Here is a 52,740-nt window from a genome sequence, read left to right on the forward strand (position 1 = left end):
GCGGTCGGGTTGAACCAGCAAAGGTTTCTGTGCAGACAGGGACACGATCATATCTGTGCTCTAGAAATGTCTAGTCCAGCAGCGTTGTTGAGGAGAGGAAGACACTGAGGCAGAGATTGAGGCCACTGCTATATTCCGGAGTCTAACAGTGACACTGGGATACAAGGAGGCATACACACTACTATATACAAAATAGATAATTAACAAGGACCTACGGTACAGCACAGGGAACTCTACTCAGTACTCTGTAATAACCTAAATGGGAAAAGAACTTGCAAAAGAATAGGTATATGTACATGTAGAACTGAATCACTTTGCTGTACACCTGAAACGAACACAACATTGTAAATCAACTATACTCCAATATAAAATAAAAATGTTTTTTAAAAAAAAGGAAAAAAGAAAAGACGTTAGCAGATAAATTCAGCGGGGGCTTAATAACTCCTGGGCTATGGGAGGTAAAGAGGAAGGAGAAAGTGGAGCTAGGAAGATAGTTTAGACTTTTCCAGAGCCCTTGGATGGACAGTAGAGTCACTATTACAGTCATTCATTGGGAAATGGGAAAATAGGAAGAAAGGAACACCTTGAAAAGAAGAGCACAGTAGATAGGGCTGACTCCCATGCACTCACTGGAAAATGTCACATCATTAGCACAAAGGCAACAGGTGAAATCACAAGAGTGACCCTAACATATTAGAAAGGGTAGCATTTGAAAACTTGGCGGAGGCGCATTTATACTAATAGACAGATTACTGTTACAATAGTTTAAGCGATTTCCATTATTCATGAAGTACCTCGTTTACTGCAGAGGACTGAGAGGGAAGATATCATGCACAGGTGTGTCCTGCTTTACCAGTTTAGAGCACAGGAAACTTCTAATATTCAAAATAATATGAGTGAGCACGTCCCACCCTCCTTGGGACACCAGCTCCAGCATTTTCTCATCCAGAAGGTTTTTTCAGAGTCCCCGCAGTTCCTACTGCCGACTGGCCTTAGACTCTAGTGTCCAGTAATCAGATATGTCATGGTGACATTGAGGCTCAAAGCGTCAGGGTCTCCTTCCCACTGCTCTCAAAAGGCTCCTTGGCCGCTATGCAAATTTGACCAACTCCTTTTTCCTCAGAAACCTTCAAGCATAACATTTTTATTTTATTTTATTTTATTTATTTATTTATGGCTGCGTTGGGTCTTCCTGGCTGCGCACAGGCTTTCTCTAGTTGCGGTGAGCGGGGGCTACTCTTGGTTGCGGTGCACGGGCTTCTCCTTGCAGTGGCTTCTCTTGTTGCAGAGCAGGGGCTCCAGGCGTGTGGGCTTCAGTAGTCGCAGCACATAGGCTCAGTAGTTGTGGCACACGGGCTTAGTTGCTCTGCAGCATGTGGGATCTTCCCAGATCAGGGCTCGAACCCGTGTCCCCTGCACTGGCAGGTGGATTCTTACCCACTATGCCACCAGGGAAGTCAGCCTAACAGTTTTGAAGGGCATACAGCCAGAAGCTCTCTGCCTTCAGAGCTAAAGTTCCATGCCTTACACGCCTAAGGAGGAGAATCATCTGCTTATGCCTCTCCTTCATAAAAATCGATGGCTGTTTATCTTACAACAATATGATGAAATGGGCCATTAAAATGTCTTTTCTTCCCCCTGAACAAAGACAGGGAAATTTAATAATATATCTTCCTAGAAACAAGTACATATGTTACAACCTTTCAATAGCCTGATCTCATTCCTTCTTCCTATTTCCCTCTTACACACACTCACACCTTGCACCATTAAAATTCTTCACTGGAGGGACCTTCCTGGTGGTCCAGTGATTAAGACTCCGCACTTGCAATGCAGGGGGCGTGGGTTCGATCCCTGGTTGGGGAACTAAGATCCCGAGTGGCGTGGCCATAATTCTTCACTGGATTCCTTTCAAAATGATTACAGGGACGTTAGTAAATTTAACAGAAACTTCATCTGATACAAACTAGGGCTACCCACTACCAAGGGCAAGTCTAGATGGTGCTGGGGCCTGCAAGATCCCTCTGAACTTCCCAGATACTGCCCTGATTTTACCAGAGCAGAAACCAATTGTGACTACCCTGGACAGAGCCCTTTTGTCGCTGCCATGCACCTCATTCAACCTTAACTTGAACCTGAACCGGAAGTGACCACCTGGATTCAAACTTTAGAAGAAATGTGAGGCATTAAGGATTTTCCTTTATTTCAGAAGGATAAAGATCTCACGTGTTAACTTGTCTTCAAATTCAATGAACACAAATGATGTAAAAGGTCATATTTCAGTGAAATATGATTTTTTCACTCTTTTGATTTTTCTGGAAAAAATCCAAAATCTTACAACAGTTGATTTAAAAAAAAATGTTTCCAGGAGCAATTTTGCCTTCTCTTTTTCACTTAAAAAGCCAAGTTGGGGCTTCCCTGGTGGCGCAGTGGTTAAGAATCCACCTGCCAATGCAGGGGACACGGGTTCAAGCCCTGGTCCGAGAAGACCCCCCATGCCGCGGAGCAACTAAGCCCGTGCACCACAACTACTGAGCCCGCGCTCTAGAGCCCGCGAGCCACAACTACTGAGCCCATGTGCCACAACTACTGAAGCCCACATACCTAGAGCCCGTGCTCCGCAACAAGAGAAGCCACCGCAATGAGAAACCCGCGCACCGCAACGAAGAGTAGCCCCGCTCACCACAACTAGAGGAAGCCCGCGTGCAGCAACAAAGACCCAATGCAGCCAAAGATAAATAAATAAAATAAAATTTTTAAAAAAAGCCACGTTGGAATTGACTTTATGCACTATTTTTAAAATTGGGGGGATAAGGAAACTCTTAAATAAGGTATGGAAATGACAAAGAGCAAAAATCTCTAAGAAAGTTTTAAAAATGAGTAGTGAGGGGGAGACTAACTCCACAAACCATTAAGCATGTTATAAGGTTAAAGTAAACAAATCAGTGTGGCACTGATAAAAAATATCATTAATTAAATACTTTTAGCTACTATGGCCAATGATAATGTTATGTCAGGGGCTCTCCACACCCACCCGTCTGCCGCGACGCAGCCCTTAGTAACTTGAGGTTTCTGAGTCCCCTGAGTCAGCACCTGTGCTTTTAGCCAAGAGCAGAAGTTGAACGGCTGGTCCTGAGTCAGGTCTGCAGCTCACTCTTCATAGGCTGCTCATCCTGCCAGTCTACTGCCGCTGGTAGAGATTATCCTGTTTTCCGGGGGAAATTCTCTTTTTGGAGGACCCCCCTTTGGCCTCTCTAGCAGTCCCTCAGCTCTATGGTCTCATGACGGATCTGTTTGCCTCTGCCTTACGTGTCCTAGAGACTCTTGCTGCCCTGACCTTCTGATGAGGTTCTCCTGGATTTCCAGAGTTGCTATGTATTTTCTTTTTAAAATATAGACTGTCATTTCAGTGGGATCTAGGATGAAGGAGAGGCTTTAAAATGTGGATTCAGTCCACTATTTTTTTTTAAGAGTTCTCTTATATTATGGAGTCAAATCAAACTGTTAATTGGAGAGTGGAAATGGGAGGAAATCAGAGGGGAGAGAAGAATTTCCCTGGAGAATGATCTCAAGCCCAGAGGCAACGTGAACTAAGGGATGCAGCAGCCTATAGAGATGGTTGGCAGAAGAAAGGCTGGGATCAGCTGACTCCAGCATTTGCTCAAACATAAAACCATAAGCACACATGTTCACAAATTGAATATTACTACAAAACAATAGCTAACATGCACTGAAATCTTACTATACGTCAGGAACCACTTTAAGAACTTTAAATGTACTGACATTTAATCCTCATAACAACTCTAGAAGGTAGGTACCACTCTTTTCACAATGTTAGAAAGAGGGAACCTAAGGCACAGAACAGTTAGGTAAATTTTCCAAAGTCACACAGCTGTCCATGGCAGAGCCAGGATTTGACCCCAGATGGTCTGGTATTAGAGCCCAGCCTTAACACCGTGCTCTACTGCACAGCCTAGAAGACCATCTCCCCAGCCTGCAGCCTCTCTTCCACCTTTCTTACAACCACCAGCACTCTTGAAAGCAGAACTTTTATTCTAATAGTAAAAATGAAAAGTCTTGTTTCGAGGGGAAGAACCCACCCAAAACGTTTAGGTACTATTTTATCTAAACATTCATCTAAAAGTATAATCTGGAAATGACTCATCAGATATATGGGAAAAACCTACAGCAGAGAAAGCATAAACTCCAACTAAAAGAAGGAAAGAGTTAATATAGAAAATAAAATAAAATATTAAAATACAGTATTACTAACTATCCTCTTTATTGCCCTAGTGCTCTGTCTGGTTCTTGGTATTTGTTCTTTCTATTTTTGGACTTTCAGTGGCTCTTGTCTCTGTGTTTTTTTCCATGTATATATTTCGGATTTCCTCAATCTAATCCATTCAAGCCCATTGATTTCTTTCTTCTGGGTGTGTCTTGCAATTTCAGGTCTGGTGGTGACTTTTCTTGCTTGCCAGTGCTGATACTATACTTACATTCTGTAAATTTAAGGGTTTTGGGGTGGGTGTTTAGATAGACACTGAGTTCAGTCTCCCAGTTTATCTTCCTTGAGGCCATTTAAACTAATCAATGGCTGGGATAGTTGTAATCTCTTGCTTCAAGCCACAGTGTTATTAGCCTGCTCTGAAAATGACCTTTTTAATATATTTTAAACTGTATTTACATTTTAATTAACCAGTTAACATATGAATTTCTTGTTGTAAAAATCCAGCTAATACTAGCAATACAAAGTCCTCCTTGACCTCCCACTCCAATCCTGGAGATAATCACTATTATTGGCTTTCAGTGTTTGCTTGCAGAACTTTTTCTATATATTTGTAAAGCTATATAAGATCACATAGAAACACTCAGTTTTAAAACATAAGTGGCATCATAATGTTAATTTTGTTTTGCAATTGCTTTTTAAAAAAAAATAATATGTCTTAGAGCTTTACCTATGATAAGTATATATATCTACCTTATTCCTTTTAATTGCTACATAGTTTGGACTATATTTAACCTTAAGTATTAGTTTTACTATCGTAACAGCGCTGCAACAAATATTCTTGGACACTTCTACTTGAACATATATGTGAGTATTTAACTGGTCAAGAATGGACATCGTGGGCTTCCCTGGTGGCGCAGTGGTTGAGAGTCCGCCTGCCGATGCAGGGGACACGGGTTCGTGCCCCGGTCCGGGAAGATCCCACATGCAGCGGAGCGGCTGGGCCCGTGAGCCACGGCTGCTGAGCCTGTGCGTCTGGAGCCTGTGCTCTGCAGCGGGAGGGGCCGCAACAGGGAGAGGCCCGTGTACCGCAAAAAAAAAAAAAAAAAAAAGAATGAACATCGCTGGTTATAAGGGCACGCATATTGGGTAAAATGGGTGAGGTTTTTTTTAGTTTAATTGAATAATTTAGGAAAAAATAAAGAAATGTAAACTATAAAAGCTAGAAAATATTAAATGATAGATGAAGCGGGAATGACAAGTGGTTGAACTAAGTGGTGCTGAGCTATAAAGACTAAATGTATTCTGAGCATCCAAGCATTTCATTACTTTCTCTATATTTAGTAAAAAATGATTTGGGATGTTAAAAAAAAAACATCCCCACAAAGATTTTTAGATCTACAGGAGAAGTTTATCTTTGAAGGAGAAATAATTATAGTCTCATAGATGTAAAAGTCTTTCAGGAGGATACATCAATATGATACCATTTTAATTTAGTATAAAAATATGTAAAATACTATGTATGTTTGGGGGGACCATATATAATATCACATTCAAAAATAAGAACAATGGTCATCTCTGAGGGGGGAAAGAAGGGGATGGAATAAGGAGGGATTTATAGGAGCTATGATCTATGTTTAATTTCTCAAGGTGGTGGGTAGGTTTGTGGGTTTTCTCTATACGTTTTGTCATCAAAACAAAACTAAACACAAGTAGGTTGATTAGCTTTGTTCTACTTCATTCCAGTGTGGAAAGATTGGGGATCCCCGTCAGCCTAGAAAATACCCAATGAGGGCGGAAGACTCAGGAGGAGAGAAGAAGTTTGACAAAAACTGGAAACTTGTTACAGTATAGGCACCTTCATAAGTCACATAAGAAGTCAGTAGATGATCCCTATTGAGGGAGCTATGATATTTCCCAGAGAACACGGCATTGCTCTACGTTCTATTTGCCACGTGTAATTAATAACCCGCTGATGTCAAAGTCCATGATGTCCAACTTGTTACACTCTAAGAACAAAGGTGTCCTTACCACGAGACTGAATATTTTAGCTTTTCTTGGTAGCACTTTGGGTCCACAGACTCGAGTCAGCAATCGCTGTTTCTTCAACGTTATAGCCTTCAACCTACTAAACGAACACCTACCACCCGCTGACCGCATTTTTTTTTTTAACTTTTGGAAAGACCCATCCTGGTAGAAAAGGGTCTTTTGCTTAACAGACAAAAGCTCCACTTTCTGCCCAGTGGAGCTTATTCTACTAGTCGGTTCTTAAAAGAGGAACTGACTGGAACAGTAGTAGCACAAATGCCCCAGAGCTCAGAGGCCTCCCCAGCAGAGAAAAGGCCGACATCACTTCGGGATTGCCCTCTGGTATCAATTTCACAGCCATGGGATATTTTAGAGAGTTTTACAGGATGCACAGGAGAACTGCATCCCTCAACATTTGACCTCAGAGGCTCATATTGTGACATATTATATACATTTTTCTAATATGTGTACTAGAAGTAAAAAAAAAAATCTCAAAAAGGAAATTTGGGAATTTGCTGGTCTTACCCAAACAGAAAAACTGTGGTAGGTCCTGGTATGGAATTGAGTAATAAAGAAATTGCCTCTTCCAAGTTTCAAAGGAGAGATGGCATTTTTACGTGGGTGATTTTTAAGGACCAGCAAATCACTAACTTAGAAGACTGGACACCCAAATGCCCAATCTTAAGAATATATTAGGAGTATAATTTTAAGATTAAAATGTAAGTCCACAGATAGGTAGCTAAGAACACAGGCTTCTAAGGTGAGACAAGAGAAAAAAATGACTGATGTTTGACTCAGCTAGCTATTCTTTCTGACAGGAGATTAAAGCCGCCTGCGAGATTTCTTTGACTGTGGCTTGCTTAATTCATTTCGACACTGCCAGCAGGGCAAGCTACAACAAAGCAAATCCATCTTAACAAGCTCAGTCCCGGCTGCTCTAATAAAGAAAAATAATTGAATTGCTGATTTTGATTTTTTTTAATGCACTCAGCATTTGAGTATTTGGCTTCACACACCAAATAAACATAGAAATATTTATTACGTCATCTGCTTCCCCATAGTGAACGGGGGGGGGGAACCCCCACAGAATCAGTGCTAGGTACCTTTTAGGGCAGGGTAACACTGGGGAATCTTCCCTGTGTTTAGTTTAGTAGAATTGCCCTTTTAAAATAACATCTTCGGGTCTTATGTGGAGCCAGCCCCGGTTCAGAGCACACAGATCTACACGAATAAGTGAATACGCTGATGTTCTCACATATGCAGTCCAAGGATTTCTCAAGAGGCGACTGCCGCAGCCAAGAGTGAGTCCCCATCAAAGTGGGCGGCGTGGGGAGATGAGGCAGCAAACTGGCAGCCACAGACGTGTTTTATTCAACCCAAACACTGGTTTTTTTTGTTGTTGTTGTTTTGTTTTTTAAATGAACCAACATTTTAAAAACAAGAGATTCCACATAAAAAAATCAGACTTGCAATTCCCTTGAAAATGTCTAAGAACTAGCGACAGGGAGCCGCATCCCAGGTCTGCGGGAGCTGAGTGGCTGCTGCCTCCTCCATCTGTCTCCACGCGTGGATTCACCAAGAGAGCCTCCTTTCAATTCCCTGCACGATCCCTGTAACACTTGAGTAGGGGACCACTAATGCAGAGAGTGAAGCAGAAAATTTAGGATTAGAAGACATATGCTCATTCCACAGTTGGGACCAAGACGATCTTTGTTTAGATAAACCGATTAGCTAGATCACACCCAAATCTACGGATAGGACAGGCTGTGTGTCCTCCATTAAATGGCAGCTCTACACAGCTATGTCCAAGGCTTAGTAAACTTGTTTAGGTGATGAATTATACTTGACTACAGAGCGGATGTTCCCTGTATCTTGACCAGGCTGGAGTGGAGGGAGAAGGTTATCATTAAAGCTGTACCTATGACTTGGAACTTTAAATAGTATCTAATTTGAACCTCATAGTAAGGTCTGGAGGTAGATATTTTACAGATTAGGAAAGAAAAGTTGAGGGAACTAAAGCAACTGAATGTTAAACAATCGCTAAGTGGTAGTAATTCAAAGCCAAGTCTTTGTGACCAAAAAAAAGCTCTATTTTATCAATGTCATCACAGTTTCTTAAAGACATATCCCCCCCCTCTACAAAATGAGAAAAAGATTATTACTCATTTGGCTCTCAGAGGTATGCACTAAACTAATGATATTTTTATAATCTTCGTGATTCTATGGGAGAATATTGGCTCATCGTACAAATATTTCAGGCTTTAAAATGCAGAACTTTAAACAGAACTTTTTTTTTTTTAACCAACCTCCCAGTGAGCAGTCATCCTGCCTGGTATTAGCTTGGCGACAGCTGTAGCACAGACCCAAATTAACAGTGGTTCAAACACATTAGAAATGCATTTCTCTTCACATAATAGTCTAGGAATAAGTCTACAGCTGGTGTTGTGGTCCAAGTGGTCAGGTCCCGGGCTCTTTTTATCTCGTCCCACTGCCCTCGAGTGATGCTTTCATCCCCATAGTGTAAGATGGTTTGCAGCCACTGCTACAATCCAGGCAGAGGAGGGGAAGGGAGGAAGGAAAACTTATACTTCCCTTGAAGGCTATGATCCTAAAGTAGCACTCATGATTTTTCACTCATATCTCATTAAAAAGCACTTAACCAAACAGGCACGCCTAGGTGTAAGGGAGTCTAGGGGGCCATGTGGCCAGCTAGATTGTTTTCAGGGAAGGAGGAGGAAACCTATACTGTGAGACGAATATGCGTCTCAGGCACCTCCGTTGAAACCTACATAAGGTACCACCACACTGCATTTCTCCCTTCTGAGGTGGACATACCTCAGCTTCTTAGACCCTGACTTTGCCTGTCCTTCCATTTTTGTTTCACTGTCAATGTCCTGGACCTATTGAAAAGTCCCCCCTAGGTTAGATCTTATGCCCACACTTACCCACATGAAATTTCTTACCATTCTCTTTTTCAGTGTTTCCCTCTCCCAACTCTGTATATTTTCCTATATTGCTCTCACTTGGGAATTACTATTCCCCTATGGTCAGCAAGTGTCAATCTTCCTCCAGATGAATCCAAAGTACAAATTTCTAATACACTTGTGTGGAGGTAGGCTAATAATCTTAGGTGCATTTTTTTAATATTCAATGGTGTATACTTTTGACTGCAAAAAGGCAAGACAGTATAGGTTTACATTTCTTGGTTAGCATCAGATATATGGATACATTTAAGCACTCAGTGAGAGCAGTGATCTTCACATTTTAATAGAATCATTGGGCATCCGTTAGGCAGGCATCACCAACAATTAATACTCATTTTGCAGATTCATCTGTAGAATCAATGCAGCCCTGATCAAAACTTCAGCTGCCTTTTTGTAGACAGGGACAAGCTGATTCTAAAATTCCTGTGGAAATGCAAAGGACCCATAATAGACAAGACAAAATGAAAAAGAAGGGCCAAGTCAAAGGACGACAACTCCCTGATGTCAAGTCTCATTATCAAGCTACAGTAATCAAGACAGCATGGTGTCAAAAGAGACAAATACAACACTGGAACTGAATAGAAAATCCAAAAATAGACCCACACATATATGGACAACTGATTTTTGACAAAGGTGTAAAGGCAATTGAGTGGAGAAAGGATAGTCTTTTAATAAGTGGTGCTAAAACCTATTCAGGAAAGTGAATTTTGATCAATCCCTCACAGCATATAAAAAATTAACTCAAAATGGATTATAGACCTAAATGATCAAAAGCACCATTCATAAAAGGACAAATTGCCTAACTGAACTTCATCAAAATTAAAAATTTTCTGCTTTTTGAAAGACACTGTTAAAAGAATGAAGAGACTAGGCAGATCGAGAGAAAATATTTGCAAATTGTATATCTGGTAAAGCACTTACATCCAGCATGTATAAAGAATCCTCAAAACTCAATAACAACCCAATTTAAAAGGGTGGGGGGGGAGGTTTAAAAAAGATTTGAGCAGACGCATCATCAACCAAGATGGTAAACTAGCAAGTGAAAAATTACTCAACACCATTAGATATTAGGGACATGCAAATTAAAAACTTGATGTGATATCATCATAAACTGATGAGAATGGTGAGAATTTGAAAGACTGGCCATGCTAAGTCTTAGTGACGGTGTGGAGTAAGCACATTTTATGAAGGCATGTCAAATGGTACAGCCACTTTGGCAACAGCTGATCAATTTTTTTAAAAGTTAAGCATACACCTCCCATATGATCCAGCCTTTCCGCTCTTCTTTTCCGAAAGAAGTAAAAGCATATATCCATAGGAAGTCTTATACATAAGTGTTCATAGCAGCTTTATTCATAATAACCCCAAACTGCAAACAACTCAAATGTCCTTCAACAGAGGAGTAAACAAGTCGTAGTATATCCATACAATGGAAAACTGCTCAGCAATAAAAAAAGAATGAGCTACTGATACATGCAACCACTTTGATGAATTTCAAAATAATTATGCTGAGTCAAGGCAGCCAGACCCAAAGAGCACATATTATGAACCCATTTATATAAAACCCTAGAAAATGCAAACTCATTCATAGTGATAGAAATCAGGTCAGTGGCTGCCTGGGGTGGAGTCATGGGGAGGGGCTTCAGGCAGAAAAGACAGGGCCATGCCCAAGGATAGCGTCCTCATGCATAGGCATTAGGGAGAGGGCAAAGCCACCTCCTTGTTTTGCACTTAATGAGGCCATGACGCACAGAGGGATGGCGTGTAAAGCAGAAACTTTGTCCGTGGAGCATGCGCTTTGAGGTAGGAGATAAGACAGGCTTTGGGTTGACCCGCTGCAACTGGTTTCATGCTGACCCTTTGAAATAAACTACTATCAGGATGATGAGCCCTAATTGGGTGAAAGATGAAGCAACCCACCACAGTCCCCTCGTTTTTGTGGTCCAGAGGGTTTCCCACACATGCACAGAAGGGGTCTCAACTTGTCCTCTGACACATGCACAGAACGGGTCTCAACTTGTCCTCTAGTAACCTTGGCCGCATTGTAATATCATTATAATATCATTTGTATTGTGGTTTTGATTCTCCCCACCCCCTGTGGGTTTTGCTTAGGTGCTCATGGAAAAGATTCAAAATGGTGCCTGGTGGAAGCCCAAATAAGGAATTGCAGGTGACATGACCATAGGGGAGGGAAAGGGGAGTCACTCTCAACTAAACTATGTAAGGTTAACCCCATAGTAACAACCTAAGCTGCCCCTGTTGTACCCAACTCACTCTGCAAGTTTGCCCATGTGCTCTCCCACCTGTACTATGCTTCTAATAAACGCTGTGCCTGTTTTAGTCTTGGTTTCTTTGTGGAATTCTTTTTTCAAAAAAGACAAGAACTGAGGTTCTGTCACTCGCTGAAAACAGGCTGACTACACAGGGACAATAAGACGAAATTTTTTGGAGTGGTGGAACCGTTCCGTATCTTGATCATTGTGGGGATATCACATACTGTATTTGTTAAAACTCACAGAACTGGATTGCCTCTATGATAGTATGGCTTATAATAAGTTTTCAATAAATGAATTGATAGCCCCTCTGTATATACCAGAAATAAAAATCAATTTTTAATGAAAAAAATCTAAAATATCAATTTTCCTCACTTTTTTTCAACGCTGGCCTATAACATGATACCAAAGTATAATTCAGGAGAGGTGAAATTCAGGAGTTAAAAAAGATGAGATTCAAGGAGAATGATAAGCCTACTTGTTCTAAAGAGAATTTCTAACACCTAAAATAATGAGTAGACTCCTTATCCCTAGCCAATTCCTCAACAAATACTATTTCTTACAACAATGCGTGTGATAAGCATTAAACAGCTGAGAGTTAAATGCAAGCATCTAGAATGCAGATTGTATATATGACCTTATGCAAGGTAAGAAGCCTAACCAGGACACATCCAATCTCCAACAGAGTTTCCTCAGAACATAATGGTCTACACCAAAAAACAAATGGATGAGCAAGTTCTATCTTATAGAATAGTAGTTTTGAAACTCTTAGCAAATTCTCCTCATGATGGGGCTTCCCTGGTTGCGCAGTGGTTGAGAGTCCGCCTTCCGATACAGGGGACGCGGGTTCGTGCCCCGGTCCGGGAGGATCCCACATGCCGTGGAGCAGCTAGGCCCGTGAGCCATGGCCGCTGAGCCTGCGCGTCTGGAGCCTGTGCTCCGCAATGGGAGAGGCCACAGCAGTGAGAGGCCCGCGTACCGCAAAAAAAAAAAAAAAAAAAAAAATTATCCTCATGATGAAATATCAATAAACAGATAAAAATGATGGATAGGTGCTTTGGTTAAGTTTAAATTGTCACATTTTAGTAGAATATGTATATTATTGCTTATATTTGAGTTACCATCTGGGCTCTAGGATTCAGAAAAAGCTGGAGAAAACATTCACTGAAAACAGCTTGTGTCAAGCATTATGATAAATTATAAAGTTACATCAGTGAGCAAGAGAGTTTCACACCTTCATGTGGTTTACCCGTAGCGTAGAGTTTCTGTCAAAAAGCAAGGCCCCAGTGATTTTAGCCTTGAAAATTTTCAAGGCAAGAATAACCAATTAGCAGTCTTCATCTCTCTCTCACACACAATCTCTATTTACATATATATATATAATACTTTGGGGTTAACAGATAAAATACAGGACTTCTACTGCAATTTAAATTTTAGATAAACGATGAATAAAATTTCAGTATAAGTATGTTTACTGCCTGGGACATACCGATACTAAAATTTTAATTTATTGTTTATCTGAAATTCAATTTTAACTGAATGTCTTGGTTGTTTTTGCTGCTTTGGGCTAACTCTGGCAATCCCAATGTATATATTAGGGTTACCAGATATATCTACATCTATAGCTAAGATGTATGTCATGTCTTTTTTTGAGCAATTTAACTTCTTGGAGAAATTTCCAAAATGAACCGTGTGTAAACTATTACCCTAGGTAATTAAACATAATGATCATTGATTTCAAGTTATTTTACTACTCACCTTTTTTTTTTTTTTTTTTTCCGGTACGCGGGCCTCTCACTGTTGTGGCCTCTCCCGTTGCGGAGCACAGGCTCCGGACGCGCAGGCTCAGCGGCCATGGCTCACGGGCCCAGCCGCTCCGCGGCATGTGGGATCTTCCCGGACTGGGGCATGAACCCGTGTCCCCTGCATCGGCAGGCGGACTCTCAACCACTGCGCCACCAGGGAAGCCCCTCAAGTTATTTTATATAAACCAATTAAGTGCTGTAGGCCAACTACCAAAAATGAGGAATTTCATTTCAAGTAGTTAAATTAAACCATTATGATTGGAAATGGTGGGCTATCAGATTGGTTTTCTCTGGGGCCACTGATAGTTCCAAAAAATAGAATGTCATTTGCATTTGTCACAGAGGGGTTCATACAAAAGTGGATAAAATCACTAAGCTACTGGGTAAAAAAAAGGAGGGATTAGCAGAGAAACATTTCTGTTTACCCTGCTATAATATATGTCTTTTATACCAAGAGAAGATTCTAGGAAATGATTAGTGCTACCACTTCTCTACTCCCAAATCCAGCCTAGATGCCTATTTTGACCATGGGCTTAGACCAATGCAGAGCTGGATGTTAGCATCGCTTTGGGCCCTGAGGGAATCCAGGTGAGAGACCCTTCGTGAGGCGCTCCCTGGGTCTGGGCGACAGCGTCAGACCTGCATCAGACTGCCCTGGACTAGAATCAGAGCAGAAATTTTGGAAAGCTCTCGTTTCCCCAAATATACCCCACATTAAGGTGTCAGATCCTGTCCCCCAAGTAAGCCAAGCAAGTGCTGAATGGGTGTGTTATGGTCTCCCACTCCCGAGGGTGCAGGTGAGGAAAGATTGGGAGCCAACCTGGAGACTGGCAACCCGCTGGCCGCTGCATCGCCAGCCTACGCAGGATGGCCACCACCCATCGTCCACCACACTGCCATAACGCGGGCTGTCTGATCAACCAGCCCAGAAAAAGCCAGTGACGTAAAAACCCAGCTGAGGACCTGGTAGCCAGAAAGAGGAAGATCAGTCAGGACAAATACACATTATTCCTTGTGAAACAGAACAGCTGTGAGAGAAAGACGACGGAAAGACATTCAAGAGAGTCAAAGGAAGCACACACTCATCTGCACACACAGATTTTTCTGGAGCGAAAGCAAGCCGCAATTTCCCTATGAAACAAGTCAGGACGTGAACTGAAGAGGATGATCATTAAAGAGGCCAAAAAGAACGGACCAGGAGGCAAAGAAACTAAGAAGGATTCAGTAAAAGAAAAGCTAAAATTAATAAGCTAGAAAGCAAAAACAAAAACCCAAATAAAGCAGAAAGGATAAATAAATCCAAAAGTTAAAAATATTTACGATCAACAAAGCAGATTAACACTCTGTGGATTTGATTAGAGCAGAGCATGCACGTGGCAAAGCACACACATAAGCGGAATCTGGGAAAAATGCACAGGATTAAAGACGAGGCAAACCACAGATACAGGAGTGATTAAAAGAATTGTAAGACATGACTGCTCGCAATCCTAGGGCTACAAATTTGAAAACGCGGAGGAAGTGAATGATTTCCTAACAAAATATAAATTACTTTAATTGCCAATCACTGCAGAAGATGTTGGGCTGGTGATTAAGAATCTATCATGAAAAAAGGCACAAAGACCAGATGGGTTTAATCTTTAAATACCAGATGACTCCAATGTTGTTTAAACATTTCCAGGCCAGGGAAAAAAGGAAAAAAAATTCTAATACTTTTTATGAAGCCAGATTAATTTTAATTCCAAAGCCTGATACTATATATATTTTTTAATGCCGGACTCATCTTACTTAAAATTGCAGATACAAACATTTTTAACGAACATATTAGCAAATAAAATGCAACTTGCTTCTGCCGTAGGTCAGGTTCCCTGGGTAGACTCTGAGGTGGAAATATGCATGCCAAAGGTTTTGGGGGGAGAACACTCAGGAACAACATCTTTAAGAACGTGAGAGGCGGGGATTGGGGCAGGGAGAGAGACTGAGCTGCAATTCAGTTACAACAGAGAGGTGAACCATTCATGTGAGGGGGCGGGCTGCTCTCTGAGAAACTCAGCTGTAAGCCATCAGCCTCCACAACACGCAGTACAACTGGGGGAATAAGTACCACCTGCCGATGGCGGCATCAGAGAAGCACACCACCGCATCCATTAGACCCAACGGGGTTCAAAGGGTACAATATGAACACATAGAATTTATTCCTGATTGCAAGTGAGAGACCGAGATATCTATCATTATAATTCTTTGCATCAACAAACTTTTAAAAAGTAAGAACGCATAGTTGTTGGACGCTGAAGAGGCATTCGAAAAAGTTGTTAATTTATCAGCCATTTCTGACACATCTTTAGTTTTACATATTGCGGGCGTATGAATATATCATTCTGATTTGTGTGCGTGTGTAGTCTTTTTTTTTCTGTCTTGGCTTTCCCTCTACCTCTCCACCCATATCGACCCCAGTACAGTACACAGAAAAGAAATAACTATAATGTATAGGCTCTGATGGATAGAGATTGAAATGTGTCCCAGATTTGTTTCAGGAACAAGCATTCTGCACTACCAGGTTCCATAGACATGTGTTGGAGAATTTTTAGTTTAATTAAATACATCTATCTCCAGAGCCATTCTCTAGCTCTCCATCGAGCACACCACAAATATTCCCTGGAGATAATTAACTCTGCCAGGATATAAATAAAAATAAGTAAAAGCTAGCAAAATCTTCAAACTGTGGCCATATGTCCAAACAGAAAGCACACATCTTAGTAGGAGAACTATAGGTGTAGAGATAAAGCATCACCTATTTGTCAGGGAATTGAATCACATCCATTTAGAAATTGCCAGCCAGTCCACCTTCATTAACGACAAACATTCCTCCAGCGAACATCCCCTCCCCTGCCATTAATAAGACACAAAAGTGTAAAATCTGAAATCCGAAAAAAATGTATAGAATCTAGGTCTCTTGCAGATATACAACACACATCAGAAATTAACGGGGATCCTTACCTTTACAGATTCAATCTGGTGGCTTCAGGGATGGAGAATCTCGGTCACTGGGAGGGCTTCTAAGACTGAAAAGCCTCCAAGGTTGCTGAAAACATGGCTCCTCACCCGTAGGATTCAGCAACAACTCCAGTGACTCACCCACTCCAGGGGCATCTCAGAGGCACAGCCTCCGAAAGAGACTGAACGGCCAGGGTCGAGCTCGGTATCTGGCTTCCTGAAACCTGTTTGCGCATGCCTGGCCCAGGTGTGGCTCTTCAGGACCACCGCTTGCAGGTAGAGAGTGGAATTGACTTCACCTTTTTTCCTACGTACAAGCCACGGCCAACCTCAAACCGAAAGAATTTCTAGAGGCTGCTCTCTCCCAGAGTAAGGTTTTAGATAGGACCCCGATTATAAGCGTTTTATGGTCTGTCCAAGGCAAAGTTACTTTCTCTTTGTAGAGCTTCATGAAAATCCAAATGATAATAGAAGTTTTCTGATAAGTGTTGAATCAGGAACCAATTGAACTTCAAGTTTAGTGTCTGCGAGCTACGTCATCCTGATACATTGATCCCAAAATAGATACACGATGCTCAATGTGATCTGAATACTTTAGGTCTGGTGAACTAACGCTGCCTTTCCACCGGATGGTAGCTGAATGAGCACCGCTAAGATTATCTTTCAAAATTTTCCTTTTTCAGTGCTTTTAATTCTAACTAATCCCCCTTTAAATCGGCCATTCTTTTTTCATACATGTAAAGCTAAATTAATACCTGTCGGGGAAATGTTAGTGCATTGCTGATTACTCGATCCTTTTCTTAGTATTGTTATTACATGAAATAAGAAAAAAAAAAAAAAACAGACTTAAAGCCGAGTCTGAAATATGTAACATTTGGGATAAACTTTTCTTCGAAGAAATTTTAAGAATCAAGATGAAAAACAGATCTTCCTTTTTTGTTTCGTTGTCTGCTTCTACATAAAAGAAAGACCTAGCAAAAGTAGACGGTAACCACTGATTTCAAGCAGTTGGAGTAGCCATCTGATTGGACACAGAGGACTGGACCGGATGAGCTCTTTGGACACTTTCCCAGCTCTATACTACAAGGCTCATGTGACAAGATTCTTCTTTACATTGTTCTTCCACTGACAGTGAGAATATTTCTAAAAAAAAAAAGTAAATAACTCTGAAGTTCAACAGATCTCCAGTTCTTTATAAGAAACAGATTTTTTTGGCACTGAGATAATTAATTTCACATTTTCTATCCATTTGGTGCTACTTTCCAAAGCCTTTATTTCTTCTCATTTTCATTCTCCACAAATTCTTCTGCTGGAAAACTGCAATTACATTTAACTACAGAGAAGTAGTTAGCCCGTGCGTGCATAAATTTTATGTTTTAATGATTCTTTCATTCCTTTGTTAAATGAGAGTAATACATCTCTATTCAACTGGTCTAATAACCAAGGTCAATTTAGTTAAGTTGTAATGTTAAAACAACCCAAAGTACATTATATTTAGTACTTCTTGCTAGCAACATGACTGCCTTTTGTCTTTATTCCTTTAAAAAAAAGGCCTCACATTGCCAATTAGAATCATGTTAAGTGGCACTGAATTAAGGGAGAAGGATCTACAGGGAGGTTTAGCAATAGGGATCTGCAAGCTTCTCAAATGCAATTTAGCACTAAAGAGAAGCATTAGTATCTGTACTGGCTTCACCTGCAGTCCTGCCCGGGAAGGGATTCTGTGCCTCTACCTGCAAACCCACAGTGAACCAGGGATTAGGACCATTTTACCAGTCCTGGTCACTCCAAACTCACCACTGGTTGAGCTTTATTTCTTTGCCCCAATTGACTACTTTTCTTTCCACTTGTGCAGATGTTTCACCTTTGTTCTTTTCATTGAACACACTGCTTTCACTTACCCTGTAAGTGTTGAGGATTTCTTCTCCTCGGCAGCACTAGAATTTGTAAATAGGAGGAATTTACAGAAGTCTGCTTGGAACTGGGAGTGGGGCAAGGCAAGCACTCTGTTTGACTTAGTTGTATGTTAACTGGGGGTGGTTTTGTGGGAGTGCTTGAGATTATAGCGGAGGTGCTGAAATAAGAGAGGCCTTGCCCAGACGAATAGATGAGCCAGAAGTCAAGATTCTTAGAAAGGAATCATGTCACACCTTGAAGTGAGACTACCAGGGTAGAATAGAACTAAAGTCCAGGGTCATAACCAAGTAAAGGAAAAAGGAGCACATGGAGTGTTGTTGATGGGAACCACAGGTTTCCATTAAATACCTCTGAGAAAGGTGCATCCCTTTGGCAGATACTGATTGCCACTAATGCTACAGCTGAGTACCACACAGAGGCCCTGTCATAAATAAGGAGTCCTACCCACCCACCTACGGTCACCTAATCTATGACAAAGAAGGCAGGAATATACAGGGGAGAAAAGACAGTCTATTCAATAAGTGGTGCTGGGAAAACTGGACAGCTACATACATGTAAAAGAATGAAATTAGAACACTCCCTAACAGCATACACAAAAATAAACTCAAAGTGGATTAACAACCTAAATGTAAGGCCGGATACTATAAAACTCTTAGAGGAAAACATAGGCAGAACACTCTATGACATAAATCACAGCAAGATCTTTTCTGACCCACCTAGAGCAATGAAAATAAAAACAAAAATAAACAAATGGGGCCTAATTAAATTCAAAAGCTTTTGCACAGCAAAGGAAACCATAAACAAAACGAAAAGACAACATACAGAATGGGAGAAAATATTCGCAAACAATGTGACCGACAAGGGATTAATCTCCAAAATATACAAACAGCTCGTGCAGCTCAATAACAAAAAACCAAACAACCCAATGAAAAAACGGGTGGTAGATCTAAATAGACATTTCTCCAAAGAAGACATTCAGATGGCCAGGAAGCACATGAAAAGATGCTCAACATCACTAATTATTAGAGAAACGCACATCAAAACTAAAATGAGCTATCACCTCACACTAGTCAGAACGGCCATCATTAAAAAATCTACAAACAATAAATGCTAGAGAGGGTGTGGAGAAAAGGGAACCTTCCTACACTGTTGGTGGGAATGTAAACTGGTACAGGAACTATGGAGAACAATATGGAGGTTCCTTTAAAAATAGAGCTACCATATGACTCTGCAATCCCACTCCTGGGCATATATCCAGAGGAAAACATGGTCCAAAAGGATACATGCACCCCAGTGTTCATCGCAGCACTGTTTACAATAGCCAAGACATGGAAGCAACCTAAATGTCCATACATATATACACACACACACATATTATATATATATATATATATAAAATGGACTATTACTCAGCCATAAAAAAATGAAATAATGTCATTTGCAGCAACATGGATGGGCCTAGAGATTGTCATACTGAGTGAAGTAAATCAGACAGAGAAGGACAAATATTGTATGACATCACTTACGTATAGAATCTAAAAAATGTTACAAATGAACTAATTTACAAAACAGAAATAGAGTTACAGATGTAGAAAACAATCTTACAGTTACCAGAGGGGAAGGGTGGGGAGGGATAAATTGGGAGATTGGGATTGACATGTACACACTACTATATATAAAATAGATAACTAATAAGGACCTACAGTAGAGCACAGGGAACTCTACTCAATACTCTGTAATGACCTATATGGGGAAAGAATCTAAAAAAGAGTGGATATATGTATATGTATAACTGATTCACTTTTCCGTACAGCAGAAAGTAATACAACATTGTAAATCAAGTGTACTCCAATAAAAATTTTTTAAAATATTTATAAATAAATAAATAAATGAGTCCTAAGTCTCAATAGTGAGAAATATACCCACCTTAGTTTCTCTGTAACATAATCCAGAGGATCTGTTATGAAACTAATGTTTTATAGGGTCCTTCCCCCATTTCTAGTTATGACATACTTTGTATGGTTTCTAACGTGCCTTCTCCCAGGTCAAGTCACTTAACTGGCAATAAAATAGAAAGCTTCCAATGGAAGAGAGAAATGAAGCTAAAACATGCCCTTCTGTGTCCCTTTTTTATATGGTTTTCCTTCAAAATGATGACTCCACTATTAAGATGTTTCCCTTTACTTTGCTGGAAGATTTCTCTTGCAATGTGTTCACAGCCATGTCCTGGAAAGTGTGTTATGTTTTCCTACCTGCCTTTCCCTACCTTTTATGGGGCAACATAATATAGGAGACCATGTCCATGGACTGAAAATCAGAACTAATTACTAGTCCTAGTTCTATTATTTTTTTAAATGTGTAACTTCAAACAAGTTTACCACTCTAAATTCCATGTATAAAATGGAAGTGTTACTAATTCTCTGGTTTTCCACTTTTTTAGTACTAGAATCCTTATTTGCAAGTAGAATTTTATTCAAAAACCCCAACATATAAAACAGATAAAAGCGGTATCCTTTAATTTGAAGTGGGGAAACGGAGGGTGGAGGTGGAGCCTCATCCATTTGATTTCACCTGAGTTACTTCACTCAGGAGACTGAGAAGTCATCTTAAAAAGCCCAAATCTAGATGAGCCTTTCCAGATGTAAATCTATGATTTAATAAATTACCTCATTCTTCTCCACTCGGATGCAGGATGTTGGCTGAATTTCAATGTGTGTGTAGAATGTCAGAGAAAGGGAAAGTCAAGAAGTGAAAACCTTGCAAAATACAAAAAAAGAAAGACTTCTTTTCCTAACAGACAGCAGAAAATAGACTTCAAATCTCCATAGGAAGTTTTGTTAAATAGCCTTCATTTCCACTGTGACGTCTGCTGGTTTCACTTTCCAGGTCTGGCTTCCCGAGGCTAGCTTTATGGACTGTTGGATCTCCCTCAATGCTGATGACAAGGATGACCTCAATCCCCAAGCCCTCCTCAATGGAGGAGGCACCCAGACCCATAAACATAGCCTCACCCCGACCTGCCACTCCGTCATGCAGCACCAGGAACTGTCACCCAAGAATCCAGTGACCCAGCCAACTCTGCAGCGCCCCTACATCTCCGTAGGTCCTCTTGATGGCCAAATAAAGGGCCAGGAGCAGTATAAGAAAGATCTGGTGCAAAGACTATAATTTAAAAAATAATAATTCACAGGGAGCTCTACTTAACGCACTGTGGTAACCTAAATGGGAGGGAGGTCAAAAAGGGAGGGGATACCCGTATGTGTATGGCTGATCCATCTCGTTGTGCAGTGGAGGCTAACACAACATTGTAAAGCAGCCATACTCCAATAAAAATGAACAATCAAAGAAAAATTATGAACTGACTCCAAAAAATAATAATTATAATTACTCTCATTCTGTGAGTATTAACTATACGCCAGGTATTATGCTAAGAGCTATTACTAGGCATATAGAGGCAACAATCCTGCAAGGCAGATTTTACTATTCCCTCCTCACAGGGGAAGAAACTGAGACTCAGAGTTTTTCAAGACATAAAGACAATACCTGGCACACCAGCCATGAGCCCAAGTACCTGCAGAGTCTCCTTTCCCGGCTTCCAACGGAGTTATACTTAGCTAGGACCCAGAGATCCTGACAGACCCTTGCAGCCCTGGATGACTGGTCTTCTGATCGCTTCCTTTGGTGCAGCTGACGAATTGGTCACAGGGAGACCATCAACCAAATACAAGCCATTTAAAATACCGCTAGATGTTTAGAAAATATTTTAAATCACTGACTATGGTGGAAAGTAATTTACATTATGGAAGCAATCATTTAATCACTGCAATTAGCCAAATTATTACCTATTTAGCTAATTATCTTTTAATTACATAATTAAAAAATTAAACATTACATTATTCTGGCCAATGCCAAATTCTTTTTCCATAATTTCCCCATGAAAAGTGTAATTTACTATACAGTGCAACATAATTTTCTACAGAAATTAAGTTTCATTTTATTCCTAATTACAGGATAACTCTTCCCACAACTACCGTGACCTGTACATAACCAATGAGAGAACTTGGCCTTTTAGGAAAATGTAGATGTAGAAGCTAGAACAAAGGCAGTCAGTTAGGCTTTTTTCAGAAATGTTAAGTGCTGATTTTCCATACAAAAAGATGATGCCATCAACACAGCAGCGGTTCTCAACTAGCTGCATATTAGAATTCCTGTGGAGCTTAAAAAAAGAAAAACCTCATGTGGAGTGGTCACCCCCTAGGGATTCTGATTTAATTGGTTTGAGGTGGGAACCATCATGCTTTTACAATCTCTCCAGGTGACTATATTTCCTATGCTGTACAATATATCCTTGTAACTTATTTATTTTATACCTAATAGTTTGTACCTCTTCATCCTCTACCTCTATCTTGCCCCTCCCCCTTCCCTCTTCCTTCTGGTAAACACTAGTTTGCTCTCTATATCCGTGAGTCTGTTTCTTTTTTGTTATAGTCACTAGTTTGTTGTATTTTTTAAGTTCCACATATAAGTGCTCTCACACTCTAAAAGGAGTATAATTTTTAAAAATTGTGAATCACTATGTTGTACACCTGAAACATACAGTATTGTACATCAATTATACCTGAATAAAAAAAATTTTTTTTTTAAAGTAGGAGAGGGTGGGGTAGGAGGAATCTTCAAATTTGTCAATTAAAGGGAATACCCTGGTGGTCCAATGGTTAGGACTCCACGCCTTCACTGCTGGGGGCCTGGGTTCGATCCCTTGTTGGGAAACTAAGATCCCACAAGCCCGCATGGCATGGTCCAAAAATAATAATAATGAAATAAAATAAAATAGAGGTGATACAAAGATCATGCCTTATTAAAAAAATTTCATCAATTTAAGGTATCTCTCTCTCTTAAAAAAGTCTCTTCAGATGATCCTGATGGGCAACCAGAGTTAAGAACCACTGAGAAGGTAATTTTAGTCTGTTCTGCCTTTAGTCGTGCTTTGTTTGTTTTGGTAGGAGTTACTGGTGGACAGCGTCAAAAACCATCACACTGGGCCTGTGGGAGCAGCGAGGCAGGGTTACAAAGATTGATGCGAAAGATCCAGACAAGCAACCTAACTGTAGGTTCATAACCTAGGGAGTGAGGAGTTTGCAGTTATAGGAAGATGGGACAGACTGTAGACCAAGATTCTAGATTGTCATGCTCAGTTGCCACATACTCCAGTATCATTGTCAAGGACTTGCAAAAAGTCAGGAACTTGAGTAGAGTTTATCTGCTATGGGACTGTGCACCTTGGCTCCAAAAGCAAAAGTTACCTGAGTTAACAAGCTTCTTATAAAATTCTGGGCCAAAGTACACCTAGGAGTAGATGCAATAACCATACTTAAGAACACCGTGATTCCACACAGTTCCTTTCAGTTTTCAAATACATACTTGACACCAGGCCCAGGGTAAGATGCTTCGATGATGCCAAACTTGAATGACAGGTGGTTTCTGCCCCAGAATTTATTCTCTGACATTGCCATGAGGAAGGATGTAGCAGCCTTGGCTGTACTGGCTCCTGAGTAAGAGAGCAAGCATGGTTGGGAGGCTGTCTTCAGCCCCTGAGGATGTTTCCGTCAGGGATGCTCACTGATCACGGTTTTCCACATGCTGATCAGAGGACGAACCCCAGCAACCCCCAAAGCATGTGTGTATAAAACCTGGGCGCGGAGATCAAAGGAGGCATACATGAGTTTGTTCTTTTTTTAAAACAATTTTACTGAGGCGTGATTTGGTTGACTCACATATCTGAAGTGCACAATTTGATAAGTTTGATACTCTTGTGAAACCATCACCACATTCAAGGTAATGAACATATCCATCATCCCCCCCAATTTTTTCCTGTGCCTTTGTAATCCCTCCCCCTCCCCCTCTCCATTCTGAAACACTTATCTGCTTTTTATCACTATAGATTAGTTTGTACTTTTTAGAATTTCATGTAAATGGAATCATACAGTATATACACTTTTTTGTCCGGGTTTTTCAATTAGCATAATTATTTTGAGATTTACCAACCTTGATGGGTGGATCAGTAGTTCCTTTTTAATTGCTGAATAGTAGTTCATTGTCTACATAGACCATGATTTGTTTATCCATTCATCTACTGATGGACACTTCGGATATTATAAATAAATCTAGTATGAACATTCATGTACACATCTTTGTACGGACATATGCTTTCTTTCATCTTGGATAAGTAAGAGAAAAATGACTAGATCAGTGGGAGGTATGAGTTTAACTTTTCAAGGACCTGCCAAACTGTTTTCTGAAGTGGTTATACGTTTTGCATTCCCATCTGTAGTCTATGAGAGTTCCAGTTTCTCTACACTGGATATGATCAGTCTTTTTAGGTTTAGCCATCTTAATAGGTGTGTAGTGGTATTTCACTGTGGTTTTAATGTGCATTTCCCTAATGACTAATGATGTTGAGTATTTTTTCAAGCCCTTAGTAGCCATCACCTATCTTCTTCGATGGAATGTCTATTCAAATCTTTCACCCATTTTTTATTATGTTGTTGTTTTCTTATTATTGAGTTTTGAGAGCTCTACATATATAATCTGGACACAAGTCCTTTATCAGGAATATGATTTACAAAGATTTTCTCCCAGCTTGTGGATTATCTTCTCATTTTCTTCATGGTGTATTTTGAAGAGCAAGAGTTTTTTACTTTGATGAAGCCTAATTTAACAATTTTTTATTTCAATGGATCATTATTTTGGTGTCCCATCACAGTTTTGATTATGTAGCTTTAGAATAAGTCTTGTAATCAGGTAGTATTAATCCTCCACCTTTGTTCTTTTTTTAAAAAAACCACTGTTTTGGCAATTCTAGATCCTTAACATTGATTTGAGACCTTTCTTCTTTTTAACATAGATGTTTAGTTCTATAAAATTTCCCCTTACATATTGCTTTAAAGGCATCCCACAGATTTTGACGTGTTGTGTTTTCATTTTCAATCAGTTCAAAATAGTTTCTCCTGTCCCTTTTGATTTCTTCAACCGATGGATGATTGACGTCAGGCAAATGTCTACAGATATTTCACACATCTTCCTGTTGATTTCTAACTTAATTCCATTGTGGTCAGACAGCATACTTTATGTCAGGGGTTCCCAACGGCCTGTACCGGACCGCGGCCTGTTAGGAACCGGGCCGCACAGCAGGAGGTGAGCTGCGGGCGAGCGAGCGAGCGAAGCTTCACCTGCCGCTGCCCATCGCTCGCGTCACCGCCTGAGCCATCTGCCCTTCCCCCACTCCCCAGTCCATGGAAAAACTGTCTTCCATGAAACCGGTCCCCGCTGCTTTATGTGACCTGAATACTTCAAAATTTGAGACATTTTTATTACCCAGAATATGGTCTACCATGGTAAATGTTCTGTGTGTAACTTAAAAACAATACATATTCTGCTTTTGTTGGAGGCAGTGATCTAAAAATTTCCGTGCATAAGTTTTTGTTTTTTTTGGTTTTTTTTTTGCGGTACGCGGGCCTCTCACTGTTGTGACCTCTCCCGTTGCGGAGCACAGGCTCCGGACGCGCAGGCTCAGCGGCCATGGCTCACGGGCCCAGCCGCTCCGCGGCATGTGGGATCTTCCCGGATCGGGGCACGAACGCGTGTCCCCTGTATCGGCAGGCGGACTCTCAACCACTGCGCCACCAGGGAAGTCCAATCTACAGCGTTTTTAAAGAGAGGCAGCCAGAACAAACTCAGGACATTAGGTGTGGTCTGAGCAGGACAGAGTAGAGTGAGTCTAGACCCATGTTCTCAACCCAGGTGGAGCTGGGTGGTACATTAGAACTCCAACCCCAAAGGCTTATCAGAACCTTAGGAAGAAGAGGGTCTGTCACATGTATTTTGAGAAACACCACCCCCAGGTGATTCTAATGTCTCCTGCTCCCAGGTAAAAACCATTATTCTATTTTCTGTTCTCAAGTCTATCCACTTGTTCTCAAATTTGGCTTGCCTTTGGAATCCTCTGGGGAGTTTAAAAAAAAATACTGACGCCTACACCCCGCCCCGTCCCAGAGATTCTGATTTAATTGGTACGTAGTGTAGCTTGAGCTCAAGGCGTTGTAAAGGTTCCCCAGCTGACTCTCAGGGGTACTAAAGTTTGAGAACCACTGTTTTAGATGCTATGCTCCAATTCCATTGGTCGGACTCATCTTACCTCTTCTTGACAGTTACTTCATGCTCTTGATTCATACTGAGTTAATTATCAACTAGTTCCTGTAAGTTTTTTCTTTCTACAATCAATTGCTAAGTCACATTTTCCCATACTGTACTTTGCTACTGAACCTTTAATCCTTCTTAAATTTTATTTTATTAGATGGGGCCTGTGGCTCTAGTCAGTCAAGATTTTCTCACATCCTAATTCTTTTATCGAATATATTTTTTATTCCTCTCGGCTTACCATAGTCTAGACATTTAAGGAGGTGTCTTCTGTCTAAGACGTTGATTGAAATGCTGACTATAATAGTCTCGCTTCTCTGTACTAGGGTCCTCTATCTAGGCTGACATTGGGCATGAATCAGTGCATTGAGACATAGTTTCAATCTGCCTGATTTTACTGTTATACAGAGCATATTTATCCATTTTTCGTAAGTTATTTATGGAAAATGAGCCCCCTTCCTGACTTTCAACAGTTCCTTCTTGGTCTCTTGTATAGGTTACTCCTGCTCTGCTCGTCACTCAAAAACAGATTTCTTGATGATTCCACTTGGATCCATGCTTTTCTAATCTACCTGCTCTTCTACTATATTTTAAGCCACTACGTGAACACTGATGGCTGGCTGGCCCCATCTTCCCTCTAAGTTTTAGGATCACATATACAACTGCTTGCTGCAAATCTCCAAATAGATAACTTTCAAGTTCATCATATCAATGTGTTCAGAGCCGAACTCATCATATCTCACATGCCCAGACCTGATTCTCCATCTGATTCCCCATATCAGCTACCATCATTTATCTAGGCACCATGCTGGAAATCTATGCGTTAGTCCTGATTTATCACACTCTTCCTTTACCAAATCAAATGCCACTACATTATGCCTGTCTTACATCCTATATTTCTCAAATTTGTTATAGATTTATAGATAGTTATAGATTTATCATACTCTTCCTTTACCAAATTTATAATTATAGATTTATAGATAGTTATAGATTTATCATACTCTTCCTTTACCAAATTTATAGATAGTTATAGATTTATAGATAGTTATAGATTTATACTCTTCCTTTACCAAATTTATAGACAGTTATAGATTTATAGATAGTTATAGATTTATCATACTCTTCCTTCACCAAATCAAATGCCACTACATTATGCCTGTCTTACATCCTATATTTCTCAGATCTGTTCCTCCTTTCAACCCACACCATCACTACCCTAGTCCAGTCACTAACCTCTTCTTGATTTGTTTCTATCAATAACACCTAAGCCAGGCTCTGGGATTCCTGCTTTGACTCACATCATTGCCAAAGGGGCTCATCTAATTTGCAAATCCGACAGTTTTCCTCCAGCAATGAAAACACTTCAGTCATGTTTTGTTTGCTGCTATAATAAAGTTGAAGTTCGTCAACTTGGCAAAACATTTCTTCTCTGAACCTGGCTTCATCCTGCATCTCCTGCCATTTGCCACTTTGCACTTTCTAACAATATCACACCGAGTTTTATTCTCCCACTAAACATGCTACCCCATGCCCTGCACAACTGCTGAAGCAGATGTCTCTGTTTGGAATACCCTGCTTCATCAAGGGCCCAATTCCAGCTCATTCTTCCATACTCAACTTTCACCTTATCTTCTTCAGGTGGGTAAACTCCCCCTCAGAGCTCTCTCACCATTCTGGACATATTCCTCTCATAGCAGGTACTACTCTATTTGAAATTGTCCCTTTCTGTACGTGTCTCCTCTACCAGACAATTATTCATCTTCACATTCCTAGTGATTGGTTGGCATATAGTAAATACTTTAGAAATGATGGTCAAATTTTTAGTGAAGACCATGGGCTCAGTGTGAATAACATTTCCCTGACCTATGTATCTATTAAACCTGACATATACATACATAAAATATATGTATCTATATAATATATATATGTATCTATATACATAGGTGTATGTGTGTGTGTGTGTGTGTGTGTGTGTGTATTGTTTCATTGGACGTAACCGTTCTTAGCAAACTCAAGTCCTAGTTCCCAATGCTTCTTCCTTAGAACAGGGGTCAGCATAGTAAATACGGTAAATTTTACACTTAGTAAAAGTAGGCTTTTGCAGGCCATATGGTCTCTGTTGCAACTTCTCCAAAATGCTGCCATATCACAAAAGCAGTCATAAACAAATGGGCCTGGCTTCATTGCAATAAAACTTTATTTACAAAAATAAGCAACAGGCCAGATTTGACCCATGGATCATAGCTTGTCTGCTCCTGACCTAGAGGCTTCCAAACGAACTCTTTAAAAATACAACATCTGTCTTCCAGAGGAGGCCTACATACCACCACCATATCTCTAGTGATCCCTGAGAAGTTCCAGCTCGTTCTGTGAGTTCTCAACACCAACACTCTTAGGCTGCAGAAAACAGCCTTTGCCATCACTGCCAGGAAGGGGGTGGGGCCACAATATACTCACTTGGTGCTGAGGAAAATAAACATTGACTCCCAAAGAGAGGTCCCTGAGGATGAAGTGGAACTTGTGATCACCATCACGCAAAATCCAAGCCAACACAAGATCACAGACGGGTTCTGGAACAGACAGAAGGACGTGAAGGGTGGGAATCACATCCAGGTTCTGGCCAGTGATCTGGATGACAAGCTCCATAAAGAGGAGGAAAACCCAAGAAGGATTCAGGGGCTACTTCTGGTGCCTTTATTCCAAGGCCAGCACCCCAAAATCACTGGATCAGTGGCCACACCGTGGGTGTGACCGAGAAGAAACAGGTCTACAGGCCTGTTTATACATCTAAAGAGTTTATACACCTGAAACGAATCTAACCTCAAGCCACTGGTCTTTATTATGTAAAATTTCCCTTCTTACACTTTGTGAAACTGGGGGCAGTACTTACCCATCTCTGGCAAACTGGCATGTCCGCCATTCTGTATAATTCTACTTCTTCATAAACTGGATCCGCCATATGAGTTGCACCTTTTTCATAGCACGTTGGGCTGCCATTTATTAGAGCTGGGAGACTGTTTACAGTAACTGGGTCCTCCCACCTTGGGCTTCTCTTTCTCTTGCTGGCGTGCCTCTCCTCCCCTCCCCTCCTTACTCTCCTCCGGAAGAAGACAGAAGTAAACTTGAGCTTCAATCGCATCCTCTTTCCTAACTAGATCACAGCCAACTCGACTCTACCCAATGGGCCTGCTGCTTCTTTGTTCCTCTTTTTAAGTCACACTTTAGAAGTTGTGTTTATTGTCCCCTGTGTATTGGCCAACCTAACTCCTTTTGACCTCCGGATTTATGCTGCTTCTATGTACTTGCTCGTGGACAGGTGCCCTTTCTTCGTATAACACTGTTTTATCTTATAAGAGGAGGGTTCACTGCAGTGGGACAGCAGACTGTAGAGAACTGGGGGCTGGAAAAGGATGTTCAGGTATAGGGAAAGTATTCAGCTGTGGCAGATGAGGCAGGAACCCAGTTGAGAAGGCTTTGATATCTATTAGAATACGCCATGAAGACAGGGTTTGTTGTTTTGTTTTCTACTTTGTTCACTATTATATTTCCAGGTCTTAGAACAATGCCTGGCATTCAATAAATATTTGTTGAATGGATGAACATGGTTATCAATGGACAGAGCAGCATTCAGGTGAAAGATCGGCCAAGCAGAGTATTCAGGACCATATAACCAGGGATCCTAATCGGTAGGCAGACCCTGATTACAGATGATCCAGGACAGGTGACTTGAGCAAAAAGCACCAGGTAAGTCTGCTGGCCGGTAGCAGAGCTTCAGCACTGCCAAGGCATTAGGAAGAGAAACGCAGACTGGGAAAGAAACATCCTACAAAGTAAGGGAGGGCTCTTGTCTAACAAGCACACTGCACCCGGCGTTTTATTCACCATGGGCTTCAGGCCCACGGGCAGTGACAAACTTAAGTTTTATATATGAGCCACATCACTGGGAATAGCAGCAAAGCTGTCTTGATGCTGATTTCCAGTTAGGGCTCCTTAAATTCCCCCTGTCTAACCTAGCTCCTGATTCTAACATAAAAATTTGAAATAAGATCTCCTAAAAATCTATTAGTCAGATATTTTCTTTAGAATCAAAAGCAGAAGTAAAGGCTCTTTGAGAATGTGCCCTGTAATCCCCCTGGCACCCAAAGAGAGCACCCATAATGTAGGGTGCCAAACTGGATTCAGAGATGGAACTAGCAGCTATGGTATCTATCCCTGTGGAGTGACCCACAGCCAGTGATATTTTAGAAACTTGGGGAGCAGGCAAGGTGGGACTTGATGATTCTTGAGAGTGAAATTCTAACTTATCTATATTAAGTTTTACATTTGCTAACTGAATTTCTTTTAAGTGAGGATGTATAAAATATAAATATAAAAAACAAAGACGGAGTTTTACAGGTAAAATAACTAGGCAGGTGTCATTTTTTTTTTTTTTTTGCAATTGTCCAGGACCGTGTCTAGGCTATGTCTCTAGTTCCTAACTCAATGTCTGCTGGGAGCCAATAAAAATTTGTTGAATAAACGAATATGTGAATAAAGGAATGAAAATAGGCAACTGATTAAAATCATTTCACCTTATTTTGTTTATTTCAATGTATTTGTGTCAGGATTGACAATTTTGATGTAATTCCGGTCTTCATTGAGAAGTGTCTCAGTGCTCATTCGAGTCAAGGGGACATAAATTAGGGCTCCCTGCCCAAGGCACAGCAGGATGTGTTAAAAGAGCAGGTAGAAGTGTGATGCACTACCAACTTACAAAGGCACTTTTCTCTATTTATTTTTTAAAGGCTTTGAGCAAGATTCTTGAAAAAAGCTCTTAAAAAATACTGTATCATGTACCAAGCACATGATACTTGAGGCAGTTTCAGTGTAGAAAAATAATGAAAAGACAAAAATAACCCAAATCTACTATAAATTATAAAATACTTTGAAGTCTGTAATTTTTCAATAAAAACACATATAGATATTTGTAAAAAAGTAATTACACATATGTAAGAGACATACTTACATCATGATTAAGACCATACATAAACTTTGAGATTAAATGGCCTGGGTTTGAATATATTTATCCACTTGCTAGCTTTGTGATCTTGAGCAATTTTTTTCCTCTCTCTGAGGCTGAGTTTCCTCACCTGTAACATGGGGGTGATCATTAAACCTACCTCATAGCATTTTTGTGAGAATTAAATGAGATACTGTATGCAATGGGCACACTGCAAGATATATAGCACAATAACAATTAATATTATTTATTCAGCTTACAGACATACTTGATGTAGATATTGAGTCACACATTCTCGCAGTAATTCAATGGCTTCTCAGAAATACGAAGGCAACAAGTTGGAGACTGAGAGTAAGCAGGAACTTCCCATAAAGAAAGCTAAAGGCCAGAAACTTGATGAGGATTCAAGTCAATTTAGAGGTTTGATCTAGAATCTGGTCTTTTCATCATTCATCTACGGTGGATACCAGAGTTTCCTTTCCAAATGCTCAGTAAAAATAGTAATGCTGCTGTTGCTCATTTTTATGCATTTATTTGCATCCATGGCATCCCTTTTATTATAATTGCACCTTAGCAATAACTAATGAGAACATACTAAGTGACGTTAAATAATATAAATTTTTTTCCCAAGACTGGGAACAAGATTTCCCAATTCAAACCCCACTTCTGCCACCATATAGCTTTTCTCTGAGGCTCAGTTTTGTCATCTGAAAACGAGGCAGTAGAGCAGAGGTTTTCAAGGCCACTTCTAGCTCTAACACTCTGACTACACCATGCTATGACAAGATCACAGGTGTGGAAGCCGGGGCTAGCCCTCCCTGTTTTTCCTTTTATGACTTTGGAATCTCTTCTCTTTCATCTCATTGTGTTTCCTCCATGACATACTTTAACTAACAGTGCCCATCACCAGAGGTCTGATTAAAGTGCCTTGGGCAGTTCACAATTCATGATAGTTTCTTATTTTAAAAACTACGCTGTAGGGCTTCCCTGGTGGCGCAGTGGTTGAGAGTCCACCTGCCGATGCAATGGGCACGGGTTCGTGCCCCGGTCCGGGAAGATCCCACATGCCACGGAGCGGCTGGGCCTGTGAGCCATGGCCACTGAGCCTGCGCGTCCAGAGCCTGTGCTCCGCAACGGGAGAGGCCACAACAGTGAGAGGTCCGCGTACCGCAAAAAAAAAAAAAAAAAAAAAAAAAAACAAAAAAAAAAACTGTGCTGTAAAAATTAAATTAAATTAAAATAAAATAAAATAAAAATAAAAACTGTGCTATAAAATCTCAGCTTCTTAGATATGTCCCCTCTAAATGATAAAAAAAAAAGCTTTAAACAGGTAACTCAGTTAATCTATACCATTAAAATTAGTGTGTCTCCTAGACATTAAAATAGTAGACTGACCTTCCTAATATGTAAATAACATAAAATTTGAAATAGAACTAAAATATACAAAACTGTACAAACATTAAATTAAAGCACCAGGAGTCAATATTCCCATCAATTCCTCCATGAAGCACAAGGATCACCAAAAGCCTATGTGGAATTTTTGACAGTTAATTTTTCCGACCTCCAAACACGGCAGTTTCACATGGTCCAACCTGATACAAAATGGAAATATGAGCAGCAGGTGAATGATTTCAACTAGCTGCTCAGAGTACATTTTTCCAGTTGGAAGAGAATCATCATAGGATTGGACACAGCTTCTAGATGCATGAGTTTTTCAGTTTATGACCAAAAAGGAAAAAAAAATAGAGTTTGAAAGAAATGATGGTTTGAGGATCCCCTGGGATGGGCAGAAGAAGGATCAGCTAAGTGATGAGAGCTGAGCCGGGACAGCTGGCCACTCTGATGTGGACAGTAATCCTAGGATACAGTTTTCAGGAGAAGGAGGGATAGACCCTAAAAGCAGTGTTCAGGTAAATCATGATGGCCAATGGTCGAAAGCTTTTCAAAATTATAAGCAAGAGAAATGAAAGGTCTTCCTAAGGCTACAAAATCAAAGCAAAGTGATAACAGTTGAGATTAGTAAAATTGCTACTTAACTTACACCTCCCTTTTGTCATTACTTCAAATCTTAAGCCCAAATAATAATTTATTAAACGATTTTTGTAGGAATTAAATGAAATCGTGTGTATAAAGGACTTGCACCTGGTAACTGCTGGAGAGTGTCAGTTCACTTGGCCTCTCTCCTGGCTTCTCAGGGTTTGATCACAGATCTTGCTAATGAGGGGCAAGTCTTGAAATAGAGCCTAGAATGATTACCCGAATAGCCGCTGGCGAGTGTGTGTCAGAGGGCGCTCTGTCAACGCAAAGGTTGCTACATTTTTCTTTACAATACCAGGAAAATACTTATGTTTGCTCTCCCTCCTTCCTCAGCCTGAATGGCTTCTCAGCGATGGCAACCTGGCTTCCTCGGGCACTGCTCTAAGCTGACATGATGAATGCCAACAATGACCCCCTTGGTTCCAGTTCAACACAGACTCTGAGTGCCGTGCTGCACTGGATACTTATTGATGCTTTCTCTTCCCTCCCTGCCTATGGCTTCTCTTTCCTGGTTTACCTCTACTTCCTTGCATCTATTCTTCTCTGGTTCCCTTTTTAAGTGTCAGTGCTCTATGCAGCTCTTCACTCATTTTCAAGTGTTTCTCCACGACTTTCTCCAAACCCACGACTTCCTCTACCACCTATATAGGCTCCTATACCTGTATCACCATTCACATTGTCTGCTCCAGTCTCTGGCCTGTAAATCCAGCTACCAAATGCATAGATCCACTTGAGTGTCCCCAGAACATCTCAGATTAAACGCAACTCTAAACTCCCCAAGCCTCTGATCTCTCATGATTTTTTGCTGATGATTTATACTAGCATTTATCACACTATACAGCTGGGGGTTTAAAAATATATGATCATTTTTTTTGAAGACAGGGATTGTTTCCTATTCAACTTAGAATTGGACAATTCTGGCAAAGCACCGGCACACAGTAGGCATCCACTAAATATGAGTGAGAAAGTAAGTACAAGTCTTGTGACACTGCTGACTTGAATCTGACACAGAGCATCTCTGCTCTGACTAAGGGTTTCCTTCTTCCCTTAGTATGTCTGGGTTATGTTTTGGTTACGGGGTTGCTTTGTTTTCAACGTTCTGATTGTTACTGGGTGATTCCCTTGCAACTCTCTCCTGCTTGCTATGCTTCAAAGACTCTGAGATTTCCATTTGTAGTTAAATGGTCACATTTTTATCAGCCTCTGGAATGGAACAGGGTCTCGGAGAAGTTCAATTGCAACCACATTCATATTTGTGGACTGTAACAGGCAGGGAAGGAATTTGGCAGGAGTCTCCTTATCTCTTCCCAGAGTCATCCCTCGTGTCTTATTCATCGTCTGCTTCCTCCAAAAGGACCTCGCTTTCTCACTATTCCACACTCCAGTTTGAATGTTTATTCTATTGGTAATGGATCTACAAACCTTAAAAATGAGGGGGTTTATTACCCTTGAAATAAAAATGAGAGGGCTGAAGATTTTTTTTCTTTTAGCTCTTGTGGGATGTCTTTTTGTTATTGTTTTCCTTTCAAACTTTAAAACAGATACTCTAAATGCAGTAAGAGAATGATAATGTATTTGCAATTCCCATGCTATATTATTAGGTCAAAATTTGGCCTTTCTTTTCTTTATTCCATGTCTGTGTCTGCCTAAATGTAGAATGACCAAATAAAAAGTAAAAATATAAAATAAGAAAATAAATTATAAACACTAAAAATAATTCCAGATACTCTATAACTGTTTTTTATTAATGGAAGACTTCTACTAAAATCAGGATTTGGGAGAGAAATACAAATTATTTGCCTTTTACAACCACGTTATAATAAACTTCCTTTACCTAGAAATGTTGGGAACTGAGACATTCTGATTAATTGGACATTCTAGTTAATCAATCCAAAAATATTTCTTAAATGTTTTCTGAACACTGTCCTTGACATTGAGAAGAAATCAGAATAATTTTACTGTACAACAGAGGGTAAGAAGTTTAAGACACATGCAAAAATGTATGAACAACTTAAGACCATAGTAGCAAACCGGATAAATCCTTAAATAGGCCCCTGAAACTGACAAAAATCCTCCTATAGCCCTCTGGTCAATTTATTCTCCCATCCTCCAAAATGAGTAGTCAAGCCTTCTCCACTCTCCTCAAGCTCCTGATTCAATATGGTGGCTGCCACGGCCACAACCACTGACTTCAGGTATACTCCTGGCACCTCTCCCACTCTGTGTGACCTTGACTCCTACCTCATAAGACAGAAGAACACATAGAAGCCCTCAGGAACTTCCTCATCCTCCTGATGCCGAATGTATTAACCCACCCCCATCCCTTTCACTCCACTCTGATATAATAAAAGATCTACCCCTTCTCCTATGTAAGACCAATCCTTCCATGGTATGATGGGCTCCTCCCACACCCTTCCTTCTCAGAATTCTTAAATAGAGATGCTTATTCTTTGTCACTTCTTTCACCTTTTCATCACTCCCTCCATTCAGAACCTCCCATCAGAATAAAAAGAGAAGATGTTTTTAAACAATTAAAAGTTTTAAACATTTAAAAACTTCTCTCAATGCAAATCAAAATTACAATGAGGTATCACCACACACCAGTCAGAATGATCATAGAACGTCTACAAATTACAAATGCTGGAAAGGGTGTAGAGCAAAGGGAACCCTCCTGCACTGTTGGTGGGAATGCAAACTGGTGCAGCCACTATGGAGAACAGTATGGAGGTTCCTTAACAAACTAAAAATAGACTTGCCATACGATCCTGCAATCCCACTCCTGGGCATATATCCAGACAAAACTATAATTCAGAAAGGTACATGCACCCCTCTGTTCATAGCAGCACTATATACAATAGGCAAGACATGGAAGCAACCTACATGTCCGTCAACAGATGAATGGATAAAGAAGATGTGGTATGTATTTCAATGGAATATTATTCAGCCATAAAATAGAATGAAATAATGCCATCTGCAGAAACATGGATGGACCTAGAGATTATCATTCTAAGTGAAGTAAGTCAGAAAGAGAAAGATGAATACCATATGGTATCACTTATATGTGGAACCTACGAAACAGGAACAGACTCACAGACATACAGAACAGACTTGTGGTTGCCAAGGGGGAGGGGGGTGGGGGAGGGATGAAGTGGAAGTTTGGGGTTAGCAGATGCAAACTATTATGTACAGAATGGATAAACAGCAAGGTCCTACTGTACAGCACAGGGAGGATTCAATGTCCCATGATAAACTATAATGGAAAAGAATATGAAAAAGAACGTATGTATATGTATAACTGAATCACTGTGCTGTATAGCAGAAACTAACACAACATTGTAAATCAACTATACTTCAATAAAATAAATGTTTTTGAAAAACTACTTCTCTCAACTCCCACTGCCCCCCCGCAGAGACCGTGCTGTCCTCTCCCCCTTCACCAGCACGTTTTGTAAAAGAGTAGTCTACACCTGCAGTCTCTACCTCCTCGACTCTCATTCACTCATCAACCCAATTTGGCTTCTGCTCCATCATTCCTCCAGAAGAGCTCTTGCAAATGTGACCAATGTGCTCCGTGTTGATAAATTCGATGGGTGTTTTCAGAGAGCTTCAATGATCACTTACATGATACTAATTCATAGATCTATCTGTGAGAGGTGACCCCAACCCTGAGGCCAAATCATAGCTCTGCCATTTAATGCTTCTATACCTCAGAGAAGTTACTGAACATCTTGATGCCATGATTTCCTCATATAAAAAATGTAGCTAAGTAATAACTAAACTCAAAGGCCCGTAGGAATTAAATGCATTAATTCTCTCACACACATATATAAACTAGTCAGATTAGAGCCTAGCAATCATCTTTCTTCTGAACCCTGGACTCACATATTGAACTGCATCCTGGACATTTCCACTTGGATGTCTCAAAGGTACTACACCAGTCTTCTATTTTTGCTATAATAAAGTACCACAAACAGTGGTTTAAAACAAATGTATTATCCTATACTTCTGAAGGTTAGAAGTTTGACATGGGTCTCTATAGGCTAAAATCAACGTGAAGGTAGGGCTTCCTTTCTGGAAGCTCAAGAGGGGATTCTGTCTCCCTGTCTTTTCCAGCTTCTAGAGGCCACCTGCATTTCTCGGGTCATGGTCGCCTCTCCATCTGCAAAGCCAGCAACATTGCATCTCTTTCTCTGACTCTCTTCTGCCGCCCTCTTCACTTTAAAAAAAAATTGAGATGTTACTCACATACCATAACATTCACTATTTTAAAGTATAAAATTCAGTGGTTGTTAGTATATTTACAAAGTTGTATAAGTATCACCACTAATTCCAGAATTTCTCCATCACCCCAAAAAGACATCCTACACCTCTTAGCAGTGACTCCACATTCCTCTCCTCCCCAACCGCTGACAACCACTAATCTACTTTGTGTCTCTATGGGTTGCCTATTATAAATGCTTTGTATGCATGGAAACGTATCAATACAATCCATGGCTTTTTGTTTCTGGCTTCCTTCTTTTAGTTCATCCATGCGGTGGCACGTACCAGTACTTTATCTTTTTATGGCTGAAAATACTCCATTGTAGAGGTGTACCACATATTGTTTACCCATTCATTCGCTGATGGATATTTGGGTCGTTTCTACCTTTTGGCTTTATGAATAATGCTGTTATGAACACGCATGTACAAGTTTTTGTGTGAACATGTGTTTTCAATTGTCTTGGGTATAGATCTAGGAGTAGAATCATATTGTAACACTATATTTAACCTTTACGGGAACTGCCAAACCATTTTCCAAAGTGGCCGAGCCACTTCACATTCCCATCAGCAGTGTACAAGGAGTCCAATTTCTCCAAATCCTCACTAACGCTTGTTATTTTTTTTCCTTTTCTTTTCTTTTTTTTTAAAAAAATGTCTATAGCCATCCTATTGACTATGAAATGGTATCTCATTGTGGTTTTGATTTGCATTTTCCTAATGACTAATGATGTTGAGTATCTTTGTATATGCTTATTGGCCATTTAGGTATCTTCTTTGGAGAAATGTCTAATGAAATCTTTTGCCTCTTTCTAACTGAGTTTTCATCTTTCTATCGTTGAGTTGTAAAAGTTCTTTCTATAATCTGGATACCAGACCCTCCTTCTCAGATATATGATATGAAACAACTTTCTCCCATGCTGTGGGTTGTCTCCTCACCTTTTTGATACTGTGCTCTGATGCACGGAAGTTTTTAATTTTGATGAAGTCCAATACATTTATTTTTTCTTTGGTTGCGTGTGCTTTTGGTATTATATCTAAGAAGCCATCGCCTAGTCAAATGTAATGAAGATTTACACCTATGTTTTCTTCTGTTTTACAGTTTTAGCTCTTACATTTAGGTCTTTGATCCATTTTGTTAAGTTTTGTATATCGTGTGAGGAAAAGATCCAAATTCTTTCTTTTGCATGTGTATATCAAATTGTCCTTGCACTGTATGTTGAAAAGACTATTTTTCCCCCCATTGAATGGTCTTGGCACGCTTTCAAAAATCGACTGACCATAAATATATGAGTTAATTTCTGGACTCCGATTTGGATTCCACTAATTTATATATTCATGCTTATGCCAGTGCCACACATCTTTGATTACTGTTTCTTTGAAGTAGGGTAATTTAAGAACAGAAAGTGTGAGTCCTCTAACTTTGTTCTTTTTCAAGATTGTTTTGACTATTTGGGGTTCCTTGTAATTCTAAATGAATTTTAGGATCAGCTTGTCCATTTCTGTTAAAAAAGGCATTTGGAATTTCGATAGGGATTACATTGTATCTGTAGATTAATTTGGGTGTTATTGACATCTTAATAGTAGGTCTTCCAATTCAAGAACACAGAATGTCTCTCCATTTATGCAGACATTCTTTAATTTCTTTCAGCAATGTCTTGTATTTTTCAGTGTATAAGTTATATGCCTCCTTGGTTAAATTTATTCCTATTTTGCATATGAATCTTGTATCCTGCAAATTTGCTGAACTAATTAATCATAATAGCTTTTTCATGGATTTTTTTAGGGGTTTCTCTATATAAGATCATGTCATCTGGAAATAGAAATAGTTTTACTTTTTCCTCTTCAGTCTGGATTCCCCCCCGCCCCCCGTTGAATAGAAGTGGTAAAAACTGACATCATTTGCTTGTTCCTGATCTTAGGGGAAAATCTTTAAGTCTTTTACGATTAAGTATAATATTAGCTGTGGCTTTTTCATAGATGCCTTTTACTAGTTTGAGGAAATTCCTTTCTGCCCCTAGTTTGTTTTGTATTTTTTCCATGAAAAAGTATTTTGGTCAAATGGGGGTTTTTTTTGGCTTCTATTGAAATGATAATGTGGAAGTTTTGTTCTTTTCTTCTATGTACATTTCATTGATTCATTTTTGTACATTGAAACAACCTTGGATTCCTGGAATAAATTCCCCTTGGTCATGGTATATATTCCTTTGTATATGTTGTTGGCTTGGTTTACTAGTATTTTGTTGAAGATTCATAAGGGATATTGGTCTGTAATTTTCTTATGATGTTCTTATTTGGCTTTGGTATCAAGGTGATACTGGTCTCATAGAATGAGTTAGAAAGTGTTCCTCTCTCTTCTGTTTTTGGGAAAGATCTGTGAAGGATTGGTGCTAATTATTCTTAACTACTTGGTAGAATTCACTAGTGAAGCCATCTGGTCCTGGGCTTTTCTTTGATGGAAGCTTTACTGATTCAATCTCCTTACTTGTTATAAATGAATACATATTTTCTATTTATTATTGAGTCATTTTTGGTAATTTGTGTCTTCATTTGTGTCTTCATTTCACACAATGAAATGTATCCATTTCATCTAGGTAATCAAATTTGTGGCATATTGTTATTTATAGTATTTCATCATAAGTCTTTTTATCTCTATAAGGTTGGTAGTAATATAAGGTTGGTAGTAATGTCCCTTTTTCATTCCTGATGTTAGTAATTGAATCTTCTTTCTTTTTATCATGGTCAATCTATACTTAAAAGTCTGTCAATTTTTTTTTAACGTCTTTATTGGAGTGTAATTGCTTTACAATGGTGTGTTAGTTTCTGCTTTATAACAAAGTGAGTCAGCTATACATATACATATATCCCCATATCTCCTCCCTCTTGCGTCTCCCTCCCATCCTCCCTAGGTGGTCACAAAGCACCGAGCTGAATCTCCCTGTGATATGCCGCTGCTTGCCATCCCACTAGCTATCTACTTTACATTCGGTAGTATCTATAAGTCCATGCCACTCTCTCAAAAATTCTGTCAATTTTGTTGATCTCTTCAAAGAACCAATTTTTGGTCTGTTTCATTTCCTGTATTATTTTTCTATTCTCTATTTTGTTTATTTCAGCTGTAAGCTTTATTACTTCCACCCTTCTGATTGCTTTGGGTTTAGTTTGCTCTTTTTTAAATTTTCTTTTATATCTTAAAGTAGAAGTTTAGGTTATTGATTTGAGATATTCCTTCTTTTGTAAATGTAGATACTTACAGCTATAAATTTCCCTCTGATCACTACGTTTTTCTGTATCCCGTAAGTTTTGGTATGCTGTGTTTTCACTTTCATTCATCTCAAAGTATTTTCTAATTTCCTTTGTGCTTTCTTCTTTGAATCATTGGTTCTTCAGATGTGTGTTGTTTAATTCCCTGATATGTGTGAATTTTCAAAATTTCCTTTTGTTTTTTATTTCCTTCCATTGTGGTGGAAAGGACATATTTTATATGACTTCAGTCCTTTTAAATTTATTGAGACTTGTCTAATGGCTTAACATATGGTCTATCCTGGTGAACATTTCATGAGTACTTGAGAAGAATGTGTATTCTGCTGTTTTTGGGTGGAGTGCTCCACAATTGTCTCTTAAGTCTAATTGTTTTATAGTGTCATTCAAATCTATTTCCTTGCTGACCTTCTGCCTACTTACCTATTCATTACAGCAAGTGGGACACTAAAGTCTTATTATTAAAGTGATATTAAATTATGAACGTATTACTGTGTTGACTATTTCTCTGTTAAATCTTGTCAGCTTTTGCTTCATAGGTACTGGGTTTCTGTTAGGTACATATATGTCTATATTTACTGTATCTTCCTGGTTGATTGACTTCTTATCACTGTAAGATATCCATCTTTGTATCTAGTAACAATTTTTGTCTTTGAGTCTATTTTGTCTAGTATTAGTCTCTGTTGGTTACTGTTTGCAGGTATCTCTTGTCTACCCTTTTACTTTCGACCTATTTGAGTCTTTGGATCTAAACATTGTTGCATCACGTCTTTTAAAAATTTATCTGCCAACCTCTGTCTTTTAACTAAAGTATTTAATTCATTTATATTAATGTAATTATTGATAAGATAGAATTTATCTGTAGATATCTATTATTCTATACATAGTAAAATCTATTCTCTTCTGCTATTTTGGTATTTGTTTTCTATATGTCTTATGTCTTTTGTGTTCCTCAGTTCCTCCATTACTGCCTTCTTTTGTATTAAATAGATATTTTCTAGTGTAGCATTTCAACTCCCTTGTAGTATTTATCTTTTACTATACATTTCTGAGTTATTTGCTTAGTGGTTTCCCTGGGGATTACCATTAATATCTCAAGGTCAACTAATTAACAACCTTAATTCTATCTGTAACCTTAATTCCTCTTTGCCATGTAATATAATTTACTCACAGGTTCCAGAGATTTGGATGTGGAAATTTTGAGAGGACCATTATTCTGTCTACCACAAGTACCTAAAAGTCAGTTATGTCCAAGACCTTTTCATTAAATGTGTGCCCACAAACACACACATTAATAGACTCCACAAAATAAACAAGCAGATGACAAATTCCTGGTGCTCTGCCAGTGCTTCCCAGTCTCAGCAGCTAGTTGAATCATCTATGCTGTTGTGTATACTAGACCTAGGAGAATCTCTAAAACCTTCTCCCCTTCTCTCTCTCCAAATCCCATTTATCATTAAATGCTAGTGATTTACCTCCCCCCAAATTTCTGTATTTCTACTTCCATCACCCTAATCTAAACCACTTTTATTAACCTTTTTTTTTCATTATTATGCCCCAGGAAGACCTTTTAGACATTTTTTTCCTAATTGCCCCACCCATGAAATATAAATACCACAAATATACTGGAGAGCTGTGATTTACATATAAAAAGAGTAATTCTAAAGCTTACTCTTTTTGTTCAATAGAGGATTAAGAATGGCTAAGTAGGGCTTCCCTGGTGGCACAGTGGTTGAGAGTCCGCCTGCCGATGCAGGGGACGCGAGTTCGTGCCCCGGTCTGGGAAGATCCCACATGCCGCAGAGCAGCTGAAAAAAAAAAAAAAAAAAAAGAATGGCTAAGTAAAATTTCCAAGTTAAAAGGTCAGAATGGCAACCATCAAAAAGTCAATAAATCAAAAATCTACAAATAATAAATGCTGAAGAGGGTGTGAAGAAAAGGGAACCCTCCTATGCTACTGGTGGGAATGTAAACTAGTACAGCTATTATGGAGAAAAGTATAAGGTTCCCTAAAAAACTAAAAATAGGGTTACCATATGATCCTGCAACCCCACTCTTGGGCATATATCTGGAAAAGATGAAAACTTTAATTTGAAAAGATACATGCACCCCAGTGTTCATAGCAGCACTATTTACAATAGCCAAGACATGGAAGCAACCTAAACATCCATCAACAGATGAATGGATAAAGAAGATGTGGTATATGTATATACACAATGGAATATTACTCAGCCATAAAAAAGAATGAAATAATGCCATTTGCAGCAACATGGACAGACCTAGAGATTATCATACTACGTGAAGTCAGACAGAGAAAGACAAAATATCCTATGATATCACTTACATGTGGAATCTAACAAAGTGAGACAAAATGAACTTATTTACAAAACAGAAATAAACTCACAGACACAGAAAACAAACTTATGGTTGCCAAAGGGGAAAGGGATAAATTGGGAATTTTGGATTAACAGATACACACTACTATATATAAAACAGGTAAACAACAAGGACCTATTGCATAGCACAGGGAACTATAGTCAATATCTTGTAATAACCTATAATGTAATAAACTATATATATATATATATATAAAAAACAGAATCACTTGGCTGTACACTTGAAACATTGTAAATCAACTATACTTCAATAAAATAAAAAACAAAAAAAGATTTTTAAAACGCTAAGTTAGAAGGCTATCAAACTCTGTATGCTGAATAACTTTTAATGTAATTTATGGGCTTATATAAATTGTAATGCATCAAAAATATGCATATAAGCAAATGAACAATTTATATAAATACATAATAATAGCCATGGAATCAAGTTCTTAAAGTCATTAAATTGTAATTTCCAGCAAAAGTAAAATTATTAAAAAATTGAATTAATTTCTTAAAAATTATTTTTAGTGAACTTAACTTTTGACTTTTGCTTGATACGAGAAAATAATTTTTTTTTTTTTTGCAGTACGCGGGCCTCTCACTGTCATGGCCTCTCCCATTGTGGAGCACAGGCTCCAGACACGCAGGCCCAGCGGCCACGGCTCACGGGCCCAGCTGCTCTGCGGCATGTGGGATCCTCCCGGACCGGGGCACGAACCCGTGTCCCCTGCATCGGCAGGTGGACTCTCAACCACTGTGCCACCAGGGAAGCCCGAGAAAATAAATTTTAACTTAATTAGCTGCTAGATAGCCATTCAGATATTGCTGCCATTTTTTCTCTTTAGCATTTGATAAATGAATGATCAGTCCATTAACTTGTCAAATTAAATATCAGTAAATATAAACTATATTCATTTAATTCTCAAAGCTCAACTCACACACAAAAGCATGAAGATCAAACATAGACAACATCTACAAGGTGGCCAATAGCAGCCCATACCCATGCTCAGGCCATCTCTTGCAATATGAATTGAAGATTGAATAATCATGCAAGAGAATGTCCTTTGTCACAGCTACAGATTTCCCATAGTTGTGGAGCACTGATCTCGTGTACATTTTGTGTATCTTCCATGAATTCAACGCCAGTGCTGCTCATGCGATACCTCAACCTAACACCAAAACTCAATAAGAGAAATTAAATACTAAGGAATAAGATTTTATCTGCTAGGCTTGGGCTTTGGAAGTTAACAAACCATTGTAATAGCTAAGAATTTGTGCTCCCAATGTACCAATTTTGTCCTGTCCTGGTCTAAACAATCATCACACAATATTTGTATTCCTAAAATAATCTCCTGTAGACCTCAATTCAGTAGTCCCTTATCTGGGATTTCACTTTCCGTGTTTTTAGTTACCCACAGTCTGAAAATTTTAAATGGAAAATTCCAGAAATAAACAATTCGTAAGTTTTAAATTGCTCATCGTTCTGAGTAGCGTGATGAAATCTCACGCCATCCTGCTCTGTCCAGTCCAGGCCATGAATCATCCCACCGTATCTCTCCCATTAGTCCCTTAGTAATCCTCTCGGTTATTGGCTGTCCCTGGTATGGCAGTGCTTGTGTTCAAGTCAAACTTATTTTACTTAATACCAAAGCACAAGAGTAGTGATGCTGACAATTCAGATACACCAAAGAGAAGCAATAAACTGCTTCCTCTAAGTGAAAAGGTGAAAGTTCTCAACGTATTAAGAAAAAAATTGTATGCTGAGGTTGCTAAGATCTACCATAATAAGAATGAATCTTCTACCCATGAAATTGTGAAGAAAAAGAAATTCGTGCTAGTTTTGCTGTGGTACCTCCAACTGCAAAAGTTATAGCCACAGTGTGTGGTAAGTGCTTAGCTAAGATAGAAAAGGCATCAAATTTGTACAGTAAGACATTTTGAGAGAGACAGACCACATTCACATAACTTTTATTACAGTATATTGTTATAATTGTTCTATTTTAATATTAGTTATTGATCATCTCTTACTGTGCCTAATTTATAAATTAAACTTTATCATAGGTATGTATGTATAGGGAAAAACTTAGTATATATAGGGCTCAGTACTATCTGAGATTTCAGGCATCCACTGGGGGTCTTGGAAGGTAGTCCCCATTCATAAGGGGGGGGTGTCTACCTCCTTCTTGCCTCTCTGATCTGTTCCTCACAATGCTGTCAGAATGATTTTCTAAAACATAAATCTTGATCACCCCACCTCGTTCAATGCTTTCAACAGCCTCAGAATAAAGCCCAAATGCCTAACACTGTCTACAAATCATTCATGACCTGGTCCTAGTTGCCATCACCTCACATAACAACTTTCAACTCTGTCTGCACTTCAGCAATACTGGCCTTCAGAACCACCCTCTCACCACAGGGACTTTGCACATGCCGTTCTTCCTGGAAGCCTCTTCTCTGCCTCTTTGCTTGTTTAAATGCTATTTCTTCAGACTTTTGTTTAGTCATTCCTTCCTCAAAGAATCCTTTTCTGTTATCCCCAATTTCATCACATCTGCCTTTAATAAACTGTGATCTCACCATACCCTCCCTTCAATGGCACTCATCACAGTGGTAATTTTATATTTATTTGTGCTATAAGTTCTATAGTCTCTAAGTTTTATGTCTATTTTTTTCACCAGTGTCTCCCAAGTATCTAGTGTAAATCTGGCCCATAGTAAGTGCTCAATGAACATATTAAATGAATGCATAATTGATGAACTAATTATTTTAAAGAACTCAAAAGATAGAGTAGTTCAAAGAAGTAAAAAGAAAAAATCAGTGAGAGCCATACCATAATAGTGGGCAAAGGGCTTGATGAGGCAAAATTAGAAGACTCCTATAACAAGTATAAACTATAAAAACAAGCATTATGACTCAAGAACTTGAGTTTTCTATTAAATTGTATTCCAGTGATCTTATTATAAAGTCCAATTAAACAACTGTGTTTGCTTCAGAGTTGCCATATTGTGGCTTTAGAGTGCTATCACGTGTAGTAAGTGCTACAACTGTTCCAACTATAATAACTCTTCGGTACTACGCATCGCATCCTAGGGACCTGCAGTGCCTTGGGGACATCATTGCGAACCACAATCATCACAGCACAACTCAGCGGTCACGGACAACATGAGCTTGCTTTCAGGGATCTGTGAAAAATGTTGCAGCAGTATTTTGCCTCCCAGCCTTCTGCTGTGTCTGGGCTGACGACAGAGCCCTGTCGTACAAGCAGGCGTGCAGAAGTAGCTCTCACAAGCCTTAGGGGGTGAAGGCAGCCACTAACCTCCACCCACATAAAACGGCCTTCGCGGCACTTACAGCACAAGCGTTTAGCGCTGTCCACGCTGAGGTCAGCACTAATGTCATGAAAAGCATGACAGGTTTTAGTCAGAAGTTTGAGACTTCATCGTGTCTCTGTCATTAACCAGTTGCATGACCTTGGAAAATGAATTTGACCTCTTTAGACCTCTGTAGAATGTTAAACGAGATAAGTAGTTGAACGATTTTCACTACTAAGCTCTCCTGCTAATAATTTTTAACCATGGACCTTGTGCTCCAAAATATTCTGTCTAGAAAAATCACTTAGTGAGCAATAATTAAGCATTTCATTGTTTTGTTTTTTTAAACATTCCGACTAACCTCTAAAGGGAATTAAAAACTGTGGTAACACAAATGCGTGAAGGAGTGGAAGGCAGAGGGCAAGGTAGGTGATTGGGCTAGAAGGACACGTCAATTTCATCAGGTAGTTAAGCGACAATTTGATGCCCTGTTTTCATGGAACAAAGACCTATACTGTGTACATTAGCAGGAAAAAAGCCCAGCAAGAGTATGATTTCGTCCAGGTAGTTTGAAATCTTGAAAATAGCTCATGACACCCATAACTACTTTTCTAATTATTTAAAAATCCCAGGCTGGACCTCACTGCACAGGGTGATCTCTGAAGTCCCTAGGAAAAGTGTGCTCCAAAATGAATTTTTACTAAATGAGATTTGAGATCGCTGACTTCTGTAATCAACTTAGGGAAATTTTTTTTAGAGGGGGACATTTATCCCTTGTACATATACTATTACATATAAGAAGTCAAAATATTTTAAATTATACGGTTCAAGGGGAAATATGTCTTTCTTGCAAATATTCATTTTATAACTATTTTCTATCAGTGGTGTAAATTCGTTTACATTATGCATTCTCAGTGGGAGCACTATTGCACCAAACAGGACAAAACTCGTTCCTTGGGGAATATTAAAAAAAAATCTTAATATTAAAATGGCATGTGGCCCTCCAAAGCTCAGCCCTACCTAACAAAACCTTATTCTTAGTATTTAATTCCTCTTGTTGCGTTTTTGGTTTTTAGGAGTATCACATAAGCAGCATTGACATTGAACTCATGGAAGGTATACAAAATGTATGATGGATCAGTGCTACAAAACTATGGCTAACGGAAGGCTGTGAACTGAGGACATTCTCTCGTTCCACTGTTCAGTCTCACATTATGAGAGGTGGTCTCTGCATGACCACGGGCTGCTGATGGCATGGTGAATGTCATTTATGTTTGTTCCTCATGGTTTTGTATGCGAGTTGGACTTTGAGAATTAAATAAAAATAGTCTCTCTTTTATTATTTAACTTGACAAAAATTATATGATACACTTTAAGTTATGTCAAGTGCTCGAAAGAAAAATATGAACAATATTGGATGAATATTTAACAGCTAAAATTAAAAGTTATATTCTCTTATCAATCAAGAGTCTGAAGTTAATTTTACACAGCACAGAGAAAGATAGCCATTATTTTATAATAACTTTGAATGGAGTATAATCTATAAAAATGTTGGATCACTATGTTGTACACCTGAAATTAATACAATATTATAAATTAACTATACTTCAATTTAAAAAACCTTAAATATAAAAAAGATAAAGTTTATTAGATAAGAAATCAATTTTCTCAATAGTTTTACTTCTGCTGGAAAATAACACTTTTGAGTGATTTTTTAAAATATTCAGCTACATTGTTATTATTATATATATAATATTATGTGTATATATTTATTTATATACTTAAGTAAAATTTTTATATTTTATATTTATTTATCTATTCATATATATATGTAGGATTTGCCCCCTCTCTGGAATTTAGTTCCTTTAGACTTCTTTGCACTCAGCAACCATTTGTCTTTTTAAAATGATTTTCTTGGCTTATCTAATTTTTTTCTATTTAAAGATGGAAGTGATTGACACAACTTTCTACATCCTATCTGGAGCAGAATGTCGTTTATTTTAATTTTGCCATTTTGATAAAGGGAAAAAACCAATAGTATCCAGGGATTTTATGTTCACTTTAAACCTTTAAGGCAGGAGGGGCATGCCAGCATCTGACATGAGGATTACTTCTCCAGCCTAAAGATGGAGACACACTAGTCAGGTTACTCTGAAGGGGGTTTCAGGACAGGGAAGTAGCCAAAATAAATACTTAGAAATGGGTCACAACACTGGGGACAATGCTAGTGCTCAGACTGTGGACCAAAAGCTCTTCAAATCCTTCTTATGTAAAGTCACTTGATCCTCACCTTCTAACTAAAATTTCTCATGGTTTCCTTTAAGGGTCAAAAGCAGATGTGAAGCCTCTTTCGAGCCTTTTCTCTTTGGTCTAGCAAGAGATGTTAATCAAAATAGTATAAAATGCCACACTAGATTAAAGATCTAGAAAGGGGTTTCTAATGTCCTTGTAGGGAGGCCCCATGTAGAGTACAGGTAATAAAGGCCCAGATTTAGAGGAGGTATCTTTCTGAAGTTGTGGGTTCTGATATGTGATCATTTACCTGAAGTGAGGAGTTCTTGTACAACAGGTAAAGAAAGTGACAAGTTAGCCAAAAACTGAGTTAAAAAAAATCTGAATAGAAAAAAATATATAATAATTTTGCCATATAACTAAGATTTGATTTATTTATAACCTCATTCATCCTAACTCTTTAAAATACTTCTTTGGAAACCACTGATCATTGCTCAAAGCTTCCCTTCAAGTACAAAAGCATAAGTAAATCTCTCTAAGCTCCTTTCCCTTGTCTTTTGGGAAACAGAAGCCAAATGAAACACAATTTGTTCAGGGTCTGAAATATAAAAAGTGTTTCTGAACTTAACCAAAATGTTCAAGGCTTTCCCCATCATTAAGAGAAGCCTAAAAGCTTGTTTTACTGTATCTAGTATTATACGGTTGGACCTGAGATTAAGGAACTGTCCTGGCATCTTGTCCCCCTGACAGCCAGAGTGATGTATTGTGTGTGACAGCTGGCCATGGTGAAGGTCACTCTGGCTCTGGTACCTCAGTTTTGCAGAACTTTGTAAATTTGGATGCACACTATCCAGTTTTCATGAGGTAGACAGTTAAAGCAAAACCCATTGGGGTCTCTGGGAAGCTTCCAGGCATAGCCCAACACCTCTATGTTTCAATTTCCCCATTAATTAATAATCTCAAGGCTTAACGAATAATCTTAAGCCTTAATAATTATATCTAGACAACATCTGGCTATTGTTAATTGCCAATGGAATTAACTGAAAGTAAATAAATGGGAAGCCTACCAAGCATTTGGGAGAAGTATGTTGTCAAAGAAACTGCAAACTGTTTAATCCCCAAAGCAAGCCTTGGGCCCTCCAACCCATACCAGGATGAAGCGGGATACCAAAGTTTAGCAGCTTCCAAACAGTATGAACTCTTCAGTGCCACTTCGTACTGGCCCTGGAGGACGTAGCACAAGAAAGACCTTTCCAGAGGGCAGAGTAGGGGAGTAGCTGGGGAAAGTGGGCATGGGAGATCGTCCCGGAGGAGACCCTGCCATCCAGGCTGCCAGATGAGCCCATCAAGGGACTTAGTGCTAGAGAATGAGTCTTGTCTACACAATCTCAGTGTATCAGGTGTTCGGGGAGCAGGTAACTTGGCTACATCAGGACCTGATGGAGAGGACTGAATAGCTCCTGGAGGTCCTGGACTTTCAGCTGGACAATGTAAATGGAAGAGATGGATGGGATTTGAGAAGTTTCTCCCTTGGCCAGAAGGTGAATCTGTTCTATGTATGAAAAAAAAGCTTGGGCACGGATATTTGGGTGGCCAAAGGAGGGCACTGTGGCTGAGAAGCCAGTGTATTCGTTTTCTTTTTTTATTAATTTTTATTGGAATATAGTTGCTTTACAATATTGTGTTAGTTTCTGCTGTACAGCAAAGTGAATCAGTTACATGTATACATATATCTACTCTTTTTAGATTTCCTTCCCATTTGGGTCACCACAGATCATTGAGTAGAGTTCCCTGTGTTATACAGTAGTTTCTCATTATTTATCTATTTTATACATAGTAGTGTATATATGTCAATCCCAATCTACCAATTTGTCCCACCCTGCCCCCCTCCCCCCCATTCTGCCCTTGGTAACCATACGTTTGTTTTCTACATCTGTGACTCAATTTCTAGTTTGCAGATAAGTTCATCTGTACCATTTTTCTAGATTCCATGTATAAACAGTATTATATGATATTTGTTTTTCTCTTTCTGACTTACTTCACTCTGTATGACAATCTCTAGGTCCATCTGCATCTCTACAAATGGTACTATTTCGTTCCTTTTTATGGCTGCTGTAACAAATTACCATAAATTCAGTGGCTTAAGACAACAGGAAATTACGATCTTATATTTCTACAGGTCAGAAGTTGAACATGTCTTGCTACTGGGCTAAGGTGTTCCCTTCTGGAGGCTCTGGGGGAGAATCTGTTCCCTCGCCTTTTCCAGTTTCTAGAAGCCAACTGCATTCCTTGGTTCATGGTACCCTTCTTCTTCAAAGCCAGAAGTGGTGGGTGGACTCTTTTTTTATATGGAATCTCTCTGACCTGCCTTCTGACCACAACCAGGAAAAGTCCTCTGCTTTTAAGAGTCAATGTGATTAGATTGGGCCCACTTGGATACTCCAGGAGAATCTCCCCAACTCAAGGTTCTTACTGCAAAGTCTTTTTTCCATGAAAAATAACATATGCACAGGAATACTCTGAGAATTAGGATGTGGATATGTCTGGGGGACAGTTATTCTGCCTGCCATAGGCGTATCCCTCAATATCTGCTTTCCACTTCTTCAGAAGTAGGACCTCCATGTTATTTATTGAAAGCAGGGGACATCACTGCCCAGAATGAAGACCACGCTGCCCAGTTTCCTCTGATATGTTTGATGTCACTGAATCTACCATGGGATGGAGGCAGAAGTGGTATATGCTGCTTCCTGAAGTTGCCTTAAAGAAAGAGGGCATGTATCTCCCTTTCTCTTTTTCCTTCTTGCTGGACAAAATGCACACATGAGGAGTGAAGCTGGATCAGGTATCTTGAAACGTGACAGAGAAGCTGCATAATGAGGATGACAGAGTCATGGGGTAGGAGACTGGGTCCCCAGGGGTCATGAGCTACCATATCAACCCTGTGTTATTAATGCAAGGGGGAAATTAACTTCTATCTTCTTAGCTTCTGTTATCAGGGGGTTTGGATGCTGGGTCAAGCCTGCTCCTATCAAATAAACAGTGTGTAAAGACATTGCCAATCCAAAGTATAGAAAACAAGATAAATGGATAGGAAATGAGAAGAAGGGATTTGAAAGTTCTCCAGGTTCTAGCCAGCTAAAGAAGAAGTCATGAGTATGACAAAAACAAAGCAAAACAAAACCTCAAGAAAAAAGTGTAACTAAAGGAACACAACAGAAGTACAGGGCTCAAATGCAGCTACACTGTTGGAGCCTCTGATCAGTGTCTTTCTCTGTAAACTTTGAAAGAGTTAAATTTTAGCTTTAAAAGTTAAAACCTTACCAGTTTTCACTGGGGGATAAAAGGACCCCCAAATCCCAATGGTTTAAAACAACAAAGGCTTATTTCTCACTCACTGTACATGTTCAGTGTGGGACAGCAGGAAGCACCACTCATTTTAATAATTCAGGGACTCAGGCTGAGAGAGACTCATCTTAACATGTGCCTCTTTGCTTGTGGCAGCAGGAAAAAGGGAGTATGGTGAACCATATACTGGTTCTTAAAAATGGTGCTCAGCAAAGCAGCACTATTCACAGTAGCCAGGAGGTGGAAGCAACCTGAATGTCCATTGATGGATGAATGAATAAACAAAATGTAGGATGCTCAGATGGTGGAATACTCTTCAGCCTTTTAAAGGAAGGCTATCCTATCACATGCTACAACGTGGATGAACCTTGAGGACATTATGCTAAGTAAAAGAGGCAGTCACAAAAGACAGATACTCACTTACATGAGTTAGCTAGCGAAGTCAAATTTATAGAGACAGAAAGTAGAATGGTGGTTGCCAGGGGCTGGGGAGAGGGGAGGATG

General features: G+C 39.4%; 1 pseudogene; it reads left to right on the forward strand.

Annotated features, from left to right (window-relative positions):
* The first annotated feature begins 23,674 nt into the window (after positions 1-23,674).
* Positions 23,675-29,235, forward strand: LOC132530501 (small ribosomal subunit protein uS13-like; annotated as a pseudogene).
* The last annotated feature ends 23,505 nt before the right edge of the window (positions 29,236-52,740 follow it).

Source organism: Lagenorhynchus albirostris, chromosome 12, assembly GCF_949774975.1.
Source record: "Lagenorhynchus albirostris chromosome 12, mLagAlb1.1, whole genome shotgun sequence".
In the NCBI taxonomy this organism is placed as follows: Eukaryota; Metazoa; Chordata; class Mammalia; order Artiodactyla; family Delphinidae; genus Lagenorhynchus; species Lagenorhynchus albirostris.